The 68,714-nt window shown below is 53.9% G+C and overlaps 2 protein-coding genes across 6 annotated transcripts in view; one reads left to right on the top strand and one right to left on the bottom strand.

Moving 5' to 3' along the window:
• The window catches only part of BTBD2 (BTB domain containing 2), a 25,041-nt gene extending 2,489 nt beyond the window's left edge, over nt 1-22,552 (top strand). For all 3 annotated transcript variants that reach the window (XM_086862440.1, XM_086862442.1, XM_086862441.1), the window contains 8 exons: nt 4,710-4,829; nt 8,099-8,255; nt 11,875-11,980; nt 12,782-12,979; nt 16,552-16,744; nt 18,260-18,347; nt 19,285-19,431; nt 19,933-22,552. In XM_086862440.1, coding sequence (XP_086718566.1) covers nt 4,710-4,829; nt 8,099-8,255; nt 11,875-11,980; nt 12,782-12,979; nt 16,552-16,744; nt 18,260-18,347; nt 19,285-19,431; nt 19,933-20,094 — 1,171 coding nt within the window. In that variant the 3' untranslated portion in view covers nt 20,095-22,552. The remainder of the gene's footprint in view (nt 1-4,709; nt 4,830-8,098; nt 8,256-11,874; nt 11,981-12,781; nt 12,980-16,551; nt 16,745-18,259; nt 18,348-19,284; nt 19,432-19,932) is intronic.
• Nucleotides 22,553-24,932: 2,380 nt separating this feature from the next.
• Nucleotides 24,933-66,091, bottom strand: CSNK1G2 (casein kinase 1 gamma 2). 3 transcript variants are annotated; one of them, XM_086862447.1, is made up of 13 exons: nt 65,958-66,059; nt 39,802-40,298; nt 32,411-32,451; nt 31,807-31,876; nt 31,286-31,434; nt 30,647-30,881; nt 30,356-30,441; nt 29,917-30,001; nt 29,691-29,839; nt 29,196-29,279; nt 27,612-27,716; nt 25,930-26,036; nt 24,944-25,434 (listed from the first exon to the last, which is right to left on the bottom strand). In XM_086862447.1, exons 2-13 carry the CDS (start codon nt 39,986-39,988, stop codon nt 25,380-25,382), a joined length of 1,353 nt encoding a protein of 450 aa, XP_086718573.1. In that variant the 5' UTR covers nt 39,989-40,298; nt 65,958-66,059; the 3' UTR covers nt 24,944-25,379. The 3 variants fall into 3 exon arrangements, with proteins under 3 accessions (XP_086718572.1, XP_086718573.1, XP_086718570.1); XM_086862446.1 differs by lacking the exon at nt 27,612-27,716 and having other exon boundaries at nt 24,933-25,434; nt 65,958-66,091; XM_086862444.1 differs by lacking the exons at nt 24,944-25,434; nt 25,930-26,036 and having other exon boundaries at nt 27,432-27,716.
• Between the last annotated feature and the right edge of the window lie 2,623 nt (nt 66,092-68,714).

The following is a 68,714-nucleotide window of genomic DNA, read 5'->3' as shown; positions in this document are numbered from 1 at the left end:
TCTAGAGATTTTAGTAAAACTTGCCCGTGTGATGTTACAGTTGGGATATCCTGGTGATTCATGAAGTACTGCGGTTATTTCAGAAATAAGAGAGCCTAAAATAAAACCACCCAGACCCCTTCTGTGCTCAGTTCTCCCACAGCAGCTCAACAGCAGAAGATACTTTGTGTTGGAATTGAGTTGCAAAGCAACTATGGGCTCAGTTAGAGAGGTGCTGTTTTGCTTCAGCAACCAGGGCAAGTGTTGGTACTTTGTCAGATGTCTGAAATCATAGACTGATGGAGTTATTAAGGTTGGAAAACAACTTTTAGATCATCATATTAAATTATCAGCCCAACACCGCTACATTCACCACTAAACCATGTCCCTAAGTGCCACGTCCACAGATTTTTTGAACACTTCCAGGGATGGTAACTCCACCACCACTCTGGGCAGCCCATCCCAATGCTTTACAACTTTTTCTGCAAAGAAATTTTCCCCAATATCCAACCTAAACCTCCCCTAGCACAATAGTGCACAGCTTCCATGTAATTGTTTCTGAAGTGTGGTTTGTGTAAATTTTCAGACCAGGCCAGATACCAAACGTGGCTGCAGGAGAAGCAACTCCTAAATAGGGTTCTTGGACAGCTCCTTGTGGGGCCTTGAGGAGTGGTCTGCAGGATCCTGCCTGCCATCCTCAATATGACTTCATGATGTGCTGGGAATGGCTTTGGAAGCACAAATAATCCAAGAGATGCAGTCTTGTGGGAGATGGAAGTGATGGTGCAGGTGATTCCTGGTCAGGCTTCTCCTGGATGGAGCTGAGGGAATGTGGAGGGTTTGTAGGTTGAGGTAACAAAGTGGTGTGTGCCTCGTGAGCACAGGTGATGTCCACAGGTGCTGGTGCCAGGAAGAGGTTTCTGACACAGCTGTAGGTTCAGGTGTGTTTCTGAGTTCACCTGGCAAATTCAGTTAGTAGCCTTAATGTGGAAGGAGGGGAGATTTAGATTAGATACCAGGAAGGAATTGTTCCCTGGGAGGGTGGGCAGGCCCTGGCACAGGGTGCCCAGAGCAGCTGTGGCTGGCCCTGGATCCCTGGCAGTGTCCAAGGCCAGGTTGGACGGGGCTTGGAGGAACCTGGGACAGTGGGAGTTGTCCCTGCCCATGGCAGGGGGTGGAACTGGATGGGCTTTAAGGTCCCTTCCCACCCAGACAGTCTGGGATTCTGTGGTTCAGCAGTTTGTATCAAGGCACAGAGACAGACAAAAGAAACCTCACAGAGCAACTAAGAGCAAACATTCATTTTGTGTGTGAGAGTCCAGTTTGTAGATAAAAGGTGTAAATGGTTTTGACTGGAGGGTCACCTGTCCAACTGTCTGCAGCCCTGAGAAGATCAGGTGTTTCTCACCTGGAAGAGGCTCCAGACCCTGTTGAAGTTCCTTGCCCACCCTGAAGCAGGCCCTGTCTCTGAGCCTTCAGCTTGTCCCTCTTGCTGCTGAATCAGCCATGAAGAAGATGGGATGGCCTTAATTTTTTTTGGTGCCAAGGTTGGGCTGAGCAGCTGCCTCGAAGCTTCACAGCTTCATGGCCAAGGTCAACACATTGATTAGACCCAGCAGTAAGAGGGAAGGGTTTTTTGTTTTTTTCCACATCTGCTCCATGGAGCACAATCAATGGGATTAGAAATGTCTAAACTTTAAATACATAATTAAACTATAAATACATAAAAACATAAATACATAATTAAACTTGTTAATTGGCCAGAAAACAGGGCCTGAGAGTGAGCAGGGCAAGCATGTGGAGATGCAACCTTGTGTGTGCTCCAGCCTGGGAGATCTTACAGCTTGGGGACAGCCTGAGTAAGATTTTGGCTGTTGTTCACAGGAGTCTCTTTGGAGCCCATCCTGTCTTTTCTTGGACACATATTCACTCAGTTCCTGCAGCATCGTGTGCCGAGGTGTCCATGGCTCCTGCTCCTGTGCAGGGCTGCTCCTGCCTCCTGCTCCTTTCACCCAGGCTCTGCATCCTCTGCAGCCAGCGCACCAGCAGCAGCTTCTCATCACCTACGGTGTCACCAAGCTCCAGCATGTCACGTGTTGCTCTGTTCCTGTGCCAGCTCTTCTGGAATAGATATTTTAAGGTTTCTCCGCAGTGGTGCGGATGGAGGAGGGAGCTGTGCAGCAGCAGTGGGGTAGCTGTGGGTTTTGAGTGGTTTATTTGTGTTAGTGTAGTGCCTGGAAAGGGAGCAGCACTGGTGGGTGGTGCAGATGAAACCAGGTGACAAGTGGAGGTGCCAAGGTGAACATGAAGCACTGAAAGTTGTGACAGGAAGCAAAATAGCAGAAGGAAAGATATTTTCTTGCAGGCCTTTGACAGCCTGTAGAGTCAGCTTTGGATCCTTTTGAAGACAATTCAAATTATCCTCAAGGAAGTTCCCATGACTCTTATTGCTGACAGTCAGTTTATTTTGGCTCTTCCTGGTGCAAAGGGAATGAGAAGAAATCAGGTGTTGCTTCTTAATTCTTTAGTTTTGTTTCTGCATATTTCTCTGCCTGCTTTCAGTAGTCCACTCTGTTTTGGCCACAAAAGTATTTAAAAATAACTCTGTGTTGGATTTTCCCATCTGAAACAAACCCCATCTCTTCCTCCTGCAGACCTGCATGGCTGGGGGAAGCTGGTGGATTGTGTAGGAGGAATGGTGTGCATCCCTGCTTTTCCTGGAGTGTCTTTAGAGCAGCTTTAAATGCATTCTAGGAAGAGTAAGAAAACACTGGATACAGAGGGATTTTCTTACGTTAATTATGTTCTCTTAATGTTTTAAGAGAAATTAAAATGTGGAGTCCTGTGTTTCTCTGGCACCTCCCAGGATCCTATTAGGGCTCAGCAGTTTACAAAATCCAACTTATTTGTCCCCGACTGAAATGGAAGCAAACATTTGAGAGTTTTTTTAAATGAATGCCCTTTTCAAGTAGCTTCTGAAAGCTCTTGCTCATTGAGGCCCTATACTGTGCTGGCTGTGAGAATGAAAATTTGAGAGTGCAATTAATATATGTTAATTTTTAGTATCAGACAAAGCCAGCAATTGTTTTGCCACCATTGCTGCTTTTGGGAGGAACAAGGATTTTTGTTTCATCTGGCAGCTCTGGTATTGTGAGGAAGGTTTTTATTTGTTCTTGACATTTTTCTTGAGAATGGTTTGACAGAAATATGCATGTGTATATTTTTTTGTAACCACTGTGGTTTGTCCTGAGCTCCCTGGGCCCATCAGGAACAATAAGCCAGCTCGTCAGCCAAACTCCGTCATAGCAAATGAGCCTGGCACATCCATGGAGCTTCACTCCATTGTATCCCTGGGAAGCTTCCTCTGGATGGGAGGGGAGTGAAAAGTGAGAAAATGAAAACATTGTTTAAATTGAAATTTCCTACTTTTTAAAAGGTCATTTCCTATTAAATCTGACTGAAATTCCCCCTTAGTGCTATACATTTCTTGGGCTGGAGTTTTCTGCCCCATGCCTGCTGTCTTGTATGGATTTCTGCCTGCAGTTTTTGCTGCTTCTGTGGAAGTGTGCATCAAACCACTGCAGCAAGGAATATTCCAGCTTTTTCCTTTTTATAGTTGGTAGAGAAGTGGTTGTAGTCATCAGCAGCCAGGGCTGCTGTGCTTCCCCACACTGCTGAGCTGTGGCCTTCAGTTTAACTTCAGGGAGCTGCATGGTGGCAGACACAGGAATCCTTCATGGCAAAAGCTCATCTCTGCATTTTTGAACAGGAAAGTTCTCACAATGGCTTTCTAAGTCCTCAGGCAGGTACAGCAGCTTAAATATACACAGGCTCCTCAGCAGCCCAGGCCTGGGCCTCCTCCTAAAACAGGAGATGTTGGAATCATCTTGTTTGCATGGGAGTGCTGGGACATAAATTTTTGGTCTCAAACCTGTTTTGTGCAAGTTCCTGCTTCCAGTCTCTTTAGAGCCAACAATGACCTTCTCTGTGCCAGTAATTACCACGTAAGCTCCCAGCAGTGCTGAAGGGTTTGTGTGCACCTCACTGTGCTGCTTTGCTCTGGGGGAGGTTTGTTCCTCGCTCTGGGCTGAGCCCAGAGCAGATTATCCATCCGTGGAAAGATGCAGCAACATGCCTGGGGAGGGCAGCTCCCATGCCAGGGCTTGGGATCTGCAGCTCCTGGTGCTGCTGCTGGGGCAATTTTGTGTTTTGGGAGCTTGCTCTGCTGTCACCAAAGATGTGTGCCTGGGCCTATGGAAGAGGATGGGTAGTGTGCAGTGACAAGTTTTCCATAAATGTTTCCAGTAGGTGACTGTGGGGAATTGCAACAAAACTTGGTCTCTGTTTACTGGAAGAACTTGAACTCCCTAACTTTGCTGTTTCTTTGCTTCTCAACCTTGGGATGATATGTAGGCTCCTACGGGGACTTTACAAAGCAGCAGTGTGTGTTCTATTCCATAATTCCCAAAATCTGGCCTTTGGGGAACCATTACCGTGCTGTATGCCAGGGCTCAGAAGGAAGTTCCTTGCAGCTTTGGTGCTTTGCAGTTAAGAAGCAGCAAGCCTGACCCTCCTTGCTCTTGCAAAACACTTGTGCTTTAACTCCACAAACGATTTGCTTTCCCTGAGGGTGGCTTTGGGGATTAGCAACCAGCCTGGGTTTTTTTTTTTTGGAATATAATATGATTTAACATAAGGTTTTATTTGCATGTTTGTTTTTTCCACCTTAGGTTCGTGCTGGCCGTGGGCAGCGCTGTCTTTGATGCAATGTTTAATGGTGGGATGGCCACAACCTCCACAGAGATTGAGCTGCCTGACGTGGAGCCTGCTGCCTTCCTAGCTCTGCTCAAGTAAGCTGCTTCTAAAGCCCAGGATAACTGGGATACACAGATTTGGTGTAGAAAAAAATGTTTTAAAAGTATATGTATATATTATGGGCCACTGTATTATAGCCTCTTATTCATTAATTGATTTGGTTTCATCCAAATGCTCTTTGAGAGAAGAGGGGAAAAGTGATCTTCTGAAAGCTCTGTAAGTTAAAAATACTTGGAGCTTGCTTAGGTCATGAACGAGTTGTAACAGGTAAGCAGGGGTGTGTAATAAATGTCAGCCATTCCATGTGATATCACCCTTTGTGTGGGTTTTATTCTTCTTTTGGAGAGCTGGGTTTGAATTTACATTTCCAGTGTGTGTTGCAACTCTGTGTGCTGGAGAAGGAGGAGGAAGGGGCTGTAACATCCTATTCACCAATTCCTTTAAGCTTGGCTGGTGCTGTACAACATCCAGCAGCAATCCTGAATGGATGATGGAAAGTCATTGTCCTGTTTCTATAGGATTTCTGTAACCTACTTCCAGGGGTTTCCAGTCCTGTGCTCTTGACATGTTCCCCACTCGCTTCCTACAGGGAGCAGTCACTATATATAGCTCTGGCACACTTTTTGCTTTACCTTCAGAAAGTGCTTTGGTTTTGCCTGTGCTATCTTGGAATATTTTAAAATTGATCTGGGCTAGAATGAAGGTCCAGAAATGATTTGGAGCCCTGAGCCCTTCCCCTTTAGTTCTCTTTAAAGCAGACACCAGCATGTGGGGAATCCCTCTAATTGGTGTGTGCCTGTCAGCCATGTGGATCTCTCTGGAGTGCAGAGCTTGTAACTATCTTTAAGTCTTAGTGAGGCCCAAATATCCAGTGAATTAGAGGCAAAAATCCTGTTGTTTCCCTGCCAGTGCTGCGATTTCAGCACTTGATTAAACAGAGGGATTTCAGAAGAGACCCATCATCTCAAAAGACAAAGTGATGACTTTAGGTGGATTTCAGCAAAAATATTTCTATTTTTTATGGGAGAAATCATTGGTGGATTACCTCAGTGACTCTGAGCTTGCAGTTATGCTGCAGTAGCTGTGCCCATGGTCCAGTGACATCTTGGGTGCTTAAATCTAGAGCTGAGCTTTTAAATTGCTTTTAAAATGCTCAGAGCTTAAATGTGCCAGAGGAAGTTTGGGTGCTGCTTCCAGGAGAAAGCTGACCAAGTATGGGCTTTGAGTTCCTGGAGTAAAACCAATCCCTCTAAACACTGATCTGGAATGGCAGCTGATCCTTACATATGTCTCTGGACTTGATCCAAGCCATGATCTAATGCTGTAGGATCAGGGGCTTATCCAGGGACAAAGTGCCCACCCTGAATGTTCTGCAGAAGGTCCCATCTGGATGCTGGATTTTGATGGAGTTTGTGGGCTAGTGACCTTTAATAGGTCTGCTGTAATTGTGTATGAGATTATTTTTCATTATTATTTTCATGTTAACCCAAAGATGAGAACACTGATGACAGTATAAATGTTCTTTTAAATTGTACTGGGCTTTTTCACAGTTTGAGCCTCTCTTGTTGTTTTCGTGCACACTGGACTGTGGTAGACAGAAATACTGACACAGTCACTGAAGTAAACAAATAATTTGTTTTAGAGCCACTGTGTTCTTTTAATCTTGGAATAGAAATGATTGCTCAGTGCAAATGGGGATGGGAAGGGATGTGTGCAAAATACATTGATGAACGTGTGGCATGATGCTGCTATTGACAAGTGCCCTGGAGCTGCACAAAAGCCTGCTTTCAGCAGTGAGAGTGCTTCCCTGCCTGTGGATCATACTGTTGATGCTTCCCTGAATGGCATCATGGTCTTCTCTAGCTGGAGGAGCAGGAGTTCCTCTGCTGCAGATGGGAATGCTGCCTGGCATCCCCCTGGAAGAGCCCTGCTGCTGCATGAAGCTTCCAGGAGTAGCAGCCACACAACCTGCTGCTGTGTCCCCTTCAGAGAAACACAGAGCAAGAAACTGCTGGAGTTTCCAAAACATCCCCTGGAATAGGAATGCCCAGCACAGTTAACACAATATTACATCTCTGTGCTTTGTGCCTTTGATATCGTGACTGGCAAATGCTCCACTGGTTAAAGGAGATGCAGTAAAAAAAAATGCTGCATGGGCTGTTCAGCCTGGAGAAGAGAAGGCTCCAGGGAGAGCTCAGAGCCCCTTGCAGGGCCTAAAGGGGCTCCAGGAGAGCTGGAGAGGGACTGGGGACAAGGCCTGGAGGGACAGGACACAGGGAATGGCTTCCAGTGCCAGAGGGCAGGGCTGGATGGGATATTGGGAAGGAATTGTTGGCTGGGAGGGTGGGCAGGCCCTGGCACAGGGTGCCCAGAGCAGCTGGGGCTGCCCCTGGATCCCTGGCAGTGCCCAAGGCCAGGCTGGACGGGTTTGGAGTAACCTGTGGAAGGTGCCCCTGCCCATGGTAGGGGCTGGAACAAGACAGTCTTTAAGGTCCCTTCCAAGCCAAACCATTCTGGGATTCTGTGATAAAGCCTAACACCAGTGCATCACTGGTTTTACTGAGCTCAGCCTCTCAGTTCCTGCCGTCTCTGGTCAGTGAGCTCAGGTATGCGGGGGTTCAGTCAGGTTTCCTTTGTTTTTCAGGTCATGAATGTGCTTCCTTGTTTTGGCCCAACAGTGAAGGCTGGTGCTTTGCTAAAGCATGGCAGTCCTTGTTTTTCACTGCAATTAACTCTTGCTTTATGCTGAAGTTATATTGTGAGCTGCACTTAAACTTCTGTGTCATGAAATTAAACAGTTCAATCTATAAAGTGAAGAGATGAGAAAGGGGAGTGTGGGTAGAGCACCTCATGTGCAGTGGATGGATATGTCTGAGGGCTTCTCAGCACTTCTGAATTAGTAGTGTAAAATGAAGTTTCTCTACCGAGGGATGAAGGCAAGGTTGAATCATTGTCCTTGTTTATTCTAACTGAAAAGCCAAAAATAGGAATTTTAAGGGGTGCACTTGGCCAGAGACTGTTTTACCCTGGTATAAGAAACAGGCCAAGAGCTCACTGGTGGTAGGATGCAAGGCAGTTTGAGCGGTTAAAAGTTACACTGTAAAATGTCTGTTACAAAAATACCCCAAGAACTTGGTAAACCAGAGTCAGTGGAAAGGATGTGAAAACCCTTCGATCTCCAGCAGAGGAAATGGACCAGGATGACAGGCAAAGGCACAAACATGTTTTCTATGAATTGCAGGGGTTTTACCATTAACAGGGTAGTACTAATTCACCATAACAATGTTTGTTTGCATGTTTTCAGATTTCTTTACTCAGACGAAGTTCAGATTGGACCAGAGACTGTTATGACAACACTTTACACAGCTAAGAAATATGCAGTTCCAGCCCTTGAAGCTCATTGTGTGGAGTTTCTTAAAAAAAACCTCCGAGCAGACAACGCTTTCATGCTGTTAACTCAGGTGAGTTTGTGATCATCTGCCTTCAGCATAGTCCAGCACAGTCAGAAAATGGGAGTTTTCTGGGTGTTGCAGAGTTGATCATCCAAAGTGGAGCAGTTCTGGGTTGTTTTGAATTCTTCCTCACAGGAGTCCAGCACTGCTGAGCATGTTCTTACAAAGAACAAGAAAATACAGCAAACGTTGCTGCTGTTTCAGATCTTTCTGTTTCACTGTGGCAGGTGGTTCCTTCCAGAGTGTGAGCTGGGGATGGAGTTAACAGGGTGGAAGGATTTCATCTGCCAAGAAGAAAAGTGGAATGAGAGGATTTCCGTGTGTTACAGAATCAGGACTGGTAATGCTGAGCTTTCTCTCAGTGCTGTGTCTCGCTGCTCAGCCGTTCCTTGAAGGACTTTTGTGCAATACATTCCCTGTAGTGGGGGTGAAAGAAAACCTTTTCATGAGTGCTTTGGTTTATTTTCCTGGGAAAGGAACAAGGTGCTTTCTTCCTCAGCCTGTTCCAGCCCAGCCTCCTGCACTGAAGGCTCACAGACCCAGAGTGTTAGAGCAGCTGTTCCAGGCCCTGGGTCTGATCCAATCTCTGAGGGTTGGGCTCCTCCACCTTCCATTTGACTCTTGAAGCAGCAAAGTAGGGGACAATGTTTACAAAGTTTGGAAAAGATCAGACTTTGCAACCAGATTGATTAAATGAGCATCACTATCATCCCTGTTTCCCAGCCCTGTTGTCTCTGTCTGGTCCCTCCACTCTCTCCTGGACAGCTGATGCCCTATTGGTGACACCCACAGTGCTGTCACCTGTGTGGTGCAGTCTGGCACTGCCAGGGACACACTGTTCTGGGAGCTGTAGGAATAAGAAACACACAGCCTTTGTGTGTGAGATTCTTTAGGGAATGGGCAGACTGGAGTGGCTCTGGAGGGGTGTTTCTCATCAGCCAGCTCAGGAAAGCTGCTGTGATGTCTGATGTTAAATAGACCTTGCAGAGCTTCCCAGCTGCACTGAGTTGTGAACCAGCACATTAAAGTGGTCTGGCTCTGAGGGATTGCCTGTCTTGCCCAGCATTCCTGTCTGCTGGACTTTTCCCCCTTGTCAGGAGTACAGGTGTGTCTCAGGCTCTGGCTGTAGGTACCATGTGGGTGGCAGTGGCTACACCAGCAGTTCTGTAGATATTGAAGCAGTGCTGGCCTGAGGCAGCCACTGCAGAGCTCTTTGCTCAGGATTAGGCTGGGTTTGGTTTTTTTTTTTGAGTTTAAATATTTGGATCAGTTCTCAAAGTAGTTCCATGTCACACTGCTGTTGTAGACACTTGTCACTGCTTGGGTTCAGCTACTGCTGCAACACTCCATGGCTGTCTTTACACATCCTCTTTAACCTGGCCCTCTTCCACGTGCATGAACAGATGAGGCAGCCCCTGAGATGGGGGGGATCCACACTGCACTTCCCAGAAACAGATTCAGGACTTGAAGGCTCTTGAGTGGGAAATGGTAGCCAAATGTGTGCTCCCATCTGATGCATGGTGGGACAATTGCAGCTCCTTGGCTGCAGCTCTCCTGTTCTTTGGGTTCAGCAGCTGCCATCTGAAAGATCAGAAGCTGTTAGCCAGGAGCTGGGAACAGATCATTCCTGTAGACTGAAATTTTGGGGAGGCATCTTAAGCTAGCCACTGCCTCATGATGGGTTAGAGGTTTTGGCTTTTGGTGGTATTCCTTATGCAGAGATTTTTTTGTGGCTTCCTGTGTCTTTGCACCTAAGTTTGTAGCTTTGGCAAGGTAATGTTTAGGTGTATGGTGGGTGACTTCCTTAGACGTCATAAAGGCTCTTTGGCAAAGGAGGAAAGTATCCTTGTGTTTCAGGTACCAAACCCAAAATACTGCCTGGCACTCTGTCACTGGCACTGGGGCAGGTGAAATGCCAGATGGGGAAAGGCTCTCCTGATTCCTTTTGTTTATGGCTTGTCCATTCTGATTAATTATCAGTGGTGATTCCCATCTAGTTTTATGTTCACTGTTGCTCTGTATGAAGTCTGAGATGTTTGAGGCTTGAGAATCGTGCCTGATCTTGATGATTGGCTGCACCTCACTGAAAGGATCTCTTCTCACAACCCTCTTGTTTCTGGTCCTGCAGTGTGAAAACCTACCTGTTTTCTGCTTTCACTGCATCAAACCAACAATTTCTTCAGTAAATTACGGACCTGAGATAAATCTTGTACAAGGCATTGCCCAATAGCCTGTGATCCCAGGCAGAGCCCCAAACCTCCTTTTGTGTGTGTCTGCTGAATCTGCTGGTCCAGCAGCTGTGTCACTGTCTGTCTCAAGCAACTGCTGATCAGTGGCAGAAATATCAGAGGCAAACAGCTTTCCTAATTGATTGTGCCTCGTAGCAAACCGTGATCCTCTCTCATGCCAGACGTAGATCCAAGTGTCACTTTGATCAGCAAGGAAATAAAGCTTGCCTGGAGCTGCTGTGGGGGAGAGCTCTGCAAGGCATCAAAGTCCTCACGTGTCCAAAGAGCCACTACAGTAGTAAAGTCTGAGTCAGTCACAGCTCTTGATGCCAAGAGTGTAAAGGCACTGGCAGCACTCCAGCCCCTGGAGCAGGTGACAACGGCTGAAGTTTCCCTGGGCCCTGAGAAATTGTTGTTTCAGCTTCCTGCACTTGAGGTCTCAGCACAAAGGTTGGCCTTGCTGAGCTCTGCATGCCACAAGCAGGGGTGAAGCAGAAGATGCTTGAAGGTGCCTCCTGAGTGATGGAATTCCCAGCCCAAAACACGAGTTTAAAACCTTACCTGTGGCAGTGAGTTCAAGTCTGGTGTATTCTTGTTAGGTGTGATGTTAAGGCAGTTCCTTCCTAAACAGCAAAACCAAAGCGCTGAAGTAAGAGGTCATTTAGTGTTTTTTATGTGTTCCACCCATTTCTGCTTGGGCTGGGTGTAGGGCTGGTAACACCTGGCAGTCCAGGGTGATCTGAAATGGCAGCAGAGTTGTTACAAGGCTTCACTTAATTTGGGCAGAGAAATTCTGAGCAGCTCTGCAGGCTGTGTACAGGCTTTGCTTGGAATAGTAACCTATTTTGGGACAAATTCTTTGAGGTAACTGGATTAGAATAGCTGTTTCTGTGCAAAACATGGAAATGCACTAAGCAGGCTGTGTACCCTGTAGGGCTCCCCGGGACACACAGGCACTGCTGCTACAGCTTTTTCTTGCTAATACACAAGATCAGTGTGGCTGCTCTTACAGAATAAGCTGCCTCTGCATTATTCCTAGAGCAAGCAGGCCTGGAGTCACTGGGCAAAGCTTTCTTGTAAATAGAAAAAGGATGTAAAAATTGCCTCTGCTCAGCTGACAGGGTCAGTGTGGTGCTGGAAAGCACGATTGGTGCCTGCACCAGGCCATGTTAAAACAAAGACGTGCCTGAAGACATGCACAGCTGAACCAGGGCTGCTGCCAAACACAGAATTTTCTAGTGTTTGCCTTGTCATGCTTAACTGCTTGTGAAAGGCCCAGTGGATTCCTGGTGCAGTCAGGCATGGTATTGCTAATGAAGATGGGCTGTGGCAGGGGAAGGGGGATTCTTAGTGTAAACTTTAAAATGTATTTTCTGTTAATGATGCTCCTTCCTGCCTAGGCCCGGCTGTTTGATGAGCCCCAGCTGGCCAGCCTGTGCCTGGAGAACATAGACAAGAACACCTCAGATGCCATCAATGCAGAGGGGTTTACAGACATTGACCTGGGTAAGCTCTTTTCCACCCCTCCCTCTCACTCTCCCTGCTTTCATAACCAGCTTGTCTCCAAAGTTGTTACAGGTTAATAATGCTTGGCACTTGTGGCTTGGCTGTTCTAGAGCAATCAGTTGAATAGTCTCTGGCACAAAGTGGCTGGAGACAGGGAATTTGCCAGAGAGTTTGCTGCCTTGCCTGCAGAAATACCCTGGAATCTGCTTACTTTGGTGCAACTTGAGTTTTCTGGGCATGACACAAAGCCTGCTTCCTGTGTTGATGTTGGCAGGTTTTGGGTGGGTGTAAACTTGTCTTTTTTTGTAGAGTTGGCTTTGTTCCCCAAGTCTTTGTGAGGTTTTGGAGTTAAAAAGGTGTTGTGTTTTTGGAAGCAAGGACTGGCTATTTTAATTACCGTCTGCAGTTTCCAAACTTGCTGGGCACAGTTACTGAACATTAAAATTCAGGCTTTAACCTTCTTCTAATGAGATGGGCTGTGGAGGTAAGGCACGGGTCACCTTCTGGTTTTCAGGCTGTTTGTTTCATCCAAATTTGACGTCAAGCAAGTTGCAATCCATCCTCCTGCACTTGCATTAACATGCCAATTAAATGGGCTCTGTTTGCTGCTCCAGTGAGTTCCTTGCTGATGGAATATGCAGATAAATCTTCCTCAGAGGCTGCAGGCAGCACTTTTGGGAGATGCTGTTGGTTCAGCTGCTTCCTCTTTTACCTTGGCTGTGCGTGGGGTGCTCCTGACGAGGTGAAAGGGGCTGATTTGGGGTTAGAGGCTGAAGCTGTGCCTGTTGTCGTGCCCTGCAGACACCCTGGTGGCAGTGCTGGAGAGGGACACCCTGGGGATCCGGGAGGTTCGCCTGTTCAATGCCGTGGTGCGCTGGTCGGAGGCCGAGTGTCAGCGGCAGCAGCTCCAGGTGATTCCAGAGAACAAGCGCAAGGTTCTGGGCAAAGCTCTCTCCCTTATCCGCTTCCCACTGATGACTATTGAGGAGTTTGCAGCAGGTAACTCAACAAAGGTGTTTCTGGCAATCCTGGTCTTTGCTTTTCCTCAGCTACAGGGAGTCAAGTCACATGAAAGAGGGTTTTCTCTGTGTCTTCTGTTGTGTTTCAAATATGAGATTTCCCCCATATTCCTCCCCATTTCCGCATTCTGCCCCTCAAAGGGGTTTACAGGAAGGCTGGAAAGGGACATTTCATAAGGGCCTGGAGTGACAGCACAAGGGGGAATGGCCTTCTGAAGGAAGGCAGAGTTAGACTGAATATCAGAAGGAGATTCTGTAGTATAAGGGTGTGAGGGCCTGGCTCAAATTTCCCAGAGCAGCTGTGGCTGCCCCATCCATGGAGGTGTCCATGGCCAGGCTGGACGGGGCTTGGAGTACTCTGGGATAGTAGAAGGTGTCCCTGCCTATGGCAAGGGGTGGAACTTAATGAGCTTTAAGGTCCCTTCCAACACTCTTTCTGTGATTCTGCGATTACAAAATCTCGTGTCTAAATGCCATTTTCATCTGTGCTCATTCACTCGTTTTAAAGCCTGTGGTGCTCCCCTGGGAGGAGCAGGGTGATCACAGCTGTGCTGGCTCTCACAGCATGCTTGGGTGGTTACTGTCCCATTCAGCTGAGAGCAAAGATCCAAACTGGGGTTCACCTGCTCCCCTTTCCAGCCATCCTGAGAATTTGAAATAGACAAAGCTAATGGAGTTGCAAATAATTGGTGTTGATCGTAGCCTGTTCCCAAAGAGAAATGGGGATGTTTCTGCCCATCCTCTGCCTGTGGTGGTGTTGGCCCTGTTTTGCTGTTGCTTTTCATAGCAGAGCCCCATATCCAAAAGACTTTGAAAATGTTCTTTGAGCTACAGGCTTGGTGTTGTTTAGTCTGTGTCTCAAAGCATTTTTCAAGTTTACATTAAGATCTTGATCCACAAAGATGTCTAACTCATTTCACAGCTTGGACTATAGATTGCCTTGTTTTGTTTTCTTTGCTTGTTGTCTTTCACTTCATCCTCTGGTGATTCCCGGGGGATTGGAAGCTGGCAATCCGCTTAAATAGTTTTCATGCTAAAAAGACACAGTGGAGCCATTTTCCAGACTGCAGCTTGTTCCAGGCTGCAGTGCTGTGTACACAGAAGCAAACAGGGGCACTGACCCCCTTCCCTTGCAGGTCACTTCTCAGGGCAGCGCTGGCGTCAGCTGGTCAGTCCTTCATGTCCCTGTTCCCACATGAGGAGGGTGGCAGTAAGGAGAAAATCTGTGCTTCAGACTTGGTCCCCACTCTGCTTGGCCTGTCACAGCTGTGATGTGGCCTTAGGGATGTGGATTTCTTCAGAAGGAGCTTGCTCAGTGAAGCAGAGATCTTTGCATTTTTCTGCAGATCCCGTTTCTTTCAACCCTTCCTTATGACCTTGTATTATTCTCTCAGTGGAAGGAAAGTGTTAATTTTGGCATGTTTGGGTTGAAGGCTTTGAGCTGGGAGTGCCAGTGCCCCTTCCCATGTTGTCTGTCACAAACTGCCTGTCCCACTAGGACCTTTGTGCTTTAAGAGGAATTCTTAAGTTTTCTCCATCCACTTTAACCTAAAAGTTGAATAAAACCCCCAAACCTGGGGGACTGCAATGATCAGCTGTTCTTTAAACAAGGAATTAACTTGGAATTTCTTCAGCTTTGTCCTTTTTCTGAGTTTCTGAGTGACTTTGATTTCTGTGGTGATCAGAGCAGAGACAGGAGAGGGGAACCTTTTCTCCTCCACATCCCTCTCTCCCAAAAGCCGAAAGAAGATAGAATTTTATAGCAGTGGTTTCACCAGTTTATTGTATAATCTGGTATCAAACGTGGGGCTTTGCATGAAGATGTTTTAACTGGCAAATGTGTCCCTCCCTCCCCTTAGAGCAGGTAATTTGAAACATTGCAGAAATGAGTTGCAGCAACAGGGGATAAGTTCAGACACGATCAGTGAGGCCGATTTTTTGCTGAACAAAGTATCCAACGTTTCATTTACTTTTGAGGAGTCAACTTCCTTGAATTCTTGAGTCTCTCCCCATTGCATCAGTGGACCAGGTTATGTCTGGGTAACATCATGCTGAATTTAATCAGCTACAAGTAGTTTTGGAGCTACAAGTAGGTGGGCATTTGCACCCCACTTTAAAGAGCATTTAACTGCTGTTGTACTCCGTGGTCTTGTTTCTGTTCAAAGCTTTGTGCAAATAGGTGTAGAGAGGCTTTTGAATGTTAGGCTGACAGACTAATTTTTATCCAGTTTCATTTTTGAAAGTATTGAAAGTAGTTTGCAAAGACTGAGTTTAGCATCACTGAGTTGGTTGCCCAGAGCAGCTGGGGCTGCCCCTGGATCCCTGGCAGTGCCCAAGGCCAGGCTGGATGGAGCTTGGAGCAGCTTGGGATGGTGGAAGGTGTCCCTGCCATGGCAGGGGTGGCACTGGATGGGCTTTAGGGTCCCTCCCAACGCAGACTACTCTGTGATTTTATGATCACTCTGGAAAAAACACTTGTTACTGGAGAAAAGATGAGAACGTACTCCAGCTCTTGCTAAAATCATTAGCATTTTCCCCAAGGTTCTACAAGAAAGGTATTAAAATTCAAAATGTGGATTAAATGCCTGAAGGAATGAGCTGAACCACCTTTGTCTTGAGTGAAAATACTCTTCAACTTTTTGAGTTGATGGTAACTGTGTAAGAGTCCCTCTCCCTCCTCCTCATGTTCCTCTGTTATGTCTGAACCACTGGTGGGGAATGTATGGAAATCCCTGTTTCTTACCAATCTTATCATTTCCAGGAGTGGGACAAGGTTCAGCTGCATTCTTTTGGGTTTTTTTGATAGCCCAGTGTATTTTGGCTCCATAGAGCTGGGCAGTTAATCACAGTTCCATGTTCTGAGAAGGCTCTGCAGCCCATGACTACACTGTGGGTAAAGGGCAGCACCTTTGTCTGGGATTTAATATCCTGATAAACCTCTGGGATCCCATCTGGGATGGGGGTTTAGTCTGTTCCCAGCTGCAAGTCGGGCTTGTTTCCCCATGAAAATTCCAGAGGGATTCCTTCTGCTTCTGCAGTTCTGGGGCCCACAAGATCAGGAGGATCCAAAGGTGTTGGACAGTGTCCAGAGGAGGGACACGGAGCTGGGGAAGGCTCTGAGGAGCAGCTGAGGGCACTTGGCTCGTTCAGCTGGAGCAGAGGAGACTGAGGGGAGGCTCCTCGGGGACTGCAGCTCCTCCCGAGGGGAGGCGGAGGGGCAGGGGCTGAGCTCTGCTCTGGGACAGGGACAGGAGCCCAGGAAGGGCTGGGGCTGTGCCAGGGCTTGGGATGGATCTCAGGGCAAGGTTCTTCCCCCTGAGGCTGCTGGCACTGCCCAGGCTCCCCAGGGAATGGGCCCGGCCCCAAGGCTGCCAGAGCTCCAGGAGCGTTTGGACAGCGCTCTCAGGGATGCTCAGGGTGGGCTTGTTGGGGGGTCTGGGCAGGGCCAGGGGTTGGATCAGTGATCCCGGTGGGTTCCTCCTGACACAGAATATTCCAGGACTCTGTGGTTCCGTAAGGCTGACACCATTGCCACTTCCCTCCCCTCTGCAGGGCCTGCCCAGTCGGGGATCCTGACGGACCGGGAGGTGGTGAGCCTGTTCCTGCACTTCACGGTGAACCCGAAGCCGCGGGTGGAGTTCATCGACCGGCCCCGGTGCTGCCTGCGGGGCAAGGAGTGCAGCATCAGCCGCTTCCAGCAGGTGGAGAGCCGCTGGGGGTACAGTGGGACGAGTGACAGGATCAGGTCAGCTCTCGCGCCCATTCCCACCCCTGGACTCGCGTTCCTGAGCTTTCCACTGCTTTAGCTCTAAACACGCGAGGTTCTGTGTTAGACCCCGACTTCCACTGTGCCAGCCCCAAAGGGGAGGTGTTCTGCTGGGCAGAACCATCCCCTGATGCACTGACCTGCATGTTGCTGCCACTTTGCATCTGTGTTGGCCAAGGTTTCCAGGAAACGTGGCTCCCAGCACAGGCCCCTGGAAAGGGAGGGAAATAATCCCCCAAAGGCTTTCTGCAGCTTAGGGTCACATAAATAAGTTGTCACCGATTATCCCCCTGCCGTGCTTTGTGGGGGACCAGTGCTCCATCAGGTTGTTCCCTGCTCCAGGTGTCAGTGTGACTTGTTGAAGCCCCTTAACCTCTACTGTTGTAGAGAGGGCTTGGGATAAAGTTCTGCTGACACCCAGTTTGTTCAGACCTGAGCTTGTGGAGAACCAGCAGAGCCCAGTTATGGTGACAGAGACTGGCAGGTGTGGCTGGAAAATAGTGCTTTGCAAGGCTTGTGTGGCCAGGGAATGAGCAAGACAGGAGGGAATCAGGAGGCCTTGGTTCTTTCTTGATTCATGTTTATATTGGGTGGAAGGGGACTCGCAGCAATGAAGCTCCTCACAATTTTTAAGACAGTTCTGTTGCACTGGAGCTGTTGGTGACATCATCTGGTCCATTCACCCCTGGCATTGGAAACGGCTGTCAGCTCCAAACATTTCCTGCTCCCACCTCCAACACTCACACACCTTTTGGGGCTTGTGTTTGACTTCAGGTTCAGCCTCTGCAGCATCAGGGTCAGTTCCAACACTGAATATTCCATGCTGGCTGCAGAGCACAGGCTTCCAGCCTGCCCCGGGTGTTTGTTCTGGAAACACAACAGGGCTAAAAGTTGGTGGATGGATGAAGAAATGCAGTTGGCAGCATGGCAGGCACTGAGGCTTCTGCTGCCTGAGAAGGTGGAGCTGTAGTGGGGTAAATACCCTTCCCCTTCTTCCTTGGGCAGCAAGGATTCCTGCACGCAGGAGTGACTGAATCCTAATGTCTGCTCTTGGTGAATTTGGAATGTAGCAAATACCCAGCAGCACATGAACACTTCCCCAGGGCTCAGCAGTGAAATACCCAGTGGTGTTTGCTGGACGGAGCACTGTGGGCACCGTTCCACACTCCCAGGCTGCCCTGGGTGTTTGGGCATGCTGATGTTTTGCCACAACTTGGAAACACTGCCTGGGCCTGGACCCTGAAATTTGGTGATGGGATTGTGCAGCTTTGTGTTTCACACAAGCCCACTGGGCCATTCAGAGGTGTGAGTGTGCAGCTGATGGTTTCTGTGCAGGGTTTCACCTCTTAGTAAGGGCTGCACTTAAATCTGTGTAGGTTTGATTAAGTCATAGATGTAAAATCAGCACAAGTGGAGATACTTGTGTATCAGCTTTGTACTGGAGCAGTACAGGAGTGGCAAGTTTGGACTGACTTTCCTGCTCTGTTCCTGCAGGTTCTCAGTAAACAAAAGGATATTTGTAGTTGGGTTTGGATTATACGGATCCATACACGGGCCAACGGATTACCAAGTAAATATACAGGTAATTCTCTCTGCTACCTTAAAAATCCTGGCTGTTTTACGGGCTGACAAACAAATTTTAGTGAATTTGTAACAAAACCTGAGGTTCAGAGGGACTGTGTGTGTCCCTGGGCAGGGGTGCTGGCAGATGTAGCAAGGGCCAGATGGGACACTGGGGATCAGAAGGATTATTGCTCTTGATTTTATTGCACACGTCACTGCAGCATCTCCCCAGGTCTGCTCCCAGCTTTGGGGCAGTTTGGGAAGCAGCTGTTCATGATTTCCCACCCCGAGCAGGCTGGGGGAGACTCGGCTGTCTCAAGTCCATCAGGGTCTTGTCCAAAGTCAGGTGGATCCTGTGGATGCTGTGTGCCTGCTGTGGGTGCAGCTGTGCCACCCCAGTGTGAGTCACTGTCCCCAGGAGAGTTACTCCAGCACACAGGGCAGGTGTGATGAGCACAGGCTGTCAGCATTTCTTCCTTGATTGTCAGGGCTCCTCCTGCTGCTCTGAGCTCTTTGGGGAGAAGGGTCTAAGCACAGTGTGGGCTTGCAGGGCTCTGCCAGCCTGGGAGTGAGGAGGGGGTGGCCTGGGCTGTCTGGGACCTGAGCCTACAGCTCTGTGGTGAGCACAGAGGAGCCCAGAGCAGCTGTGGCTGCCCCACCCCTAGAAGTTCAAGTCCAGGATGCAGCTTGGAGCAACCTGGAATAGTGTGTGGAATCCCTGCCCCTGGAAGGGGGGGTTGGAATGGATGATCCTTAAGGTCCCTTCCAACCCAAATGTGGGATTCTGTGGTTCTGTGACCATAGCACTGATGAGGGACACGAGTAATGGACAGTGCAGTCATCACAGGGCTGGTCAACCTGGGAGTGCCTGGGGCTCTGCCCAGCTCAGGGACGCTGCCATGGGCAGGGCAGGCAGTGTCCAGCCCTGCAGATGAAAGGTGAAACCTGTGTTGCAGATCATCCACACGGACAGCAACACAGTCCTGGGGCAGAACGACACCGGCTTCAGCTGTGACGGATCATCCAACACCTTCCGGGTCATGTTCAAGGAGCCCGTTGAGATTTTACCCAACGTCAACTACACAGCCTGTGCTACTCTAAAGGTACCACACGGGGTGGGGTGAGGTGCAGGCAGGTGAGGGCATGGCATCTCCTTTAGGTCTTCAGTGCAACCTGGGCTTTGCTCTGTGTCCTTCTAGGCCAGTGGTGCAATCTCCAAGGTCTCTGTGTGACCTGCTGCTGCCATGAACTCGTTCACCATCAGCATTCAGAGCTGGGTTTTGACTCAGTTCACAGCACTGAACAGGGTTGTTTCACTGAGGAGGGCATGGGGTGATTTTTTTGGTGTGTACAGCTGAGCTGTCGGTCCTGCAGGTGTGTAATCTAGAGCCTGCTGCAGTGGCCTCAAAAAGTTCATGTTTAGCTGTTGAGACTTGGATAAATTAGTGGTAAGTTCTGATAGAGATGAGATTGAGCTCAGAATACCTGAGGTACAAATCCAGGAGGAAAAGGGAGGAACTGAGATCTCCACAGCTCCAAACCCACCAGAGAGCCTGGGCAGCAGCAGGGTCCTGACCTGTTCTTGTCTTCCGTGACCCCTGCAGGGTCCAGATTCCCACTATGGAACCAAAGGACTGCGCAAAGTGATCCACGAATCACCAACAACGGGAGCCAAAACCTGCTTTACGTTCTGTTACGCGGCTGGGAACAACAACGGCACCTCCGTGGAGGATGGACAAATCCCAGAGATCATCTTCTACACATAGTGCCACTGCCCAGCCCACCCTGGACTCGACTCTTCCCCATCACCTCCCAAACTAAATCTCTGGCTGAGTTTGACCACACCAATTGGAGCCACACTAGCCAAAGGTCTCAGTGAAACCATTTCAAAGCTCGTGTCCTGCCTTGTGCTAGTGCTGCTGCTGCTCTCAGGTGCCAGGTGAGCTGGTGTCCCAGTGCAGGCCAGCTGGTGTCCCAGTACCATTCGTAGGTTGTCTGTGGCTTGTTGTTTTTCACCTCCTGATTAACCCTATCTAACAACGTGCGTTTTTTGGACTGTAATGAATGTACATGCTTTTCCACCGGTCAGAAGCGAGGCAACGAGTGGCTCTGGTTGTGGTTTCACTTGCCATGAGGAGATGGTCCTGCAGACAGACTCGGTCAGGGTTGGGTGGCCCCTGCCAGGCCAGACTGCAGGGCTTGGCCAGCCCGTGCCCGGCACCTTCCCTCCTTCCCTCCCAGCAGCCTCAGCACACAGAGCCGCCCTCAAAAGTCATGGAAAGTGGCCTTTTCCCTGAGGCTTTGCTGGTCCGGCACTACACAGGCTTGGAGACCTCAAATCCGAGCTCGTCTGGAGGGACCGCGGCGTTTCCTGCTGTTCTCACGGATCTGTGACAATCCTCACCTCGGGCGGTCGGTGGCAGCGAGGTGACCTCCCTGCAGAGCGGTGAGGGGCAGCAGCCTGGCCGGGCAGGCCCTCCTGCATTCTGAGTCCCCGTGGTGCTGCTTCCAAATCCCTGGCACGTCCCAGGTGCTGGGGGGTGCTCAGCTCACCCCTGAGCAGCCCCAGCTCTGTTGTTACTGGTCATTACTGGTCATCAACCTTTGCACAGTGCCAGGGTTTCTCAGTTGAAGTGCAAGGGCACCTGCCTCACCTCTTCCCAGGCATTCCCAGTTTTCGTGTGCATTTCCATGCATTTCCCTCTGTTCCTGTGCATTGCTGATGGAAGCAAGAAGAGAGGCTGGATGTGCACCTGCCTGTTACCTATAATGCAGCAGATGGACAAGGATTTACCAAACGGTTCAGGAAAACATGGAATGTTCTCCGTGCTGGTGTGTGTTTGCACACTGCCTGTTGGCCAGGCACAGGAGGGAGATCACAAACATCACCTGTTGAGCTGTGGAGCTCGGTGACCTTGAAGATACCCCTTGTACCTGTTCGGGGCCAGCTGCTTTTCCCCATGGCTGTCACAGAGACGGTGGCTGGTCCTGGGCTGCCTGACCAGCCCCACCCTCACTGCCCACGAGTGAAGACCATGAGACTCTTCCTCCCCTCCTCTGCAGAGGAAGCTGGAATTAAACTGAGCCTGGCAGAAAGATCGGAGCCGCTGGAGTCTGCGTGGGACTGGCTGGCGTGTGCTGCCTCAAGGCCCCTTCTCCAACTTCTGCTCCAGCACACGGAGCCTTTGCCACTCTGGGCAGCTGCTGCCACTGGATTTCACTGCTGGAAGTCAAAACCTGGCTGTCCTTGGCTGGAACAGGGCTGCTTCTCCTCCCGCTGCTCCAGCCAGGATCCTGGGGCTGTGCTGGCTGGAGTCTCCTCCTCAACCGTGCAGCAGCAGCCTGGGAATGCTCTGCACCTACTCAGCAGAAGCTGTTAGAGATGGCCAGGGTGTGCTCCGTGCTTCAGGGAGATGGTGTGAGCTGTGTGTTGTCTGCCTGCTTCCAGGTGGGATGGTTTTAAAATGGCCAGTACTAAAAAAATAGAAAAATCCCCAACCCTGGGTCCGTGGACCTGGAGACTGGAGCCAACTCTGTGCAATGCAAACAGTGAGATGGATTCACAGCCCAGGCTCTGTGTCTGTTGGGATGTCTGTGACTGTGCCCACTCCTGTCACCACCCCTCTTCCAAAGGTGGTGGGAACGTCATTGCTGGACCCACCTTCCCCGGGGGGGTCTGATCCGGGGTGTCAGGTACAGGTGGAAATAGCGGAATAATTGGAATTTGAGAGAAGCAGAGCTGTGCACTTGGCTCTGGGAAGAGCAGAGCTCGGGCTGGCCCTGCCTAGCTGCAGTGGGAGCCTCCCGCTGGCTGTTTCCTGGAAGTTCTGTTCTCATTATTATTTTGTTACGTGAATTCTCTTCCCAAATCCCACCTTCCTGCTCTCCCTGCGTGGGGCAGATCTGGCAGATTGTCCTGTCACAGAGGGAGTCAAACTCTGAACTACACCTGAGCAACTTCTGTTCTTACGGCTTTTCCGCAGTTTGATGCAATTCTGGCTTTTGTAGATAGATGAATGTAATTCCTTGTTGGACATGCCTGTTCCCAGAAGTATGAGCCATTCTGTTGTACCACGTCACCTTCCGAGCAGAGCGGGCCCGGCCCGGCTCCTGTGCTATTTGATGAATGTATCCGATGCTCTCGTCCCGTGTTCACACTCTGCTTTTTGGCCAGCTTTGTGATTTGTAAATAGGAAAACAATAAAGACATGGAGGTTGTCTTTATGAAGTTTCTTTGTGATTAGAGGAAAATGAGGAAATGGTGGAGGGGAAATCTGGGCCAAGCTGGCTCCTGGCCCATCTCCCACAGCCGAGGGTGTGGGGTCCTCATCTTCCCATCCAGGGAGAGGGATGAGCCAGATCTTTGGGAATCCTGGAGCCCAGCACTCACTGCTGGGGAGTTCAGACCCTCAGGGTATGAGGTGGTGGTATGAGGGCAGCATACTCTGGTCTGGGTGATGTCACTGATTTCTTGAACTGGAGGTTTTTGACAAATACACCAAAAGCTGCCTCAGCTTTTGCTGGGGCCACTCCAGATGTGGGGAGGGGAAGGCAGATTCTCTGGCCTGTGATTCCCAGCATGGAGAGGCTGTGGGGGCAGCTGGAGCAGGGATGAGGTTGGGCTCTGCCCAGCACAGCTCCCCCTGTCACTTTTCCCTGAGGGCCAGGGGCAGCTCCAGGGGGAGCCCAGCCCAGCCCGGCCCATCTGCTCTCACCCTGCCCACACTGAGCTCACCGAGGCACACGGGGGCCTCAGCTGCCTCATGCTGGGCTCAGCACATTGTCCTGCCCTTCCTCCTCCTCCTCTTCAGCCACGATTCCAAGGGCTCCCCCAGCTCCTAGACCCGGCTCTGGGCTGTGGTCCCAGGCTGGACCCTCATTCCAACCCCGGCCCCTGCAGAGCACTCAGATGGGAATTGCCCCTCCTGCATCACCTTCCTCATTCACGGGCTTTACAGGAGCAGCCGGCAGGAGCCTGGGGAGGGCTGCCCAGAGCCTGAATCAGCTTTGCTGCTGTTCCCCCGACCTCTCCTCCCGAGATTTTCCTCCTGCTGCTCCAGGAAAGGCTCCTGGGCAGGGAGCCCCTTCGAGGGGCTGGGGCTGCTCCCACCCACCGCTGAGGGAGTTTCCAACAAAAAAGGGGCGTTTGGGCAATGTCCTCACCCTTCTGATCACAAAGTAAAGCACAGAAGAATGTGTTGGATTTTAAAGATTTTTTTTTATTATTTTTTTTTTATTAAAAAAAAAAAAGCCCCTAAATTCTATGGCTTCCAGGAAGCATCAGAGAAATTGAAATGCCATTTCTGTACACTTGGTTTTAAAGCAGTAACTAAACTCGCAATGGAACAAACGCTCTCACGTACAATCGCAGTATTTGGACTCCTCGCTGGAAGGACAGAGAGTCCCGGGCTCGGGCCCCGGCGGCCGAGGGTGTGCGGGCAGAGCCGGGCGCTCCGGGCACCCCTCGTGGCCGCTTTCCCTTCCCCTCCACGGCTCCTCTTCGGCCTCCGCCGGGGCTGCTCTGAGCCCACGCGCTGACAAGGGACCACTTCCAGTGAAAATTTTAAGGCGATTTTTAAAATTCGTTTGTTCGCCTCGCTGGGGACACGAGGTCAAACGTTGCACGTCCCCTTCCCGCTGTGGCCAGGGACGCAGCAGCAGCTGGGGCTGCCCTGGCTGCCGCAGCCCGGACAAGCCAAAGCCGGGGTCAGTCCCGAATTCAGGACCAGGAGGGGCCCTGGGGAGGCCCCATGGGACACCCCCCGCCCCCCCAGCCCCTCCACAATCCGGGGTCTCCAGCCCCCCCCCGAGATGGTCAGTTTGGACAAATGTTTCAAAGCAGCCACAGATGGTCCCATCCCTCCCCCGCCCCCCCAGCACAGCCTCAGCCCCTTCTCTTGGGGCACAACAACAGGGTTTTGGTAAAGGTAAGTGTGTGTCCCCCCCCAATGTGTCACGATCAATACACACGACAGCGCACGGGGTCACTCAGTGGGGAGCTGCAGTGCCCTAGGGGTGCCGAGGAACACGGGGGTGCGGGGGGTGTCTGTGTGTCACTTCCAAAACCTCCATTTCCCCCGGCCCCAGGAGCAGGCCGGGAGGATCCCACCGTGGGGGGATGCCATGGTGGGGGATTCCACCCCGGCCCCCTTCCCCACCCTGCCCGGCCCCCGGGAGCAGCCGCGGGGGGGGCTCAGGCTGTAAAACCGAGGCCGATCAAGCCCTGCCCACACCTACAGCTGTTGTGGAAACATCCAGCCCCAAGACATGGCAGCACCAGAGACGAGGCTGCTTTGCTTCCCCTCCCTGCTTTGCCACCGCCATTCATGGGTCCCTTTGGTCTCGGCCGTCCCTGTCCCTGTGTCCCCCAGCCCCTGGGAGTCTCGGACCTGCTCTCGGCGGGACCGGACGGCGCCTGTATTGCTCGCAAAAGTGCATCGTAAATGAACTGTAAACGCGTTTCCTCTCCCCGCCCCGCGCGCCCCCGGCTCTCCCCGTCACCACCGGCCTGACCCAGGGGACCCGGCGGGGACGCGGGGCCGGGAGGCAGAGCAGAATTCGGTAACACTGAAGATGACGGTCAAAGACTGACGACTCAGCACTCTGCACCGAGACTCACTTTAAATTAACTTAAGAGACAAAGAAGCAACAGAAAAAAAAAAATATTCCTCCTTAGCCCACTGCTCTCGAAATTGTCTTCGTCTTCTTCTGACAGCGACGGGTCAGAGTCTGTAGTTGATCCCCATTTCAGACTTGTTACAAACTCAAAGCAAGTGACGCCGTGGGTTTTTCTCTTTTTCTTTTTTCTGTTTGACGGACGCAGGAACTTCAGCGAAGTTGGGCTTGGTTCGAGTAAACGGCCACGAGTGGCGGAGGAAAGGACAAGCAGTTTGGGGAGGCCCCGCTCCCCAGCTGCGCGTGGGGCGCTGGGGGAGCCCGTCCGGCCCGGCCCCCCCGTCCCCGTCCAGCCCCAGGGGCTCCGCGGGTCAAGATCCAGCCACGGCCAGAGGGAGAGGAGCCATCGCTCGCCGCTCCGCCCGGCCCTGGCAGCTCACTTGCGACGCTTGGTGGTTTTCCTCTTCCTTCTCTTGAAGAAACAGCAGCACCTGGGGACAGAGGGGACCCGTCAGCACCGGGGTCACAGCACGGAGGGTGCAGCAACCCTGGGGTCAGGGAGGACAGAAACCCCTCGGTGCCTTGGTGAGCCCCACGTGGGCAAAACTGCTCCACCAAGCGCCCCTGGTACGTGGCAGGGGCTGGACTGGGGGCACCTCAATGGCCACCAAAAGTGACACCTGCCACAGCAAATGGCAACGACCAGGGGAGTGGTCATGCCACACAAGGCTGGCTACGTGACCAGAGCCAGGGCCAGGCAGGGACCCCAGAGAAGCAGCCCCAGATCCATCCATGCCCCTCTGTGCCCTTGGGCAGGGCAAGGTGAGAAGGGCTGGGTGGTGGTGGCCCTGCAGGGACACCTCTCACAGGGTGCCAGGGGACAGCTGGGCTGTTGTTCCCCCAGAGGGCACTGGACCCATCCCAGGGCAGCTGCGACCCCTCCTCCAGCCCAGCAGTGGCGAGGGGCAGCGGGGCTGGGGCCTTACTTTGTATCGTCTGTCACCTCCACCTCGGTGGGGGCTGTGATGGGGGCGTTCGAATGTCCTGCCGTCGGGTCATCTGTGTTCAGCTCTCCGTTGGTGGAGCTCATCACCTGGGGAGAGATGAGTGTCAGCAGGGGCAGCCTGGGGGTCTGCAGCCCTTCCCCTCCCCGTGGGGCACAGGAGCCACCCACGAGACCCAGCTCTGCCTGGAGCACCAAGGTGACCTTGGTGGCAGGATGGTGCCCTCGCTCAGACCGCGGTGCTCGGCCTCAGTACCGAGCTCTCCCCAAGAGCCCCATTGCACAGAGAGCCCCGTAGAATGGCCCTGGAAGGATCTCAGCTCCTGGGTACCCCTGCACCACCAGAGGGGCTTGCTGGCAACCAGCTCCAGCATGGGCAGGACACAGGGCCTGGGAAAGCTGACAGCTCCAAGGAGCCCTTCCCACAGCTGAGCATCTGGACACAACTTTAGCTTCCCAGCACCAAGACTCAGCCCAGTGCCCACCCTGAGGGCTCAGGCATCCCTGAGCTCCTGTCTGCTCACCAGGCAGCAGGGTCAGCCACAGTGCCAGGGCCAGGAGGACACCCAAGCCACCATGGCAACAGGGAGGTGCCTGAACCGCCATCCTGTGCCTGCTGCCCGCAGGCAAAGCCAGGAGCTCCCTGGGGATGCACAGGTCAAACACTCTCCAAGCTGCTCGGCCCCAGCAAGGAGCCTCAGCCTTTCCCAGCCCCTCGGAGGAGCTGCTGCCCGACAGGCAGTGCCCAGCCAGCAGGGCCACATCAGGCTCCAGCCCCTGACACCAGCACAGAGACCCCTGCACATCATCCCCGCAGTGCCGGGCGCAGGCGGAGCACGGCAGGAGGGATCGCAGAGCAGCAGTGGGGAGGAGGAAGGGGATGAGGGACAGGAGGAGGGAGGCAGAGCATGAGCTGGGCCCTTGGAATACCCGGCCCCACGGCCTGCCTGGCACCACGGAGTGCCCGGCCCCGTGATGGCAACAGCAGGAGCTGTGCCCAAGCCTGGGGCCAAGCACCAGCAGAGTCGCTGTGGAGCAGCAGGAACGAGCAAGAGCGGCGGGGTCAGAAGCAGAGACGGAGGAAGCAGCGCAGGCCCAGCTGGGGACCCAGCATGGATGTCCCATCATCCATGTGGGAGGAACACCCAGGCCAAGGCAGGGCTGAGCGGCAGCGGGCGGGAGGCGGCGAGCACGGGGCTGACGGTGCCAGCACAGGACCACGGCCAAGGAGTGGTCGGGAAGGGAGAAGCAGGGCTTGGAGTCAGGGCTCCAGTCAAGGAGGTGCAGGAAAATCCCTGCTCAGATGATTGGCACCGGGGGCAGAGTGATGCCCACCCAGCTGTCATGCTGCAGTGTGCCAGCCATCCATCCATCCATCCATCCATCCATCCATCCATCCATCCATCCATCTCCAACCGCCCTCTAATTCCCCCTGGCAGCACCAAGAGAGCCCAGCAGTCCCCAGGAAGCAGCACCAGCCTCGTCTGCATGAGCATCCCATCACACCACAGGGACAGGCAGCACGTGCTGCAGCCGGGCAGGACCCCGGGATGTGTGGCCCCGGGGCGGGGGAGCGGGGCTGATCCCGGCTCCGCGGGCGGCCACGAGGCCCAGGGTGGCTCCGCTCCCACCCGTGCCCGCCCCTGCCCCAGTGGTTTCATGTACCTGGACGGACCCCCCGAGCCTGCCGGCTGCCAGGTGAGCTCCCAAAGGCTCCTCGGCAGGCTGCCCACCGGCCTGAGGATCCCACAACTCCGTCCCCTCGGGCGGCTGCTCGCGACAGGCAGGAGGAACAGAACGAAAAGAAACAAAAGAAAAGAGGGAGAATGGGGAAGAGAAGGGAAAAGTGGAGGGAAGGGGCGGGGAAGTGGCAAAGGGAGTCGAGAAAATAAGACATGCAAAAGCAAAAACATGACCGGAGCAGCTCGAGTTGGTGATTGCAGAGGGCACCCGTGCAGCACCGTCCTGGCGGTTCCCAGAACAGTCCCTGCGGTGACAACGGGGGACTGTGTCCCCCTGCCACCTACACACACATCCCCACGGCCAGCCCCACACAGGGCCACCCCATGGAGCAGGGCCAGCTCCAGCAGGGCTGGGGGCCGTGTTTGGGAGCGGGCTGGGGCAGCAGAGCTGGAGCTGCAGCCAGGCCCAGGTGAAGCCGTTATCCCAGGACGACGCAGAGCTTGGCAGGGCCTGTGTGGCACGAGCTGGGCTGCTCCTCCAGGGCTCAGCTGTCCCACAGCCAAACCCTCCCCTGGGGAGCACGGCGCGGCTCCACAGCTGCAAGGACACCTGTGTGCCCAGGCTGGACGCTGCTCCCGTGCTCCGGGAGCTCTGTGCTTTGCTTTTCCCCCTGCTCTGGAGAAAGGATGTCCAACATGGCCTTTCCCTGGTGCTGGGGACAGAGAGCAGACCTTACTGGGAGCGAGTTCCCAGAAATGAGCCAGAAGTGATTTGAAGATGTTTCCCTCTCCCTAAGGAAGCGCTGGTAGTGAGAGCCAGGGCAGTGCCAGGCTCCCTGCACTGGGCAGGAGCAGCCTGGGGAGAACAGTGCTGCACTCCCAGCTCCAGCCCCTTTGCAGGTGCTCTGCCCCCAAGGAGGTTTGGGGGGACAAGGGTTTGTACAGGACTGCTGGGAAACACGTGAAGTTTGCTCTTGGTGACAGAAACACGTGTCCTGCACCAGGGCAGGAAAGGTCACAGCACTGGAGCAGTTCTGAGCAGCTTTTCCCACACAACTCTGCCTGATCTCTGCCCCAGGCTTGGCTCCCTGTGCTCTGCCCATTCCCAAAACAAAGGCAGCCCCAGCATGGGAAAAATGCTGCCAAGCTGCCCCACCAATCCTGCCCTCCCTTGTCCCACATCACTGTTCCATCCATGGAAGGGCATCACAAGCAGAGCAGCGAGTCACCCCATGGGGACACTGTCCTTAGCAGAAGTGGCTCAGCCTGCACCAAGCCCTCTCCCACACCCCAGGCTGGACCCTGCCCCTCACCAGCTGATGTCCAGGCCTGGCACTGCCCAGTCAAGCCCCCCCAGTACTTCCTCCCTCTTCTGCCAGGCCACAGGGACATTGCCCTGGGTCCCTGGTGAGCCACAGACCCAGAGCTGTGGGAGGGAACTGCACTGAGGGAAAATGACGCTTGAGTCCCTGCCACCATCCCTGCTGGGCTCCATGTCCCTGGAGCTGGAGCCCAAGCTGCCCATGCCCATGGCCCCGTGCCCCAGCCAGGCTGGGCTGTTGCTCACCTGGTGTTTGGTGTGTGGCTGTGCTTTGTCTCTGTTCGGGGGCTGCACCTGCACCTCGCTGTGCATCGTGCCAATGGGGGTGGGCTGGGGACACAAAGGACAATGTCAGTGCAGCACAGAACCCTCCCAACACCCCACAGCCACATCCAACCTCCGGCCAAACATGCAAAACCCTCCACAACCGGGGCCTGATCACTGCCCCTGCCCCAGCAGTGCCGTGCTTGGTATCTGGCTGCAGCAAGCACAAGGAATGCACCCATGGCAGAAAGTGAGGTGCCAGCTTGGCTGCTGGGGTCCCCTTGGTTCGAGGAACCTCAAATTCCCGTGTCACAGCCCTGGAGCTGGTGACTGGTGAGGAGGGTGGAGCTGATCCCCTGGACACAGTGTGGGGCAGGAATGGCTGAGAGCCACATCCTCCCTGGCTGCTGCCACCAACCCCGCTGCCCCTGCTCCCTGGGGTGCCTCACCCTCTGCCCCCAGGCCCTCAGCACTCACCAGAGGTTTCCCTGCCCAGTCGTATTCGTAGTCGAACACGTAACCGTTCCTCTCGAACAAGTCTGTGAAGAGCTTCCTCAGGTAGTCGTAGTCGGGCTTCTCAAAGAAATCCAGCCGCCGCACGTAGCGCAGGTACGTGGCCATCTCCTCTGTGGGGACACCGGGGCTCAGGGGGACAGGGGACAGGGGGCTCGGGGCTGGGGGCTGGGCTGGGCACTGCTCTCACCTGGGAAGTTCTCACAGAGCACCTCCACCGGGGTGGCTCTTTTGGTGTCACCAATCTTCTGGTACCTCTCCTTTAGTGTGTCGGCCTGGCAAGGACAAGAGGGGTCAGCACAGGCATTGCCCCGGGCAGGGGAAGGCACTGGGTGCTGTCTCATCATGTACGAATTCTTGGGCCCCCTTTACCAGGTAACTCCTTCCCAGGAAACTCCTTCCCTGGGCAGGTCTGGAGGACAAACCCCAGGGTTCCCAGGACAGCCGCTGTGAGAGCAGCTGGGGGGACACAGGGAGACCTGCAGCTGCTCAGCACTGCAAGAGCCTGGCATGGAGCTCAGGTGGGATGCCAATCCTCTAACATCCCAAGGGCCTTCTCCCTCCCCATGCCAGGGCAGAGCCAGACCCACAGGAAGCCATGCTCAGGGGCAGCAGGAGCTAGCAGTTACCTTGAGGCCTTGCCAAGGAAGGCTCCCACGGAGGAAGTACATAAACATGTGCCCTAATGCTTCCAGGTCATCCCTGCGGCTTTGTTCTGTACAGAGAAAAAGAGACATGGGTCAGTTCCCACTAAAGCCACTGTCCCTGTCCCCACCCCAAATCCTGCAGCACCCCATGTGTCCTGCCAGCACCCTGAAGAGCAGGAGAGGCAGCTTGTCCCCAGCCCCACCTCTGGCACCCCTGCCCTGCAGTCCCTGCCTTCAGGCAGGAGGCAGGGCTGGCTGCCTGTGCCCACACACCTTTCCCCAGGTGGGTGTTGATGCTCATGTAGCGCGCTGTCCCTGTCAGGCTCTTGTGCTCTCGGTAGGGGATGTGTTTTTTGGTCTCGGGGTCAATATACTCTTTGGCCAGGCCAAAATCAATGATGTGGATGGTGTGCTGCCGCTTGCTGCCCGGCCGCCCCACCAGGAAGTTCTCTGGCTTGACATCTCTGTAGATCAGGCTTTTGGTGTGGACGTACTCCATCCGTGTGATCTGGGGCAGAAGGAGATGTCAGTGCCAGGGCAGAGACCCACCCCTGCACACTCCTGCCCTGGGCCCTGCTCCCCTCAGACTGGCCCCAGCCCCAAGGACGGGCACATCTGCTCCTTCCCACCACGGGAGACAGCCCCAGCCAGCTGCACCTTGGGCACACAGTGAGATGCTCTGGGAACAGAGTGAGATGCTTGTCTGGGCTCAGAGAGGGGCTGTGAAGGTGTGGAGAGCCCTCCCTCAGCAGGGAGAGGGTGAGGTATGGAACCAGGCTGGGATGTGCCAGCATCCTCTCCCCATTCCCCGCGGGATGCCCATGCTGCCTGCCCACGGTGCCCACACATCCCCTGCTCCCCGGGCAGGGTGCAGGGTGCAGGGTGCAGGGGAGGTGGAGGGGCTGCACTCACCAGCTGGATTGCAATCATCAGGACAGTTTTGAGCGTGAAGGTCCGATCACACAGATCAAAGAGATCTTCCAGGCTGGGTCCGAGCAGCTCCAACACCATGGCGTTGTACTTCCCACAGGGGCCAAAGTAGTAAACCTGAGGAATTCCTTCTGCAAGAGATGGGGCAGGGGCTGTGCAGGGCTGCAGCAGGGCCACGCCACTGCCTGTCAGGGACAGGGGCTGCAGAGGAGGGATGTCCCTGCACTGCCCTCCCTGCACAGCCTGCTCTTGGCAGCAGGGGGAAGGAGGCAGCTCCATCTGCATCCCTGACTCTGCTGCGGGGGCGGCGGGAGGAAAGAACTAAATCAAAAGAGATCAAAGATGAGATGAGGCGTCTGTGTAAAACCAGCCTCTCCCTGCGGAGCAGATGGGCAGGAGCTCAAGCTGGGAGTGAAGTTGCAGAGTCACATTTAGGGAAAGCCTCTCTCCCAGCAGTGCCCCTGGCAGGCAGCTCCCCAGGGCAGCTCAGCCCAGCCCCGTACCTGCATTGCCGAGCTGTTTGTAGAACCGATACTCCAGGTGCAGCTGGGGGGCCCGAGATTTTATGGGTTCCTTGGAGGAGAGAAAGGAGAACAGTTAAGTAGGAAGCAGGATGTTCAGGGGGTCAGGGTGTCAAACACCTCCTTCACATGCTGGCAGCAGCTGGACTGAGAACATTTGGGGCTGGGAGCAATTGGTATAAAATGGAGATGAAGCCTCAGGGGATGATGAGAGAAAATCAGCCCATATGGGAGCCAGATCATCTCATCCTGAGAGGGGAAAACATTAATGGGATCAGGTACCAGTGGGGCCACCCTCTCTGCTGCTGGCACTGGCTGAGCACAGCACAGACCACGGAGAGGGCTGGGAGAAGAAAGATTCAGCTCTTCCCTGCCCAGACCTGGATCACCCCACCTGCAGTGACGTGTGTTCCCAGACTGCCCTCAATTCTGAGCAGGAACAGAGCTCCCTGCAGCCACCCAGCCATCACATCCCAACCCATTCCACCTGCCCCAGCACTGGGGGAGGGGGAGAAATCTCTTTCTCAATGCCTGGAACATCCCCCACCCCACCATACAAGAAGTCTCCAGTTTGACAGCTACTCACCAATTTGATAGCTACGTATTCGTTTGTGTAGAGATTCTTCCCTGCAGGGAGAGACACAAAAAGGTGATGAAAAGCAGTCCCTGCATCATCCCCACCACACACCCGCCGCTGTCCCTGAGGGCTCCTGGGCTCAAAAACATCCTGAACAGGTTCTGCCGCTCCCACAACACCTGAAGGAGCCTCAAGGCACAAGTGGGACCAAAACCCATTGTGGGGAGTTGCAACATGCCTGCTAATTATCCCCAGGTGGGGTATGTGGATTCCTCTGCGATGGGGAGGCTCCTGGGGGCTGGAGCCAAGGCTGAGGGGAGGGGGCAGCAGCAGGGACGTGACTGGGCAAGGCAGGGACAAGGCTGAGACTGAGTGCCTCTCCCAGCCCCACAGGGAGAGGGGGCTACGGAGGGATGGCCAGAGTCAGGGGACATTGAGTTATGGCCTGTGGAACCCTGCAGAGGGTGGCAGGGGGGAAGGACACCCGGGAGCACTGGGGTGACCAGCAGTGGTCTGAGGGCACCACAGGCAGGTGGAAATCTCTCCCCCATGGTCGGGGTCACTCCTGGGAATGGCACATGCTTGTGTTGTGTGTGAATCAACATCACCCCTGGAGATGCTCCTGCCTGCCCAAGGGCACAGGGGAAGCCAGGAGCAGATCCATGGCACGGCCCAGACTGTACGAGGAGCCCAGGGGAGTGAAGGAGCAGCCGTGGCAGCCAGCAGGATCCCCGCAGGGCTCCACACCTGCACGGGACTTCACACCATAACCACAGCAAGGTTGAGCTCAGGATGCCTCCACATCCCCCCAAAACCAGGAGGAAAAGGGAACACACATGGGAAGCATCAGCACAACCTCTGCCCAGACCCATAAAGGCAAAGATCAAAGGTCTGCAGGAACAGCTCTGAGCGTTCCCCGTGCCAGAGCCTGCAGGAGCCCAGGCAGGTGAGGGTTAAGGGCAGCAGGTTCCCTCCAGAGGCAGCAGACTCCGATCCCAGCGATCCCTGCCTGGCATGTGCGTATCTGATGGAGCTGCATCTGTCTCCTCGGATTTTCTCCAAGCAATTTACTTAGGGAACAAGCTCCTCCTGGCGTAAGATTTCATCTGCTCCGACTGCTGCTCTCCACCTGAAGCAGCAATAAATCCTGGCCGGGTGACATCAGAGCCAGCTGCTGAGCGCCACAGTCGGCGGCAGGATTACGGGAAGAGGGATGAATGGGAGATATTAATGGAGCAGCTCCTCCCAGGGATGGGCTCTGCAGCCGAGGAGGGGCTCAGTCCTGCTGCCTCCCTGACCCTCTCCCATCCCAGGGGACCTCTGCCAAGCCACTTTGTCTGCTGCCTCTGCATAAAGCAAATCCCTTCACAGCGATTAGGGAGGAGGGGATTTGGGAGGGAGGGAGGAACGTCTGGTGAACACAGCGTGTGCCAGATCAAGGGGTTTGTCCCATCATGCACGGACATTTCCTGGGGAGCAGGTGGGATGCCCCCAGAGCTGTGCATGGCTCCACAGGGCAGTACAGTTCAGTCCAAAACAATTACTGTTGCCTTCAGGGCAGCAACATGCGATCAGGAAACTCACAGCTGGATTTTCCCTGAGGTCAGGCAGGATCTGAAGGGGGAAAAATATAACATGGCAGGAAAACAGCCAGAGGGACACTGCAAAAGGGACTCGGGACGGAGGCAGGAGCATCCCCAGCAGGGCTGGGAGGGAAAAGGGATGGAGGCAGGAGAATTCCCAGCAGTGGCATCTGTCCTGTTCCCACCACACAGGATGCCTGTGGCTCCCTGGCACACAAAATAACAATTCCGGAGCTGGCACCATTCTCCCAGCCCAAAAACGAGTCCAAATCATTTGGTAGTTCCATGGTTCAGCCGGTCCTTGGGGTGCATGGACACAGCTGATGGACAAGGTGGGGAGCAGAGAGAGTACGGGCTGGTCAAATCACCACTCTCCACTTCCCCTTTCCAAATTAAAAAAGGTGCAAATAGCAGAACTGGCCTGTCATGGGATTAATAAACCAACAGAAAAGAAAAAGCAAAAGAGCAAGGAGGGAGGATTCCTTCCACACCAGGAACTCCCCGCTCCAGCTCCTGGGGCCACCTGCTCTTCCCCAGTGCTCACAAGGGGGCAATTTTGACACCCAAAATGAGTGAGAGTCCAGGGAGCGCCTGGGAGGACTAGAGCAGGCAGGACTTGCAGCACAAAAGGTGTTTTTGAAAGGAAATAAAAGAGAAAAGTGGTGAAATGGGCGGCAGAAAGCAAATATTTGCACTGCAGGGGCCTCTGCCCGGCTCAGTGCCAGAGGTGCCTCCAGATGCAGCTGCCAGCACCTGCAGGATGCGGTGTGTGGGATCAGAACAGGGCCAAAGGCAGGAGCAGGCAGCCAGGCCTGGGGCTGGGGTGTGTTAAAGCCGGGCTCTCTCTGTCCCCTCCCCAGGGATTTGGCAGCAGCACCGGCACCTGCTCCTGCACGTCACAGCAGCCCGGCTCTGTGCTGGGATCCCAGATGGGTCCCCATCCAAGCAGCTTGGAATCATGGAATCACAGAATTATTAAGGTGGGAAAACACCTTTCAGATCACCACTCCAATCGTTAACCAGCAGCACCACCATGTTCACATTAGCCCATACCCTCAAGTGCCACATTCACACGTTTTTGAACATTTGCAGGGGTGGTGACTCCACTCCTGCCCTGGGCAGTCTGTTCCAATGCTTCCCAACCCTTTCCCTGAAGGAATTTCTCCCAATATCCAACCTGAGCCTCCCCTGGCCCAGCCTGAGGCCATTCCCTCTCCTCCTGTCCCTGTTCCCTGGGAGCAGAGCCCGACCCCCCCGGCTGTCCCCTCCTGGCAGGGACTTGTGCAGAGCCAGAAGGGCCCCCTGAGCCTCCTTTGCTCCAGGCTGAGCCCCTTTCCCAGCTCCCCCAGCCCCTCCTGGGGCTCCAGAACCTTCCCCGGCTCTGTTCATGTCTCTGGACATGCTCCAGCCCCTCGCTGTGAGGGGAGAAGGGAGCAGTGAGGCTGCCCTTGTCTGTGGCACAGCACTGTGCCCACGCTGGGAACCTTCGTGCAGCAGCAGCAGCAGCACAGAGCTGTGCCTGGGCACCGGGATGGGAATTTGGCTTCCCAGACCTGGGAATGCAGTGGAGGAGCAGGGGATGAGGCAGCTTCACACAAGGCAACCGGGCCCAGCCCTGCAGCTCCAGAGACAGGCCAAGCAACAACAGCTCTGTGGAGTGCTGGGGTTAAACACCATCAGAAGAAAAATGGTATTTTAGAGCTTGATCTTCTCTAAAGGAGGCTCTGAACATCCAGGGAGAAAAGCAAGTCTGAGCCTTCAGAAGGGAGGCAGGAGCAGCAGGAATTGTGTGGGTTCCTCTCTCCCAAAGCCTCCAAAGACACCCATTTGTGGTGCCACCTCTGGCCTGTGGTGGCTCTGTGGCTCTGACCTCTGGGAGGTGGCTGAGCCCCTGGCCACACTGCGGGTGCTCACAGGGAGGTCTCTGCAGAGCCCAAGACAAGACGGTGTCACAAGCAGCCACATTTTCAGAAGGCACCTTTTGTGGCCCCAAGTAACTCCCTGTGAGCTCCTGGGAGGCTGCAGGACAGACCCAAGAGCCACGGCTCAGGAGAGCTTGGGAATGTCCCCAGCACCTGCATGTGACCCTTCAGCTGGGGCATGGCCCTGGCCCAGCTGTGGCAGTGACCTGCTTCTGGCTCACACAGACTCACCCCCCGTGTTTTTCCCTCCCAAATCCCGAGTTTACTTTAAAAGATAATTACTAAAAGATTCCAGCTTTTCATTTTGAAGGAAAACAGCTGCTGTGACTCCAGCAGTAATGCATGCAGCAGGCTGGGGGAGAGGGGTGGGCACTGAGAAGCTGCAAAAAGCACATTTGCAGAAGTTTACTGCTGGAAGAACAGAGGCAGCAGCTGCTTCCAGGTCTCCCCCTGTCCTTCCCTGCTCTAGGCTGAGGCTGCCTTGGGGCAGCTCCATGGCACAGCCTGGCAGCAGCACCAGCCTTGGGCCAGGCTCAGGACGGGCCCTCAGAGAGTGTGCCAGGACTAAGGGCAGTTCCTGGCTCTGAGGCAGCCCTGCACCAGGGAAGGACCTGCACAGCACCCAGGTCCTTTGGGCTCAGTTTTGACCTTTCTGCCTAATGTCTGGGTTCTCCTCCTCTGCCCCTACCCCCGGCCCATCCCAAGCACTCCTGAGTAGCTGCTAAGGGGAGCCTGCTCCAACAAACCCTCTCTGTGAGTGTGCTGGCCCCGCTGCCAGGGTGCAGGGAGCTGGCAGGGAGCTGGCAGGGCTGCAGCTCGGCTGTGCCCAGTGCCAGGACACATGAGCCACCAGCCACACTCTGGTCACCCACTGCCACCAGTGCCCTGCTGCCTTGTGTTTCAGAGGGCAGTGTCCCATCCAGGCATGGAGTGGGGCTGGCTATGGGCAGCACACGGGTAGGGGGAGCTCAGGGGGCTGCAGACAGCAGACACTGCCCTGGGATGCTGTTGGAAAGTCCCAGGAAGAGCTGGGCTGGTGCTGTGGACCACAGCTGGAGGCTGGCAGGGGGAGGGATGGGCACTCACCTGCTCAGGGTCAAGCTACAGGACATAAGAAGGTAATAGGGCCCAGCACCTGCACAACTTAAACCTGTCCCTCTGTGCCAGAGGGCTGGGGCAGCCACCCCGCTCCAGCTCCCAGCCCAGCTCTCCAGTCACGCTGCTCCAGTGCAGAGCTGGCTGGCAGCACTGCCAGACTGGGACAGGCACCATTGCCCAGGATACCAAGGCCAGCAGGGACAAGGAGATGCAGGATCCAAACACACAGCCCTGGCAGCCACAACTCCTGCCTACGTCATTCCCCTTCTGGCTTCCCACAAATGCCTTATGCCAATTGATTTTATATATCATCTTTAAACAGATCACATGGTTTTGGACACCTCCTGTATGGGTGGACATTTGTGTGGGGCAGCTGAGCTGAAGCACCCTAAGGACAGATCACCACGAGCCCCTCGGTGTGGTGGAGAAATAGGACAAAGTGGTACCTTTTTGAGGAAGATAATGTCCCCTTCCTCCATCCCCACCACTGGGAGCTGGAGGTGTCACCTCCAGGTATATTTTTTCAAGATCTTGTGGACTTTGATACGAGAGGAAAAAGGCCAAAGAAGATCTGGGAGCTTTTAAATACTGAGCTGCAGTTTGGCCTCTAAAGCCTTGAGGACTGAATTCTCTATTTCCAGAGGAAAAATCAGTGCCCAGCAAAAGCTGGAGAACATCCCTGCTCATGCCACCACTTCAAAGCAAGAGCCCTCTGGTCCCTTGCCATTCATTTGCAGTTGGAGGAATCCCTAAATCCTGAAAGCATTCTTGAGCCCTGATGCAGTTTGAAGACACACCTAAGGAAGAGAGATGTGATTTTAGGAGAGAAGCCACATAGCTGTGGCTTCCACTGCTGTGATGAGATCTCGTGCTCAGGCCTGTATCATGTTATGGCCAGGCACTGCAGGGTTTTGACAGAGCAAAAAAGCCACGTGAAAGGACTGGAAGCTTCTCTTGCTGGTGGCAAGGACAAACTCTCACTGTGAGAATCGACCACTCTGGAGCCCTGGAGCGAGAGCTCACTGCTTGTCCCTGCAGCCACGAGCAAACCGAGCCCAACTGCTCCCAGGTCCCTGCAGCAACCTCACTGTCAGTTTGACAGACATTCCTCAGATCCATGTGAGACTCGTGTCCCCTCGCTGCTGCCCCTGGGAAATGAGGGGGAGGCCAAGGCAGGGGGGTCACACTGACCCTCAGCACTGAGCACAGCAAAGCAGCACAGTCCCAGCCTCCTGCCTAGAGCAGGATCCTGGGATCCAGCTCACCCAGGAACACGGATCCACTGCGCAATGCTCAGTGGCAAGCAAGGAAAAGGAGGTGCAAGGACACAGGTGGACCCTGCTCAGCTCAGGGCTCTCTCTCCCTGCCAAGCAGGGAGGCACTGGCAGCAGGAGTGTCCAGATCCACACAGGGAACTGAAAGGAGCAGCTGGTGTGGCAAAATCCCCCAGTACCTCTCCTTCCACAAGCCCTGGGTCTGGAGGAAGGCTCAGAGCTCTTCATGACACTGGGAGAGACAGCTGAACACAGGAACTGCTTGGCTGGATTTTAACCAGAGCATTTCCCTGGCTCTGCAATTACACAGCGATCCTGCCGGGAAGTGCAGGGACGGGATGGGTGAGCCTGGCACCAGCCAGTCTGTCACGCTGGGAAGAGCTGACATTAACTCCCCACTCAGGGAGGTGGGAGCTGACCCCACCCGAGCCAGGGCGACCACAGCTCCTCCCTGGGCCCATGGTCAGGGCAGGTTTAGCTCAGAGCTCAGGGCAGGTTTAGCTCAGACCTTGGTTTGAGAAGGCGCTGCTTAAAATATCACAGAGCAACTCAGCTTGTGGCTGTCACAGGCTCTGGGGACTGCCTCTCCTCCCTCTTCCAGAGCACAAGCCCCTTCCCAAAACACTCACAGCCAAGGACAGCACTACAGCTGGCAGGGACTCCACCCAATGCGTCCAATGCGCGTTCCTGGAGACATCCAGACTGCTGGCACAGAGGTGCCTGGCCCTGCCAGACCATTCCCAGCTGCCCGATGCCAAGCAAAGGGTTAACAGCTTGCTGAAAGTCTCCAGGGACATTCCCAGTCCTGGGAGAGGAGCAACCTCCCCACCCTACAAACAGGAGTTTGCTTGATGAGTTTCCTGATAAATTTGGTTCAAAATGGAAAGCAACCATGGAAGATGCTTGGGTTTTATTCCTCCCTTTCTCTGTCCTGCACAGAATTTCAGGAGAATCTCACAAAGAACCAGTTTCAACAACCAAAGACTTTACCCAGGATAAAACATGGATTGTCCTCCCTAGATGTTTGTCCCAGCAGAGTGAACATCCCTCAAGCCCCCATGTTCCTTCCCCTGTCGCAAGGCACAGTGGGAGGGCAGCACCCAGAGCACAAGCAGGGTGAGATCTGGTGAGCACACAGTGACATCTCCCAAATCCTTCCTCACTCAGTGTTCCTGGATTTGGGGGACACCCAGATCTCCATGGCCACAACCTCTTACAACAGAGAGACCCAGACTGTAGGGCTCTCCCTGACAGACCCAGAGAGCAACAGGCATGGGGAGGAGATGGGAAACACCTCTGCAATCAGTCCTTTGGGCTGGGATGGGCCTTGGTAGATCAAGCACAGCGTGAAAGGATTAAGGAAGCGGATCCTCTGTGGCAGAACAGGAGCTACCTGCAAGGGGCAACCCTTCAACCCTGGCCACAGGCCACAGCCTGTGCCAGCTCCTCCTGCTGCAGGAGGAGGATGCCAGGGCAATCCTGGCATGAGTGAGTACAGTGAGGACAAAGATGACCCTTCTCACCTAGACGGAGCTCCCCGAAATTGCCGCATCCAATCTTCTTGCCGACACGGAAGTTGGGACCCACCATTAAGACTCCCGAGTTGGTTCCAGCACCCCGGCCTCCATGACCACTCCTTCCTCCACCTGTCTTGGACATCCTTTTACCTTCCTCCAGCTCCCCTTTCCCTCCTCTCTTATCAAAATCCATAAGTTTGTGATACCCCGGCCTCTCCACGGTTACGCTGCTGCCATACAAATCCCAGAGCTGCCGAAAATGGAAGGGTGAGGAGGAAAGAAGCAGGGTTCCTCTTGGTTAATACACCATCCCGGTGAGCGGTGGGAGGGCGGGGTCTGGAGAAGGAGGGGAAAGTGGCCGTCCACGGGTGCTGGGCTACTGAAATGTTAGCGCTCCCCAAGGTCCCGCCGGGACTGTCATCATCGCCGGTCACAGGGAGTTCTTTGGTGGAGAGAACATCCTGCAGACAGGGTCCTCCCAGCGCAGCTCCTCCGTCTCCCAGCTGTGAAAAACAAGAGGGAGAAAATCAGTATGAGGTGGCAGAGGACAACAGAGTTGTGGGCTCTGGGTTCCTGCCCCCAGCTCCACAGAGCCCCTTCCCTGCACACAGGTAATTCCTGCTGCAATGACAGTGCTGCTGGGAGGAGCTGGGATAAAAATCAGGTTCCAGAGTGCTCCATGCCTGAGATGGTGCTTTAAATAAACAGACAAATTAATTTTAATAAAGTTTGGTCAGTCAGAGGTGAAATGGTTGACGAGTGTCTCCATGTTCAAGCCAGCTAAGAGGGATGTGGGGGCAAAACTGTTCCCATGGGGAAGAGCTGCTGGCAGCTTCTGGAAGTGTTTGGAGGCACCAGCCAGGGACTCTGAGAGCCCCTCAGGAGCACAGGACACATGTGAATCCAGCATTATGGGCACACCATGCCAGGCATGGGGCTGCCCATGCAATGAAAATTATTTCACCTGGCTGGGAGGGTCCCTGTGGATCCAGGGGCTGGGGCCAGTGGAGTTGGAGCATTTCCCACTCCAGCAGCAGCCTCCACTGTGGAGGGTCGGGATCTTGTGCCAGCAGCCCTGCCCAGGACACGGCTCCTGGGGAACAGCCACACTCAGGGCACCCACCACAGCCCACCTGGGCTGGGGGAAAACACCCACTTGGCAAACAGGAACTTACTAACATCCCACTGCCTCTTCCTCTGCTCTTATCAGCCAACCTAGATTTTAATTGCAAAGCTGGGAGCGAGGCCCCTTGGCTGCAGCCTGGGCCAATGCTGTGACACTTGCCAGAGCAAATTATGCTCGTGGAAGCTTGTTTGCTCAGGGGTGCAGCACCTTTCATGCCTCACGTGCTCCCAGTGAGGCTGCTGGAAAGCCCCGTGCTGCTGGTGGGGTTATCCAGATTCCCCTCGGCTCCCACAAACAGGCAGGAATCAGCTCAGTCCCCCGAACCAAGGAGCTCCTTCCTGTGTGCACAGCCCTGCTCATGGCAGGGGCTGGATGAGGTGACCTTTAAAGGTCCCTCCAACCCAAACTACTCCATGATTCCATGACACTGGCTCCACACACATCCCTGTGCAGCTGTCTGTCCTTACGTGGGTACAGCAGCACAACATCAAGGCCAAACCAATCCCTTGCTTCCTTCTGGACACAAGAGTGGGATGAAAAGAACCACTGACATGCTCTGTGCTCAAGGGGCCCAAGAAGGATCTGCGCTCTCCCTCCCTCCAGCATTCCTCCAGAATGGGACTCCCCTGCACTGGGGGAAGGTCAGGCTGGGTCCCTCCTCACAGGGATGCCCGTGTGGGAGGCAGGAAGGACAGTCAGGAAGCTAAACCCAGACAGAGGGGGTCAAGATGGATCTGGGCACACACTGGGAGGGCATGTGAGAGACCCACATCTCCATTTCCCCCCCACTCTCCCCACCTCCCTCTGTGGCTCTGGAGGCCCCTGTGACATCTGAAAGCCTCCCAGGAACCCCCAGTGCCACAGACTCCTGCTGACCCCGTGGGTTATCCAAGCAAACCCCCCCTCCAGCGCTGGGCTCCAGGAAATGAACACACTGCAAGCTCTGATACTTGGCCAAACCCTGGAAAACTTTTTATTGGCTCTCAACAGCTATTAATAACAAAAAAAAAAAGTTTCTCGTGCTCAAGGGTGCACAGAGGGAAATGTGGGAGCTCTAAGAGCAACTCAGGGAAAAAGACACCTTCCAGAGCTCAGCAGGGGGAAGGACTGGCTGTGTAAGGGTCCAGGGCCCCCCACCTACAGCTTTCCTGCTCCCAGCCCCCTCCGGACCTCTCCACAGCATCCTGGCACACTGCCACCGCTCTCCAGGAGGGACCAGAGCAGCTCCAAAGGCACAGAGTGCAGGGGTCCCACTGCCTGTTCAAGCACAGGAGAATAAGGCTTTCATGCATCATGGGAGCCCCCTCCTGCCCCCACAGGCTCCAGCCTCCATCCAACACCTCTGAAGCATCCCGAGAGCAGAGCAGCCTGGCCCTCCAAGGCCACCTCCAGCACACCAACAACTGGGGACCATCCTGCTTCAACCAGCACACCTCAGCCGAGGGAAACTGAGGCACAGGGAGTCTTCCAGCTCTCCCAAAGGTGGGCAGCCACGGGCTGGCTTCTGCCCTGATGCTCCCTTCCCCCAGCAGCATGTCCGTGCCAGCAGGAAGCAGGGTGGGAGCGGCAGGAGCAGGGTTTCCCTGCGCTTTGTTCTGCCCCAGCCCCGAGCGCGCACGGCCCACACGTGATATCCTGCTCATTCTTCGCTCCCCCAATAATTTCCGCTCTGGTTCAGCACATGGTGCTGCCCTCCCGACCTCCTCATGCTTCTCCCACCTCCACAGACACCGGGAGCCATTCCCCCACAGCCTCCCAGCTCCCAGAGCAGGCAGCTCTCGCCTGGCGTTTGGGAGCTGCTGTCCCTGGACACGGCTCCAGCCACACACTGGGAGAGGGAAGCAGGAGGTGATGCACAGGCCCTGCTGCTCCATAACCTGTTTTCCTTCTGAATCAGACCTTTATGCTCAGTCCCAGGGGATTCCAGGCCCAGACTGTTTGCACAGAGTCAGGCGGCCGACAGCCAGAGCCGAGGGAGCTCCAGCCCCGGTGCCCGGGATTATTTTCTTTGAAGAGTTATGGGCCAGCCTCTGCTAGGGAATTTCAGACAATGAAGTGAGACAGAAGGGAAAAATTAAATCCTGTTTCCTGTGAGCACAGGGGGACTGTGCTGCCTTCTCCCAGCCCAGACAAACGCAGGGATCAGCACAGCACAACTCTGGTCCTGCCTGCAGGAGCAGCCTTCATGGAGAGGCCCAACTCCAAACCCCAATTTCAGGCCAGATTCTCACCCAGCGTGGCCACAGCCCAGCCCCCCACGCTGGGACTGCCATCCTGCAATCCCCCCTTTCCCAAGCCGGGCGGTCAGAGCAGCAGGAAATCCCTGAACCACATCCCTGTGAGTCAGGCCAGGGCAAGTGATGCTCCCTCACACTCTGCCCACCAGCCTCCCCCGTGGGTGAGCCAAGGGCTGGGAGGAATTTATTTCCTCATCCCAGGACTGCCAAGAAGACACAGTGGCTCCCTGGACCTCGGGACAAAAGCAGGACCCACCTTTGTGCAGTGTCAGTGACTGCTCAGGTTTTCCACCCTGTGCCATAAAGGGATCACTGGCCTTTAAAACTGAGAACAACCTAATTAGAAACAGAAACTTTTGGTAAAATCCCAGAACTCCCACTGCTCTGGAGCAAAAAACCCCCTGTGTTTGTTAAAACACAGCAGCCTTTGGACAGGCAACAGGGACCCAGACCTGACCCATCCTCCCCAGGCAGTAGCACCATGGGGGAAGATTCCATGGATAAAATTGATGTCACATCCTTCCATTTTGCACAGGAATCCTCTCCCAAAAGGTCACAGTGAGGCAAGCAGCCTCCGGAAAGCACCTTCTAGGCTTGATTTGCTGGCCTGGAATCAAATCTGATGCAAGATGAGACTAAGAAAACTCGTTTCTCTCTTTAGGAGGGAGTGGGATAAATAAAGAAAAAAAAATGAATTGGCCTGAAGTTTGGCAGAAGAAATTCCAAAGCAAGCTGTGGTCTTAAAGCAAATAAGCAGTGCCCTGTGGTGCTTGCAGTGCCAGTGCTCCAAGCCAGGGATCCTGGAAGGGAAACAAACTGCAGGCAAGTGTCTCAGCACCCCCAAAACAGAACCTCAGAAGCACCGAAAATGCCATAAAAAGGGGCAAGCCCACACACCCTCTGATTCCCAAAGAGGGAGATCATAGTGCTTTTCTTGAAATACTGGGTCCTTTTTCTTTGCCATCTGGTTTTAAGCAGGTCAGAGCCACTCTAGTGGCTTACTTCAGATGAAAGGGTGAGAAAAGGGGAATTGGGGTTGGGGGGAGTTGTTTTTTTCCTTAAAAGAAAAGCTGCAGTTCTAGTGCTACCCCTTGTCTCTGTGACTAGGACCAAAATATCAAGGCTCGGGAAGTTCCTGCCCACATTTGCAAGTATAAGATGCTGAAGAGTTGTATTTTTAAGAATTTCTTTCCTGCAAAATGAAACCCCGTGGCTGCCGAGAAGGCACTTGTACAAACCATCTGGGGCACATTGTTCTCAGCCCTTTATATGAACACACACACCGTGTTCCTGCCCGAAGGAGGTTACAGCTAAACGGGGCAAGACAAAAGAGGGGAAGAAGAGGGGAAAAAATAGTGGCCTGGAGCAGGGAAGTGGCTGGTGAAGGTCAGGGAGCAGGTCCATGGTGCTGCTCAGGTGTCCTGCAGCACCTGCCATCTCCAGTGCTGCTCCCTGAGCCTCACCAGCCTTTGGGATGGTTCTTGGAGCTGGTTTCCCCATGTGCTCTGCACTTTGTGAGCAGAAGGGAAACACAGCTGCATCCAGATGAAAGAGAAAGGAAAGCATCTTCAGAGCACAAAGAGAAAAGCCCTTGACACTCTGAAGCTCCAAGTACAGATCACTGCCAATTAAAGGCTAAAAATAATCACAAATACCCCAATGTCCCAAAGGATGACCCATTAGCTGGCTCCCAGCACAAAAATCCAGACCAAAAGCAACCAGTGGCCTTACACAGCTGAAACCAAGTCCCAATAAATTGTAAAAGTTGAAGAGGCTGAGCTTACAGGAAGATCAGAAGTCTTAAAACAAAGCAAAGTCTTTAAATATCTTTAAGAGCGAGCTAAAGACAGTCCCAAATGATGTCTGCGAGGGTTTGTTGTTAAACACATGTTCCAGCCTGCAGAGCTGGAGCAGGGAAAGCTGTGCCACCACACAGAGGTTTCCCAAAACAGGGGGTCAAGGAAAGCCTCACCAGGATTCCCAGGGGAGCCCTGCAATGGGTACAGCCAAGCTGCTTCATTCACAGGGCTGGGGCACATCAAGTTTCTCATCCCACATCAAAGTTCCCAAATCCCTCTCTCCAGGGCTGATCTCCACTCATTCTTTATCCAGCCTGTGTTTGTGCTTGGGATTGTCCCAGCCCATGGCAGGACCTTGCACTTGGCCTTGTTGAAATTCATGAGTTTGGCACAATCCCACCTCCACAGGTCCCCGTGGATGCTCCATCCCTTCCCTCCAGCATGACTGCTCCACACAGCTCTGTGTCACCAGCAAACTTGAGGGTACCCTCAGTCCCCCAGCCCGTGTCACCAGCAGAGATGTAAACAGCACTGGTCCCAGTACCAACCCCTGAGGACACCACTTGCCACTGGTCTCCACTTAAGATTGTGACCATTATCCACCAAGTGACCATCCAACAGGTTCCAGAGAGATCTCCTGAGCTTCCTCCACCCTTGGACACACACCTCTCCTCTGAGCTGGGCATAGCAGCTGAACAGGCTGGAACTCAGGTCCATGGGATGTGCTGTTGGGAAAAACTCATCCTGATCCCAAAGGAAGTTTTCTCTACGGGCTTGAGAGGCAGAGGGGCTGTGCAGCCCCTGGAGCTCACTCCACCTTGCACCTCCACCAGCGACAGCTCCAGTCAGGGGAGATTCAAGCAAACCTACCAGGACAGCAGAACATTCCTTATGGCAAAGGAAGACTGGCTTGCTCTGGCCCCATTTCCTCTGGATCCCTCAAGAAAACAGGAGTTTCAGTGCTCTGACTGAGGAACTCCAGGAACCCGGTGGAGATGAGAGTTCTGGATGTGAACATCTCACATCCAGAGCTCTGAGAGCTGTGCCCACCCTGCCAGGATGGAAGATGGACTGCACCACTCCGGGGACAGCACCCGCAGAGGAGTTGGAGCAGCAGGGCAAGGGGTGAAGGGGCCTTTATCTATCCCAGAAATTCTCTTAAAAACTAAGCAGTCCTGGAAGCAGCCACTTTCCCAGCAGCTTCTTCCAAGTGCAGCTACAAGAACATCATCCCTGTCCCAGCAGGTTGGGTTCAGAAGCGATGGCACCCTGGCCTCCTCCCAATCTCCAGCCCCTTCTCCAGCCTCCAGCGAGGCAGGAGCCAGCACAGCTCTGTTTACTCCACTCGCTCCTTTGTACGTGTGTGTTGGTGTCAGCACAACAGGAAGCTCCTGTTAAATAGTTTGTTACTTAACTGCTGATGCAGAGCCACCGGGGAACCCGGGCGGAACGTGCAGCGCGTTCTGAGAGCCGGGGGAGCCTTGCAGCTCAGCTCCAGGGATTTAAGAGCTCTTGGCTCTGCCACCCCTTCCCTGGTGATTTGGGTGTGTACTGAGACCCTGGCCCCTCACATCCCGCCTGTTACACTGGGATAACTTCCCTGCCTCCTCCATGTGAGATCCCTAGAGAGATGGCTGGCTTTCTCAGCTTTTGAACAGTGCTGAGAGCTCATCAAGCCCCCGCCCCACCTGCTTCAAGGTATCTGCAGAGAGAAGAGTCCAGAACTGAAGGAACTGTCCCACCAGACAGGAGCAGCATCCTGTGAAACCCACCAAGCCCACCTGTGCTGCTGCTGCCAGGGAATATCCAGTGGTCACAAATCCACTGTTTGGATTCCCACAGAGCAGCCCTCAGCACCCCCTCCCTGACTGCTTCCCTCATCCCCTGCATCCCTCATCCCCCAAACACAGACCTGGCTCATCCATGTGGTGCCACCAGGCTGAGTCATCAGTGACACGGCAGACACAGCTCTGTCACCATGGCCACTGCACCAGGACTGTTTGAAGCACTGACAGTGCTGGCTGGTTTCCCTCTCAGCAAAAAAAAGCAGCGGGGTTTCACTCTGGTGCCCCAATATTTACAATTTAGAAATCTGCATGGGCAGTTTTTCCCATGAAAAAACATGCTTTTTTTTCATCCAAATTCTTAGTTGAAAAGAAGACAAGAATAAAGCCGAGGCTAATGTTTCTACCAGAATTTCTTCTAGTGTTCAGAGGAAAAAAAAACCCAACAGAAACAACCAACCCACAAAAACCCTGAACTGTGGCAGCAAAGCTTTTAATCCAACATGATCCCAGCATCCTTGTTCCAAACCTCTCCTCCCTTCCTGGCTTCCCAGCTCTTTATTGAGAACACAGCGTGTTGAGGAGAGAGGATCACACACAGCTCCCAGAGCAGTGGGCACAGGGCACTCCTGGCACCCCCAGCCTGGCCAGGATCTGCCCCTCCCCTTGCATGGCCCCAGGGATGGACACAGCCAACAGCACTCCCAGCACCGGAATTAAAAACATAAATCCACTCTCAGAGCAAACAACCGGACACACCATCACCTCCAGCTGCACTGGTAACACAGAATAAACAAAACCAACTTCAGCAAAAGGGGCAGGAACATGCAGAGCCTGTCAGACACTACAGAAGTTAGCACGTGCAGGTGCTGCCCTGCTCCCAGCACAGGCCATCAGTCAGCTCCAACACCTCAGGGTTTCACCCAGGTATCCATCCATGGCTCTCAGCCATATCCATAAAAACATCCAAGGCACAAAACCACCAGGATGAAAAAAAAAATAATTAAAAGATAATACAAAAAATAATGAAGCATCCAGGTTTTTCCCTAGAGTTAAGTTGTGCCGTAAAAAAGACGGATTTTTCTTTTTGGCCTCCTCTTCCAGCTCTCATGTCTATTAAACTTTTCACTAAATTAGAAATGTTCTCTTGTTACTGGCTATTCCCTTCCCCAAGAGATTTTTATGACACTGTGAACTCTGGTGAGCTCTTAACCTACAACAAACCAAGCTCCAAATTGTTTCAAAAGTATTTTCTCCCAGCCTCTGAACCCAAATATGGTTTTTTAATGGACTGCTATGAATTTTCAGTATTTTTTTAATGTTTGTGCCATACCATTCCCTCTGTAACAATGAAGGTAGCAGAGTTTCAACAAGGCAGCAGGGAAATGCTTCTGCTGAAGGAGGGTCCTGTTTCCCACATCAGTCTCACCCACAGATTCTCACAACACACCCAGTAACGACTTGCATGTGGTTTCAGAGAGATCTCTAAAGGACACCAGGTGACATTCAAACCCATGAGGCTGCCTTAAAAGCAAAATCTCAGCTGTTCCTCGAACTCCAGCCCAACCTTCCCAGGCTCCTGCAGCCCATGGACCCACGGACCCAGAGTGAGCACAGCATCCCCCCGTGCAAGGGCTCCTAAAGGGAGTGGAAGCCAAACTGAAACTGTTCTGCAAACACAGCAGAATTAAAAAAGAAGTAAAAGATGGGCACAAACCACCAGTAGCAGAGTTTTCAGTTTCCAATGGAACCACGAGGCACCACTCAAGAGCTGGTGTGAATTCCCTAGCTGGAAGGATCCTAACCCAAAAAAATTCCTCCTCTCGAGATGAGCACAGCAGGGCTGCACAAGCTACGTGCCAGAACACCCCTGGAGCAGCAGCTGGAGAACTTCACCCCAAACTCTGACTGCTCACACCACAGTTGAGGGTGGATGAGGAGAATCCCTGCCTGGCAGCACTATGTATGTGCACAGTGTCAGCTTTCCAGCAGCAGGTCAGCAGGAGTCATTTTGCACCCAAAAATATCAGAGGAGGAACCAGGTCCCTCTTCAGCCAACAGGAGTGGGACTGCTTGATGAACATGTGCTCCCTGCACACATGAGCAGAAAGAAATCAATGTGCTTTGGACAGTGCAAACACAGAACTCGGGATCCTCAACGTCCAAATTCAGAACACACAGATCTTCATGTTTTTGAAACCAGCCTTCAGAGTAAGGACACTTCTAAATCTCTTAGAGGCCACAAAAAAAAAACCCTCATGCAGCATCTCCACTCCTATGAGCTGCCAATTCTCTCCCAGCCCAATGCACAATTTCACTCTTTTCCTTGGATCCTCATCCAAAGAAGCTACACCTGGATGGAAAATATTAAACTGTGTTCCACCAAGGAGCCGGAAATACCACGATGGAAATTTCAGCAGAAGCACAGGAACCAAGCAAAAAGCTGAAAATACTTCTCTAGGAAAAATAATAACAGCAAATGCACACATGCTAAAATAAGACCAGATCTGAAAACTAGTCTGGAAATAACAAACCCAGCCCAAGTCAGACAAACTCATCCATGAACCAAGTGCCCAAGAGAGTTGATTCACCTTTTTGGGTTAATCAGGCACAAATTTAAACCTCCAGCTGGTTTTCATAACCAGAAAACACACTGAGGCTCTATGAGAAATGACTTGAAAGGAAGCAGCTTTTTGGTTGACTTTACAGACCCCACAAAAGGGTCTGCAGTTTGAATTACACCTTTTCTGATGTGATCGTGCCCAACAAAGTCCAAGGGCAGCCCTTTCCCAGTTCTTGGTCCCGCCTATCTTGGGCCCCATTCCATGTGGGATCCACTGCATGGAAACAGGAGGAACACCAAAGCACCAAAGGTGGTGGGAGTGCAAAACCCCCGCTTGCAGGAGAGATTCAGGGAGCAATTTGTACCTGATTCCCACCTTCTCATCCAGCCCTGCCATGAGGCCTCTGGGATGTTACCATCACTTTCTGCTCCTATCCCTTCTCCATGATCAGCAACAGCCATCCTCGGGGCTGCTGGGCCAGGAAACGTTCTGACATGGAACTGGCAAATGTCAAGATGAACCACCCCACTGTTCATGGGGACACTGCACTACTCTGTGTCCCTGCTCACACGGGACAATTTCTGCCTGGGGAACTGAAACTTGCTTTGCTCTTACCGTGAGAGGAAGGGCACAGGTAGCAGGGCAGGTAACCAGAGCAGGAAATCTCCTTCTGAACAACGAAGGCACGGGTTTGCTTTCTGCAGAATCTATCTCACCAGTTCAATGCAGGAAAAGCCAACTAGGATGTCAAATTGGTTTCAGTTTTACTAAGCCAGAGTTTGTAGCACCGGAAGAAAGGAAGTTCACTATGGACAAAGCTGAGTCTCTGCCTGGGAGACCTTAAAAGGACAGCAGAGTCCAGCTCCCAGTGCTTCATCCCTTCCCATCTGCTCCGGCGTTTCCGTGGGACACGCGCAGCCACCCCGGCCAAGACGTGACGTTTCCCTCGAGCCCCCACTTGTCACAGCAGGAGCTGGATCCACTCAGGCATTTCTCACTGACTCAACCCAGTGGTCTCGGCCTCAGCCCCTCACATGCACCAGCTCTGGCAGCTCTGCCATGGGGTTTTCCATTTAACCGAGACAATACACCCCCAACACAGTGAGCTCCAGGGAGACACTGGATACTAATTAAATCCATGCTGCTGCTGGAAAACCGAGCTGCAGAGAGGAACCAGCTGCCTTCCAAAAGTCCACAGCAGTTGGCCAGCAAAAAGGTGTTTACCAGTCCCATGGCTTCCGCTTCTCCTGCTCCCCCATCCATACATTTACATTTACATTTTCCAACCAGTCCCATCCTGCCCAGTTCTCGCACAGATTCATTATCAAGCATGTTCATCTTGCTAAGGAGCCTGCAAAGGTTTCCTTTGTAGTCAAGACCCAACATAGCTTTTAATCCTCTCACGCCCAGAGCATAAAGCCCAAGACTCAGCTGCTCCATCGACACCAAATCTGAGAGGTTTCAGAGCAGAACAGCCCAGGCAGATCAGACTGACACACTGGGAAAGGGCAGGTCCTCAGTGCTCACCTCCTGCAAAACCTGAGCTTTGCTTTCACACCTGGTAACTCTGCAAAACAGGCTTTGCCTGCAAGCAGGTGTCCAAAGCACTGTCTGCATCCCAAATCACTGAGCCACATCTGTGTGTGCTCACCCTGGGAAACAGAGAAGGAGAGCTGCTGCTCACACAGCTGCTGAGCACAGACTACAGAGCCCACAGCACCTTCAGGACAGGCAGCCCTATCCCATACATCAGCCTCTGCCACTGGATGCTGTGGGAAAAAATACCCAAAGTCTTGACAGCTCAGCTTCTACTTCCCTGGGAGGTCAAACAAGGACAGATCCAAGCGCCTGCCTGTCCTGCAGGACCATGGGGACCCAGCCCAAGGGCAGCTGGCTGATGAGGAATGGGAGCTGCACGAGCACAGCTGGAACAGGCATTGCTGAGCCCTCTCCATCCCCAGTTCCACGGAAGTTTCTAGAACAGATTTAGCTTCAGATTCAGGTGGCAGCTCTAAGACTCCCTTGAAAAGCCTTTCTGTGAAAGGTATGATCCTACATGTGTCACAAACACAAATTCATCACTACCATAACCCACAAAGCCAGCCTGGCCATGGCAGTCACTGTGCTGGGCCACAAGAACCAGGTAAGAAAGCTCTGCATTCAGATGTCAGGTTTCTGAGCAGGCAAGTTCCTCTTCCACCTCCTTCCCTCCCCAGAGCTCACAGCCTGCTTTGCAGTCACCAGGCAGTAGGAAAAAACAGGCTTCTAGACAAATAGATAATTTTCACCCAGCAGCTGGGAACAACAGCTTCCATTTCCATCTGAGGCTGGAACACCTCCTCCTGCGCTGCTGTAGCCTGAAATAAGGTTAAGACCATCTCTACCAGCACGCTACTTCCCCAGCCCTGTCCCTGAATACTCCCACGCCCTCAAAAGCCAACACTTTTCATAAAAACAAGATGAAGCGCTGCTCGCCTTTCCCTTGATAAGGGATCTTAATGCACTTCCGGCAGCACGCCCGGGAATGGATGTGGAAGAAGAGCTGCCATCAGTTTCCCGGGGAGAACAGGGGAAGGCTCTCTCCCCACCTCCACTGCAGCCAGGGATGTGCTGCACCTTTCCTTTGCAGCCATGGCCATGCAGCTGAGAGCTGCTCTGGCTCCAGAGAGCTCCAGGGACGGGCAGCAGGACAGGGCTTAGGGACAACCTGCTGCAAGAGGATTTGACAGCACACCCAGAGGAACAGCAGGTACAAATGCAGGAGGAAAACATCAAAGGAACATGTCTCTGGCTCAGAATGGCCCAGCAAAGCAGAGAGGGGAACACTGCAGCAGCTGTGAGGCCACAACATGCCCATCCAGGAGCTGATCCTGAGCCCTCTGCTCAGCACCTCCTGGAGGCAGCGGGCACAGGGACCCATGGAGAACGGCACAGAGCTGGCTCTGACCAGGGCAGGAGGGGCAGCTGTCTTGGCAAGTGGCTGCCCACTTCCCAACACACTGGGATGGGTTTATTTCCCAGCCTGGTATCCAGGCCACTCTGCACTGTTTGTTGAACTTCAGGGTCTTCCCTCCCTCCACTGATTTTTCAGTAATACACAAGAGCACACACATGTATTTAAACATTAGTGTCAAGTCAGATGGCTGAAACAGTGAACTACTAGAGATCTCCAAATCCCAGTCCATGAAATTAGTTCTTCCCACCAAAGCAGGGGGATGGGAAGGCATCCTGCTCTCCCTGCCCTGGGACAGCCCAAACATCACCACAAGGCCAGTCCATCACAAAGCCTCACCACACACACAGTGCTGTGTATTGGTGCCATTGCTTCCCTCCACTGCACTGAAAGCAGAGCAGGGTCCAGTTCACACTCTCCACTACAAGCCATTGAGAAGGCCCTACAGCAAAAGTTCCCTCCTTTATGTAACCACAGGCCCCTGAGGACAGAAACCAAGGCAGGACATCACACCAGTCATTCTCACAAGAGAGAATGCCCCAGGAGGGGCTGCAGTGCCACTGTCCCCCTGTGCCATAACCTACAGAATGAGTCCCCACTTGTGGCAGGCAGCCCTGGACCCTCAGCCATCAGCACAGCCAGTACATGACACAACAGCTCCCTGCTGACACAGCTTTATCGACTCCTTTATCAATTCCCACGCATGGAAAGCTGAGAGCAGCTCTCAGACAGCGAGGAAGGAGACCCCCTGCAGCCCCCAACACCCTGTGTTAGGCTTTCTCTGTCCCATGGGACTCCCTGGAGAAGCACTGCTCTCCCCAGCCAGCCCTGCCTCCCACCCACCCCCTCTCCTCTGGGAGCCACCCCACGGGTGTCGTGGGCATCTCTGGAGGGGGACACTGCCCACAGGATGATCCAACCTCATCACAGCAGGATGAGGCTCCAGAGGCGTTTTGGTGCTCATGAGTCAGAGGGTCTGAGCACATGGTGGGGTGTGACGTCCCCCCACACACCATGGGAGAGCTCTGCTTCCAGAGCCAGAACCGTGCCAGCATCCCACGGGCCAGGAGCAGCAGCAGGGAGGACATGGGATGATGGGGCCATCCAAGTGCTGTCTCACAGGGAGTGCTGTCAACTGGTGGGAGACGTGCAAGAGCAGAGGAAGAACATGACCCATTTGAGGATGTCCTCAGAGATCCCACAGCCTCAAATCCGTATGTGCTCCTTCTGGCATTGCAAAGGATCAGTGCAGGGCAGGGCAAGGGGATCAACATTTGTTCTCCAAAGGATAAGAGATGTTTCCCAACACCTCTCCCATAACAAAAGCAAACTTCTGGTTGCATGTGTCTCCCTTCCCTTTCTCCTCCAAGACCAAGCTGGGTCTGAAAACCTTTCATCTACCTGGAAGAGATTTCTTCCCCACAGAGGAACTTGACTGAAAACCAGCACAGGCAAGCCCAGAACTCTTCTCCCCAGAGTGGGACACCACAGTGACAAACTCAGGACTTGTTCCTTCCCACAGCCTTTGGACCAGCTCCTGAATAACTTCAGGAGCAGGAGACTGAGAACAGACTGCTGTCCCCACTCATACCATGGGCCTCCCCACAGCACAAATCACTGAACATCACTGAACAACCCAGGGTATCCCAGCTCGCTCACAGATTCCAGGGAGTGGGAGATGAAAATTTAGCAGAGAACTAGAAATGGTTCCATTTCCCTTCCCTGAAGCCTCTAATGAGCACAGAATGAGCAAAACCACTCCCTCCACTCTGTCTGCACAACCTCCTCCTGTGCAAGGCACAGGAAGCAGGAGAAACCCAACACAGGAGACCAGAAAAGGAATCTGAGGGATACCCATCAGCACATTGCACCAGCCTGACAATTTCTGTGCCAAGGACACAGGTGATGTTCACTCTTCTGGAAACCACCATCTCTGGAGGGCAGGACATCCCCACTGCCCAAGCTGCTGCATGGCCACAGCAGATTGCCTTGTCTTATCTGCACCACAGCTTTCCAAGCAGTCATGCATGAGAAAACCCCCTCTGTTTCAGGAGAGTCCAGGCCACCAGGGAGAGCAGATGATATCAGGTGTGGATGCTGCCATTGCAAATTCTTTACATGACACACCAGGTGGGACTCCCCAAAAGAAACCCCATTCGCTCTCCTGTGCTGGCATCCACACCATACGGCTCCCAGCATTGGACACACACCTCCTTTTCTCCCAGCAGGCTGGGAAATAATCCAAGCAGCAGCATTATCCATCTTATCTTCCCAATGTCCCTTGCCACAGGCTCCAGGGGCTTTCCAGACCAATGCCCCCCCAGCTCTTACACTGCTCCTCGCGGCAGCTGGCTCAGAGGTCATCAAGGAAGTGTCATTACAGAAGAGGGAACTGAGGCACAACACTGCCACATGTCACACAGAAAGCAGTAGCAAAAGTGGCAGAAAAGCCCAGTCCCCAAAGGCTGCTGTGCCCTCTAAGGTCACCTGCAGGGATGGTGGTCCTGACCACAGGTGTCCTCTGCAGGCAGGGCAGTAACCTGGCACACGGCAGTAACCCAGCCCCAGGAGTGGGTCAGAGGCCTGACCTGGAGATTGCCAGATTGGTTTCAGATTTGTTTCTTGGTTCACATTTCCAGGAGGTAGATGGAGCAGATGTCTGCAGCCAGCAATTCCCTCCTCCTCCTGACCTGTGCCACCCCAGGCAACCACCACCTCTTAAGAGCTGCTGCCCTCCTGCCAGGGGATGGACGGACACCACCCAGCTCTGCCACTCCAGGGCTGTCACCAAAGAGCTGTGGGAAAGGAGAGACAACCAATCCAACAACTTGGGAGGGTGAGCTGTTCTGTACCATCCAGAGAACCAAGTGCAGAGCCAGGGAGGCGCTAGGAGCACTCACAGGGTATCTAGAAGCTCAGCCAGAAGGTGCCATCCATCAGTCCAGCAGCTCCAGTGAGGGGCTGGGAATTCTGACTGGCAAAGCAAGCAGCTCCTGACAGGAGAGCCAAAGCTCACCTGGGTGGCTTTGAGAAACCAGAGAACCTGTCACCTTCATCAACACAGGTTGGATATCAGGAGGAACTTCTTCTTAAAAAGGGTTGTTAAACATTGCAAGGGGCTGTCAGGGACATGGTGAAGTCACCACCCCGAAGGTGTTTAAGGAAGACTGGATGTGGCATTCAGTGCTCTGGGCTGAGTGACAATGTGGGGATTGGTCACAGGCTGGACTTGATCTTCAGGGTCTTTTCCAGCCTAAATGATTCTGGGATTCTGTGACACAGCTTTGTCCAGTACCTCAAGCAACAGGGCTCCTTCCCAGCCCTGCCTGGGACCAGGGGAGGAAAAGGCAGAGACAACACGCAACACTGGAGGAATGAAAACCACAGTTTCATCTCCCACCTCCAAGAAGCGGGACAGCTACTCATCCCACAGGGAATGAGGGCAAGGGGCAAGTTGAGCAGTCTGGAAGGGGTTTTTAATGAGCCACGTACACACCATCTACAGTTTAAAGGGGGAAATAGACCCACAAAAACTCCAACTCAGCGGATTCGGAACAATTCCAGCCCAGCTGCCAAAGGCCTGAGCACTGCGATGGCGAGAGCTGTGTGTGCCAGCAGGGTTCCCTGCTCCTCAGCCATCTGGGGATTGTCACTCTGCACAGATCTGCTTGGCCTCCTGTCATGTGTAGCGCTCCCAACCCCTTTTCTGTCAGCAGGATCTGGGTTGGCAGAAACACTTTTAATTGTAGGATTTTTTTTTTCCCCTTAACCCATATCCTCTTGACAGAACCAGGTTAGGAAGCAGCTGCACCGGCAGATCTGGGGTGGCCTTTTGCAAGGCAAGGCAGGGGAATAAAGGGGTGCCTGGATCTAGTTATCTCTTCAATCACCAAACCACAGTTAATCACAACTTCCCCACCTCTCCTAAGGTCACGCAGAAAGGGGGAGCACCACCAGCTCAGCTCTGTCCTAGCCCAGCCCCTTTGCTCCAGAGCAGGCCCTCTGTCCTGGAGAGTCCCAGAGCAGGGTGGGCGGAAGGGATGTCGTTCCCACTGGTGACAAGGGCTGTTTCCATTTCTGGGTGGCAGAGCTGCAGCTCTGCCAAGCTGAGCTGTCCCACATTTTCCCCTCTGCTTTCTTCCCGAGGCTGCTCCAAGCCCCACACGTTTCCCCTTAAATGACTGCCAAACCGTGTAGATTTGGGGGGTACAAGAGGGGAAGGGAAGGGTAAACGTCCAGTGGGGCTGACTGGGAAAGCTCTCCCCAAAGAACTGTCAAATTCTGTGTGCTGCAAAAGATGCCAAATCCGCTGCTGCAGAGCCCCACAGGAGCTGACCCACTGCTGCCCTGGCTCCCAGCTCTCCTCCCCAGCAGGGACAGCAATTCCAGGGCCACAGGCAGGACCCACAGCCCAGACCATGAGGAGGAAAGAGCAGCACAATGCAATTAATCTTTCCTGCGGAATAACTGGGGCAGAGGGATGCTCTGTGGCATGACAACATCCATCAGCTTCCGTGCAAGAGCCAGCAGCATCTTCAGGGAAGCAGTGAGTGATCCACGAGGTGTTCATCTTCCCACCCCCTCTATTACAGGACCATCAGCAGCTCAATCCATTACAGTTTTCCTTGCAACCTCTCAAAGGTATGCAAGCAGCCTGCTTATTTCACAGATGGGTGTGGAAGCATCTGTGATCTCAGAGAAAAAAAAGAGGATAGAGAACAGCGATTCCCAACCAACTGGAGACTAACTGGGACAAACTCCTAAGGCCCAGCAAGCACCCCACTCTGCTGACTTGCAGGGAGGGATAAGTTTCACAAGAGAGGGACCAGAGACCTACATCCCATTCCCAGTCACCACAAGCTGTGCAGGATCCTATCGCTGCTCCATCCCTCACACAGGATCAGCCTCACAACCCTTTATTAAGCACTGGGACAGCTTTGTGGATTAAGGATTTGGTCTGGTTTTCACCAACCTCCACATCAGAAAGGCACATTCCAAAGGTTTTTTTTCCTCATCTCCCCTCATCCCCACCTGTGCATATTTTGCAGGGGATGAGAAGGCCAGGACTGAAACAGAAGAGCACAGGATTGGCTACAGCTGAAAAGGTGGTGCTGTGCACTGGGAAAGGAATCTTCCAAGGGGTTCATCCCAAAACGTTCTCTCAAACAGGAACATCCAGTGCAACCTCACTGGTTCCTCCCTTCCCCTTACCTGCTTCTTTCAACCCTGCACAAAGGGCTTAATTTATAAAATCAGAGGGATCATTCCAATGAAGGAACATGGAGGATACACCCCCAGGAGGACCCATTTCATCTTGCTGCTATTAATACCTGGAACATTATTTGCACGAACAGACTGTCCTTTCTCCCTCATTTCTGGGCTCTCACTTCCTCTGGTTTGTCCCAGAAATCCCAGCCAACACACGTTCACCCTTCTCTAGTACACACTTCCATCCAAAACCCCAACCTTTCCCCTTTTCTTTTTTTTTTTTTGAGTTAATTACTCATGTTTCTAGTTCACATCACCTCTTTCAACCCCTGCAGACAGGATACAGCTCCCCTGGCTCCCTCATTCATTAGGCAGTCAGTTTGTGGGTCTAAACCCATCAACTCTCATTATAGAAAGGGACCAAGACTTCCCACAGCTGCCCAGCATCCCACTATCCTTCAAGCTGGGTGAGGCTCTCACTCCTCTTTGCTCCTCCAGCACCAAAGCTGGCTCTGGCTGGGCTTGGCTCTCCTTGGCAAAGCTTCAGGCTGGGCTGCTTGCAAGCCCTTTGCCACACTGGCACAAAGAAGTTCCCAACCTTTCAGAGCTGTGCTGAGCTCTGCCCACAGGAGCCCAGGCAAAGCCTTCTCCTTGCAAACAGCAGCCATGCCTTTGGTTTTGCTTCAAGAGGAAACATGTTTTCTCTGTATCCAGGCACAAAACAGTCAATCCCGGCCAAAACCATCCTATCAACAGCACAGAGCATGACAAGTCAGGGCAGAGGGTTACCATGGAGCTAAGGAAGCCCAGACTTCCCAGCCAGACCCAGAATTCCTGACCTCCCCATTCTGCAGAGAGGGGCTGGGAAGAGGACCAGGCTCCTCTCAATCGCTGTGTCCTCACACATCACAAGCAGCCCATGCAGCCTGAGATGCCACCACATCCTGACCCGAATTCTGACACACACCAACACACAGCCCCGTTCAGCTGCTCTCCCAGAAACGTGGGACAAGCTCAGCACTGAACCAGCAGCAGGCTTTACCTGGTTGGTTTGGGCACCCTGCAAGAAGGATCACACAGAGAGGTGAAGGATCACACTGAAAGGTGAGGAGAAGCCATGAGCACCTCATCAAACCAGCCCAGGGAAGGGGAAATCCTACCATTAGCAGGATCCAGTGCGGAGGATTTCACAGCTAATGAACCCTTGCCACCACAGACACAGCGAAAGCAAAAGCAGCAGGGCATTTCTTTTCTGATAAGCTGCTTTTATCGGGAAGTTCAGCCTGGCTGCCCACACCAGCCCCAGCTGGAGAGCAGCTCCCAACCTATGCCTTTAAATCCCCTTGGCAGCGCAGGACTGGAGCAGACACGCCCTGTGCTGCTCCAGCGCTGGAGCACACAAACATTTCCTCCCAGCCATTCCCTCGCTGTGGCTCAGCCAGAGCTGCCTCGTACCTGCCAGGGCTGTGCCAGAGGGAACACAGGCTGTGCCACACACACCTGGACATGCACAGCCTTAAACTCATTTCCTGAATCCCTCCTTCTTCCCTGCCGGCAGTGGACATTCTTCTCCCAAACTTCTTCCTTAAGGCAAATATTTGGAGTCTAACAGACATTCCTCATGGAAGGCACAAGTTAAATATTGGCCCTAAAACAACAACAAGTGCCTTTCAGTGATTCTGGCTGGAGAAGCACCGCTCTGGACTTTGATTTCTGGCTCTGAACAAAATTAGGAGCAAAGCACTGAAGGTTACACTCTTCTCCTGGGAGAAGTCAGATTTCAGGCTCTGCAAGTCCCCTGCCAGGACCACAACCAGCAGTGGGAACTGTCCCTGCTCGTGCTTTCTCACACCTCGGGTGTCTGCTGTCACCCAGCCAAGGCTGCTGCAGTGCATCCTCTGCACCGGGCCACAGCATCAGTCTGAGTCTCATTTCTGTGATTATATATCCTCAGAGAGACACTGGAGAAGACCTGCTGGGAACCATGGGTGCCATGCAGGGCATTTGCACACCTTGTTCTCCCTGCCTCTGCCTGCACCACCAGCATTCCCAAAGGTGCCCACCTCTCCACCCAGCCATGCCCAGCTCTTGAGTGCACAAGATGCTCCAGGCTGTTCCTGCTCCGCAGGCAGCTCAGCTCTTGACGGGTGTACTGGCTCTTGTAAGAAAGCATCCCAGCAAGGTAGGAGAGCAGTCAGAGAGATGGCGGCACAATGAAAGGGAGAGGGAAAGGTGAGGAGGAAAAGGAAAGCTGCACTGAGGTCAGTACACCTGAAGCCTGGCAGCACTCAGGTCCTGGGATGTCATAGGCATTTTCCACATGGATCAGGGGAGCAGAGCTGCTGTCATGACTCTGCAGCCAGAGCCCTGCAGTGCCAGGTCTGTTGCACCCCAGAACAGCTCTGTCACGTCCAGATGCTGCTGATCCAAGCCTGAGCAGAGGGGCTGCTCCATCACCCCCACTGCAGGAAGGTCCCAAAGAGCCCTTGCCAAAACCACCCCAAACCAGAATCCGTTCCAACACCAGGGGTCTGCCCACTGCTTCTCCAGAAAACACCCCAACAGTCACCCTGAGCAAGGTTATATGGCACCAATGTGCTACACACCAACTCACACTCACAGGGTTTGTCCTGCTAAGTTCAGCATGGGGTGTGTTAAATGAGCTTCCCTTTTGCTCTCCTGTGGACCCTCTAAGCCCAGAGCCCCTTGCTCAGCTCTGCCTGCTCTGAGCAGGCCTGGGAGGCAGGAGAGGGACTGAGCAGTAGAGAGCTGCTCCCTGGCAACATCCCCTGTTGCTGTGTGAGATGGAGAGCTCTGATGGTCTATAATGCTGGAATTCCTATCTAATTCCTTCCCAAGATACTAATGATGGCACTTCAAGCTGGGGTATCTGCTGGGGGCTCTGACAACCTCTCAGTGAGATCCCCTGATGATGCAGACAGCCCTCTGAAAATCGTGTGGGTTTAAAACCAGCTGCGAGTCACCCTGGAGGAAATGTTAAAGCTCCGAGCACTTCCTATTCCCTCCCCAGCTACTGAAGCCCATGGAGTGACGAGCTCCAGCAAGTTTGAGCAGGAATTCCCAAGGCTCAAGGCAGAGACCAGCCTGTACCTGTCAGCACCAACACCTCTTCATCCCCATGGCACACTGACCCTGCACTCCCAGAGCCGACTGCTGCTCTTCAGCCCCCGGCTCTGAGCAGCCCCTTCCAGCACAGGGACCCCACCTCTGCTCCCAGCGCCTCAGTCCTTTCTTAATATTCCCTGTACCTGGCAACACCAAAGCCAGACTTCCACCCAAACCAGCACTGCCCTTGGGATGAGAGGGATTGGCAGAGCTGGGGGAGAGGGGATTCCAGGAGCGCCTCAGCTTGCCCCTCGCCCACACACACAGCACAGAAGTTGCTGGAAAGCACCATCGTCTCCCCGCACCAAACCAGGGAAACCAAGCAGAGTATAAACTTCATCACTGCCAACAGCCCCTGCTAAAAAAAGGATGAGAGAAAGGGTTTTTTGCTTTGTTGTTTGTACCTCAGTGCTACCTCAAAAGCAGCAAGATTTTTTTACCTGAAAACATTGGGCAAGGACAGAGTCTGCAAGAATGGAGCTTTTGTAGCACAAACACTGCTCTGTTCGGGTTTAAATTAGATTTCCACTGACCTTTTTGAGCCCATCGTTCAGCCACCCACACCCAAGCAGCCCCTCTGAGCAAGACTCTGCAGCCCCCAGCCTGGGAAGACGAATAAACCCCCAGAGACTTGGCTGTGCTCCCAGGGAACCCCCACACCCCTCCCAGCACAGCTCCTGCTGCACAGAACTGCTCAGATGCAGGGCTGCAAAGCTCTTCCAAAGGAAAGCTGCACAAAATCCAAGTTCAAGCTCAACCTTAACCCCTGTTTATTAACTTAAGAACATGCCTCTCAGGGTGACAAAGCCCGTGCATCACCTGCCAACTGTCTCATTCACCACTGGGAAAGCAAAGGCCAGGCCTGCCTCATTAAAAAGCATTACATAACATTAAGCAACAAAGGGCTACAGGACATTCTTTGCTTGTTGGACATGTAAAAATGAATGACTCAAAAATTAATGCTCCTTTCCTCCAGACTCCTGGTGTCTCCAGCACCCTGGGAGGGCAATGAGCACCTTATTTCCAAGGCAACGGTGTCTTGGCTCATCCCAAATCCCACTCTGACATCCAACTTATTGTCACCCCTGCCCTGCAGACACCAAACACGCAGCACTGCCCAGCTCTGTTTCAGAGCACTCATCAGACACCAGTGGATGTGCTTCTGCTGCCTCATGGCTCACACTGTGGCACAGGGACCCTTTCCCTGCCTGGGGTCAGCTCAGCTGGACGGGACTTTGGGTTTCCCCCATGCCACCATATCAGTGCAAGCTTTTCACAGACAGGACTATGAGAGCACTTGGTTTCACTGTCACCACAAGGCCTCGAGACCTGTGTTTCCTATGAGTGAGGATGTTTCTGCTGCAAAGTGCCAGGGCCCTGATGCTGTGGGGAAGGCAGGTGTCAGCAGGGCAGTGCTTGGAAAAGCCACCATCCTCCCAGCAGGACACAGACTCCACAGGCACTGGGAGATCTTCCTGGAGACATGGTGGACTTGTATCCGCCATCTCACTGGAGCCAAAGAAGCCAATTCCAAGTCTTTATAGAACCAATTGAATTCCTCTACTGTGGGAGCAAACTCTCCTTACTGTGGGCGGTGGATGAAACCGGAGACTTCTTGCTCCACGTAGCATTTTGAAACACCCTGCAAAGCCTTACCTAGAAGTTTCACCTTACCTGAAGAGCCATTTCCTACAGCACACAGAGCTCATCGTGGGTGCTGATCTGCTGCTGCCGAACACAGCGAGCGGAAAGCAGAGACGTCCTGTGGTTTGACAGTCACTGCGTCACCCTCCCTCCTGCCCCCAGCGGGATGGGGGACCTGTGAGCAGAGGGTCACAGCTCTGAGCACCACGGGTGTCACCCAGGAACCTGACAGGGTGGGACAGGCAAGGCAGGGGTGTGCTGGAACACCTTGGGATGGAATCACAGGATGGTTCGGGTTGGAAGGAACTTAGAGCTCATGCAGTTCCATCCCCCGCCATGGGCAGGGATGCTTTGCACTAGTCCAGGGTGCTCATTTGATCCAACCTGGCCTTGGAACTTCCAGGGAGAGGACAGCCACAGCTGCTCTGGGCAACCTGTGCCAGTGCCTGACCACTGTCACAAACAGGAATTTCTTCCCAATATCCATCTAACCCTGCCCTCTATCAGAGTGAAGCCATTCCTCCTTGTCCTGTCACTCCAGTTCCCCATGCACAAGCTGCTTTTCCAAAGCCAGTTATTAGAAATAATGCATCAATGTAACACGCAAGGGAGGGGCTGCCCACAGGAAGGGCTGCAGGGCTACAGCCTGGGCAGGAATTAAGAATTCTTCAGGAGGATAGCAGCTGGCACAAATTGGGGAGCCTGATGCTCCACACTCATCTGCCCCAGCAGAAAATCACCTTTTCACCTCCCTCACAACCAAAGCTGCTGCTCCTCTACAGCAACAAACCTACCAGAGACAGCAACTGCCAGCAGGAAGTAGAAACAGCCTCTCATGAAACCCCAAAACTATTCACACAGCTTTCCTAACAGGAAGATGACTTGTTCTCCAGCAGAGCCCCAGAGCTGCTGAGATCTGCTATCCCTCCCTGCCCTCCCAGCTCAGAGTACAGCCGGACCAAAGCAGACTCCAGGTCACACCATGTCTGGGCCAAGGAAGGAGGCTCAGCTTCACAGCTTCTCACTGCACCCACAACGAGCCACGTCTGCCCAGTCAGAGCCCAATTACAGGGCTGTGGGCAGAGCTGTTCCCACAGGCCTTCAGCAAAAAGCCGTGGCAAACACACGAAAGAAGCTCCTGTGCTGGCACCCGAGTCTGTCCCTGCTCAGCAGCACTACAAGGGAAGAGGGTTTGACTCCTCAAACTGCAGTGGGAAGTCACAGGAGTAGCACAGGGCAAACCAGGCCATTGTCCTCTGGTACCAAACCCCACAGTGCCTGGCCCTGCCAAGCAAGGGGAGGGTCTCCTCCCCAGCCCAGGGGCTGCAGCTCTCCTGCATACCCCACAACAGCACATCAGGGGTTGCTGCTCACCCGAGGCTTCCCTCCCCCTTCCCACCAATCCTTTACTGCCTGTGGAGCTGCAGTTCCTGTCTGAAGGCAGAGATAAACAGCTTCCTACCCACCCTGGCTTGCACAGGGCCTGGGCCTTGCAGCGGTGCCCCAGATCAAGGGGCAGGCACACACCTGCAGGGACCAGCCAAGCACAGGAGCGCTGCTCCAGCACAGCTCATGCCAGCTCCTAGCCAGGAAAACCACAGGGAGGGGGGTGGGCAGGGGGAGACAGCTCCAGAGCACAGCCAGGCCCAAATCCAGCAAAGATGTTTATTGGCAGCTGCTCTCAGACATTGTGTCTTCCAGCCCAGTGGGGCTGGAGCTGGGAAATACTGATTGTCCATGAGCACAACCCTCATGTCACTCCCATTGATCCGCTGAGTCACTCCCGTATTAACAGTTTTGACAACACCCGGGCTGCACAGGAGCTCTGACACAGAATACAAAACAAGGGGCACTGCGAAGCTGCTCCAGAGAGCGACACCCAGGAACCTGCTGAGCTGCCAGGACCCACTTCCTCCTCTCAGGAGCTGCACCAAGAGCAGCCAGCGCACACCAGGCTGCAAGGGCAGAGCACACAGCTCCATCCAGTGTGCCTGGGGAAACTGCTGGACACGAGGACTGCCCTGCAAACCACCACCAGCTGCACCCCGTGGATGCAGGGGCAAAGCAGAGCAGCTGCTGCTTTGGCAAAGGAGCTACGCAAGTAATTTTTAAGTGATTTATAAGGCCTCACAGAGCTGTCAGCTAACGAGGAGGAGAGCAAACTCTAAAGCAAAAGGGGGCAGCCACCTCTCCAGGATGAGGGACAACCCCTGGAAAGCTGGGGGCTGCCTAGATCTCATGTTCCCACAGACCTGAGCATGCTGGTGTTGGACCAGTCAACACCACAACCCTCCCAGCACCCAAAAGCTGCTCAGGAGTGATAAAACACTGACCAAACAACGTTCCTATCTCCAACGTACCAAATTAAAACAAAACCAACAAATCTTTGGCAAGTTCCTCACAGCAGCCAAGCCTATCCTGCCACAGCGAAGGCTCCCCATGGAGGCCTCCTGCCCTAATTTGCAGCAATTCTTTGTCAGACCACTGACAAACACCCAACGTTTGCTCCAATCTGTTACATAAGGCCCAGTTTTTAAACCTTTGTGCTGGCCATGGGGAGATGGGGCACACTGTGCAGGGCAGCCTGGCTGGCAGGTGAACTCACACACTCCTCAGAATGCACTTCCACACCTCCAACCACTTGTTGTGAGGAAGGAAGACAAGTGGATTAGTTAAGGAGGCAACTTTCAAAGGTTTTACACACGTTTCAACCCAGGTCCAGGCTAACTCAAACTGTTTAGAACAGACTGATATCACAGCAACTCAAAAGGGGTTTGTGAAACTTCGCTTTTTAACTTCCAAAATACACAAACATGGCAATTCTTCATGTTGCCCAGCGCACAAAAGGCACCTTCCTGACCATCCCTACAACTTCCCGTTGTTTGCTCCCCGAGATCCAGACCCAGCTCGGTGGCTGAGCTCCCTCCTGCCAGCCAGCGACAGGAGCCACGGGCCTCCCCAGCAGATTGCTCCTCATCTGCAAACCTCACAACAGCTCAAGTCGGCTCCTGTCTGCTGGGGGCAGGAGGGGGAGGGCACTTTTCCCTTTTCTCACATTCATCCTCACCCGCTTCGCTGAAGAAAAAAAAGCCGTTTTAAATACCAGGTTCAGCCGAGTCCTTTCCCCAAATAAACACTTCCCAACCCCTCTGGAGAGAGGAAAGCCACATACAAAGGAGCCAACATCCTGCGAGGCTGAGGCAGGCCGGGCAGGGTGCGGGCCGAGGGGACACGGCGGGGAGGATCCGAGCCCATCCCTGCCGCCCACCCGGCTTCGGGGGGCACTGGGGGCTCGCAGCCCTTCCCGGGGGCCACAAAACGGGCACGGCCGGGAGGGGACGGGGCGAGGCGGCCCTGGGCCCTCAGACCCCGGCCCAGCCTGACCCCAACGCGACCCCAAAGCCTTCCCCACGCTCCGATCCCAACCTGATCCCCACAGCCCCCCACTCCCCCCGGCCCAGACCGATCGCACCTCAGCCCCACCACCCGCGACCTCGCCAGGCCAAGCCGGTGCCTCCCTCGGCACCCCCGCGACCCCCACAGCCCCTTCCTCTCGCCGGGCCCCTCCCGGTACTCAACCCTCCCCCCCCCCCCGTCACCGCCCCGGCCCCGCCGCCCCCGCCCGCGGCGCCGCCCGGCCCGGCCGCCCCTCCCCGGTGCCGGCCGCGTGAAGCCGAGGCCGCAGGGCCCCCGCCGTCCCTCGGTGCTCCCCCGGTGTTACCTCGGCGGTCCCTCAGCGCCGGGCGGCGGCGCCGCTGCCCCGCGGCCGCTCCCCCATGGCGGCGCCCCCGGCCCGGCCCCGCTCGCCTCCCCTCCGCCGCTGCGCCAACGGCGTACGGCCCGCGCTGCGCCAACGGCGTACGAGCCGCGCCGCGCCCGTGCGCGCCCGCGCGCCAGCGGCGCAACCGCGCTTCGTGAATACAGGCCGCGGGGCGGAGCGCGGCGCAAGCGCAGCGGGAGCGAGGGTGGCGGCGCAGCGGCGCTGGCGTAGAGCGCGTTCGGGAATAGCGGCCGGCAGGCGGCGGCGCGGCTTTGCGGCAGCGCCGTGCGCTTTACGACAGCTCCGGTTAACCCTGCGCTGCCCGGCGCCGCTGTCGGGACAAGCGCCGCTGTCGCGACAGGGCTCGCGCTGCCTCAGCGCCCTGCAGGGCTGGAGGCCGCAGCTGCCACACAGGGAACAGCCCGCGCTGTAGGGTGTCCTCTAGGGTCCGGCCCCACTGATGGATGTAGCTCCGGTGTGTGTTGTCGCGCCGTTGTCGCGACTTGGGTGCCTCCGTCCTCCGGGGTGGGGTACGGGCCTGTTGCTGTAGGGGACAGGGCCTAATATCTGAGAGAGCCCTGCACCGGGGCACAGCCCCTGTTTTGGGGTACAGTCCCTGTTTTTGGGGCACAGCCCTGTTTTGGGGTACAGCCCCGGTTTTGGGGTACAGTCCCTGTTTTTGGGGCACAGCCCTGTTTTGGGGTACAGCCCCGGTTTTGGGGTACAGTCCCTGTTTTTGGGGCACAGCCCCTGTTTTAGGGCACAGCCCTGTTTTGGGGTACAGCTCCTGTTTTGGGGTACAGTCCCTGTTTTTGGGTAGACTCCTGGTTTGGGGCACAGCCCCTTTTTGGGGCACAGTTCCCTCATCCCCACATCCATCCGCACTCCAGGTGCTCTGGGGTAACCTCAGGATGGGGACTGGGGCTCCTGCAGAGGGGGCACAGCTGTGACACCCCATCCCATGGGAACGGAGGGAAGTCGGGGTGGGATTTTACAGGCATTGTCACCTTTTTGGGGACATCAGCCCCGAGCAAAGCCACTCTGAGGGAAACAGAGACATTGCCATCCCACTGCCTTGCACGGAACAGACCTCCAGGATTATGTGATCTCCTGGGACAGGAACCAAGCAGGGACACAGACCCCAGTGCCACCTCCTAAAGCCTTTCATTTTCTTCTGATTGATCACCTGGGGACAAATACTCCATCCTGTACCCCCTCAGCGAAGGGGGACACTTTCTATGTACTTTTCTATTTCAGAGAATAATTTCTTTCTCACCTCTTTTTTCTCAGCTCCTAAGTTTGAGGCTTTCAGGGTAAGGCTGGAGGGAGGGGACACCCCTGCACAACCCTGCTGGTCACATCTTCACCCCAGTACAGAGCAGATGCACCCCAAAAGTATTTCCAGGCAATGGGCAAATGAGTTTGTGTGGGTTTGGGGGACAATCAGGCCTCCAGCCACCAGCATCACCCCAAGTACCCATTTCAGCATTTCCAACTGCTTGAGTTGATTCTCTCTCCTGTTGCAGAAATGTTCCAGGGAAAAGCTCTCCCCACAACATTTGACTGGAGGACTTTTCCCTGTGGGTGTTTGCTCCTACAAAAACCACTGATTTTTGATTCAGGAAAATTCTGAACGTGTGAATTCCAGCTGCTCCCAGCCTGGTCCTGTGCTGTGACCTGGCTCAGGAGGGTGATGAGGTGCTGTCACACATGTCCTGTCCCTGGAGAGGATAAAATCACCCCTTGAGAGGATAATATCACCCCTGAGGAAGATAAAATAACTCCTGGAGAGGATAAAATCACCCTGGAACCATCCCTTTCCTATTTGCCCCACCCCACCCCCCACTGCGGTTTTGTGGCTGTTTCACGCACTTTGAAAACTCACAAATTGTTCAGATGTTTGGCTGGAGAATTGAACCACCCTCTGGAGCAGGAGAGTGGGGAAGAAAGGAGTTTTGATTTTATTTCAAGGCAAATCTGCAGCGGTGAGCGCACGGTGTGCCAAAGGCCTGCAGAGACACGAGCAGCTCATGCCACGGAACCAGCACGGGGAGCAGGAAAAGCCAGGGAATTTCTGTTGGGAAAGCATCCAGCCAGGATCCCTGTCCCTCTCCTGTGAGCACCAGACATTTCAGCTCGTTCACAAGCAGACAACACAAAGGGACCACTGTGACTGCACAGGATGGGAGAATGAGCTGCTCCCGGGCAGGTGGGCAACACCTTCCCAGCTGGAACATCCCGGCCCAGGGAACTGTGGAGTGATGGAAACACAGCAAGAACCAGGGAAAAGGAAAAGCCAGGCCCTCACAGTGTCCCTCACACCCTGATATCAGCAATCCAGAGCTTTTTGGGAGCTCCTCAGGGTGGGAGGCTGAGCTTGGCTGCACAACCACCTCCATTCCTGAATCTGGGCGCATTCCTGACAATCCCTGCCCAGTCCTCCTGCAGCAGAGGCAGAAAGAACCCTCACTGCAAGTGCCAAGGTCCTGCTCAAGCAGCAGCTGGAGCAGGAGCTGAAAATGTGCCTTGTGCTCAGATTTTGAGGCCCTGGAGCAAGAATTTGAGGAAAATCCAATTCATCCCCATGCCCAACACATCAGGGCACAGCAGCAGCTGTAGGGAACCACAGTCAGAGGGACAAGGATGGTGAGGGCCAGGCAGGGGGAGCCTGGCACAAGGCTTTGGAGACAGGGAAGACACTGAGATCAGCACATGTCA

This window comes from Cyanistes caeruleus, chromosome 25 (genome assembly GCF_971803275.1).
Source record: "Cyanistes caeruleus chromosome 25, bCyaCae1.hap1.1, whole genome shotgun sequence".
Taxonomy (NCBI): Eukaryota; Metazoa; Chordata; class Aves; order Passeriformes; family Paridae; genus Cyanistes; species Cyanistes caeruleus.
Note: the sequence above shows the minus strand (reverse complement) of the source record. Positions and strands in the feature narration are given on the sequence as shown.

What these genes read in the sequence shown, in the direction of transcription:
- CSNK1G2 (XM_086862444.1), bottom strand. Translation starts at nt 39,988, where the DNA reads ATGGATTTTGATAAGAGAGGAGGGAAAGGGGAGCTGGAGGAAGGTAAA. An exon ending in TGATGATTGCAATCCAGCTG is followed by an intron (nt 30,882 to 31,285) that starts GTGAGTGCAGCC and finishes CTTCTGCCCCAG; the next exon opens with ATCACACGGATGGAGTACGT. An exon ending in ACTGGGCAGGGAAACCTCTG is followed by an intron (nt 29,280 to 29,690) that starts GTGAGTGCTGAG and finishes TTGTGTCCCCAG; the next exon opens with CCCACCCCCATTGGCACGAT.